This window comes from Indicator indicator, chromosome Z (assembly GCF_027791375.1).
Source record: "Indicator indicator isolate 239-I01 chromosome Z, UM_Iind_1.1, whole genome shotgun sequence".
In the NCBI taxonomy this organism is placed as follows: Eukaryota; Metazoa; Chordata; class Aves; order Piciformes; family Indicatoridae; genus Indicator; species Indicator indicator.
Window position 1 is genome coordinate 4,690,975 of NC_072053.1, and position 72,089 is coordinate 4,763,063.

Sequence of the window (72,089 nt, forward strand, 5' to 3'; positions counted from 1 at the left end):
TGTGCTGCTTGTGTGATGGTGCAGCCTCACTGGGACCCCAGTATAGCTGAGTTCTTCTTGGCGTGGCTGTGAGCGGCATTGTGGTGATCACAGATGGTGAGCCCACAATGTTCTGGGGAACTGCTGTTTCACCTTTGTTTGTGCAGGCTCACTTGCAAAGGGGATGGCAACTGCCTTGAGTTGGCACAGGTGTAGGCACAAAAATGGTGTCTGAACCACAATGTCTGTTTCAGGAGTAAACTGTCACAGATGCTTGAATATAAACAAAAGGGAGCAGACAAGCAGTCTGTTTGAAATAGAGTTAGAAACAGAAAGGTAGCAGAGGAGAAGTTTGTTTGAGGCAAACTTCCATGGTAACTTAGCTTCCACAGACTGGGACTGATCACAACCTTCATTCACAGAATCACACAATTGTAGGGATTGAAAAGAACCTCTAGAGACCATCAAGTCAAGCCCCTTGCCACAGCAGGTTGCACAAGACAGTGTCAAGGATGATTTTGATTGGCTCCAGATATGGATTCCATCACCTCCCTGGGCAGCCCGCTCCAGTGTTCTACTGCTCTCAAACTGAAGAAGTTCCATCTCATATTTAAATGGAAATTCTTGTGTTCAAGTTTTTGCCTGTTATCTTTTGTCCTATAACTGGACAAAAAGTTACTGGAAAAAAAGAACTGCCACATCCTCCTGACACCCACTCTGTAAGTATTTATAAGCAGTCTTCTCTAGCATAAAAAACCCCAAGTCCTTTAGGCTTTATTTATAATGGAGATGTTCTTGTCCCATAATTACCTTTGTAGCCCTTTGCCGTACCCTTTAAAGCAGTTCCATGTAATTTTCAAAGTGAAGAATCTGGAACTGGACACTATATTCCAGATAAGACTTCAGCAGGGAAGGGGAGAGGGGAAAAACCTCTCTTGAACTGCCTCCTGCAGTGCTGGTGAGGGGGAGGTAGGAGAGCTGGGCCCAGAAAGAAGCAAAGGGTGGAGTGAAGGTATGTTTATAATCAATTGCATTTATCACAGCCTTACTGTGATTCAAATAATTGGTGAATTGGTGGTGCTTTGATGTTTAGATTAAATTGATTGTGTCTCTCTAAGTTGAGTATTCCTTTTGCCTGTGACCATAAACGGTGAGTTAGCCCTCCTTATCCTTTAGGTTTAGCCCTCTTAATCCTTGAGGTTTTTGTTGCTTTTTCACCTCCCCATCCCATCAGAAGGGGAAGATGTGAGAGAGAATCTGTTTTGGTGCCAGATGAGCAGGCTCAAACTGCAAGAAACTGATCAATGAATTTGTGAAAAAGGCTTAATGAAAGTCTGAAGCTGTACAGAGCAATATTGGTCTGCACATTTACAGAATAAGTTAGATAGCTAGATAGGAGGAGGTTTTTCACCATTTCCATTCCTGGGGTTAAAGGCCCTATGGTCACCATTTCACAGCAAATGCCATAACTGGACATATATATACAAGACCTACGAGTGTGGTGGTAGGGCCAAACAGTCCCAATACAAACCCAGAACAAGCCCTGGTATGTCCAGACATGATCTCCCTCTCCCTCTCCCTCCTGCAGAAGTCTGGAGAAAAGCAGGAAAAGGACAAAAGAACCAGGCACCAGTAAGTCTGGTAAACAAAGGGCTATGTCCTCCCTTCATGGTAAAAGAGCACGTGCAATGGCCATGCTTCTCCTAGACCAGGCCTTCAGTCTTTGTCTTTTATGGACATGGCCTGGTAAAATGCCATTTCATTGGTTAACTGTTTGTTTGCTTCAGCTGCCCTGTTGGCCCAAATTAAATCTCAGGCAAATGATAAACACAGGCGTTGCCTTGCCTTGACTTACTTTGTCTAATATCTTGAAGAGTAGCCACAAGCCATACCTTGCAAGCTTGAAAAGCCAAGCCTTGCTTTACCTTGCAACTTAGAATCTGTGCTGTGCATCAGTTTACCCAGAAAGACACAAGTGCTGTTTGCAGCAACATGTTGTAAAAGCCCAGGAGCAGACAGATGTGTCTTGCCAGGCAGAGGGACAAACCCTGGGGGAGCCAAGACCTGGGGAACCGTCGCCTTGCAGCAATAAGTCACTACCAGCATAAGCACCTGCTTTGCAAAACCCCAGGACAGCCTACGGATCCTGGGAGGAAGCGTCAAGAGCTGCCCACCGTCGTGATGAAGACAGACCAGCCATCGAGACAATGTGGCATCCTGAAGGCAACCAGCACCAGTCTCTTGCCATGCCAGGCACACGAGAGCACCTCAGAAGCCTTACTGGTTAACATACAGCAGCAGCACCTCCCCCTTCTTGGGTGGAACTCATGTGAGAAACTGATTTTATCTTGCCTCTGTAAGAGGTTTCTGTCGAGTCTCCCCCAGTGGTCAAGTGCCATGTTGTGCCAGAGATTCTCTTTCCCAGTTATTTCCAGTTTGCTTAAAATAGTTTAAATTTTTGTATTGCCTAAATATTGTACATTCCCATTGTAAATGTATATTCCACCATACACAAAACCTATTAGTGAGTTTCGGGCATTTTTTCATATTAATATATAGTCATTAATAATTTTATTAATATAATATTAATATTTATATTATATATGGTATATTAATATACTATACTATACTATACTATACTATAATATAATATAACATAATATAATATAATATAATATAATATAATATAATATAATATAATATAATATAATATAATATAATATAATTTTTTTTTCATAATCATAACTAACAAGGAGCAAGAGAGGGAAAACATTCATATGGATTGAATAAATCTAATAAGACAATAGGTAGAGCAATATATTCTGGTACACTTCTGTCTGGAAACTCTTCAATTGCTGCAATAGTAGCAATCTCAGTCTGATAATCAAAGTGGAAAATGGTTTGTTCCTACCCCAGATCTTCTTATAAAAGTACAGCCTTTGCTAAGAAAGTCTGGGCTGCAATGGTAACTCCTATTTTAGAGGGTGCTGTCTGAACAGAAAAGTTTGTCTAAAAGTATGTGTGACTGAACATGCAAATAATAGAGCATAGACTGAAGAAAACAATATAGAGAAAATTGGGAAACAATACAGAGAAAAATTAGGAGCACGAAAGACTGTACAAATTAAAAACAGTGTAAGTCAAGAAAATAACCACAAAATGTATAATATAATGGTATTTAGTTTTTATGTGGTGAAAAACTAAAATAAATGGTTATTAAGTTGTAAATTAATTTTTAACTTTCCCCTGAGCAGCCTTTTTTTTTATTGCAAGTTGGAACAAGGTAGTACAAGTTACAGCTGTGGTACAAGGCAGGTAAACCTCTGTTGTACTATATTGCATGTCATTACTAAGACCCAAAGGCTTTAGTGAGGTTTATAAAAGCTTTCACTGGAATAAGTTACCTTGGTCCCTAAAGAATGAGATGTCACTGCTGATCTGCCTCTCTTTATTTTCATAGAGCCAATGTTGTCTGTGGCGCACATTTGTTTGTGTGTTCTTTTGTGTAGAAACTCTCCTGATACTCAGCTGAAGAAAGAGTGAACAAGGAACAGATAAAAAAATTAAACTCCTTTGAGTGTTACCACAGGAGGAATGTTAGTAAAGAGCAAACATTAACTCAGCCATCCTCTGTTAGATTAATAGTGTGTTTTGATCTCTTTACATGGAACGCTGCCCAGTTCAGAGGAGAGGAGATGAGAACTTCGTGTTTCTTTCTGCCACCCGTTAGCTGGATACTTCCCACTGCACCTTCCTCTCTGTTAATCTAGTGTACAGAAGGAAAAAAAAAAAAAAAACAAACCCAAACCCAAAAAAACCCAATAAACCATCACCACCACCAGCAACAAATAGTCAGCACATTTTTCTCAGAGCAAAGAAGGAATTTATTGCTTTCGTGTACTTCAACAATCTTACTTCAGTGAGCTCCAACAAGCTTACTTCAGTAAGCTTCCAGACTTCCACATTCCCAGCTTGGTTAAAAATTGCAAGCCTTTCAAAATCTCAAGGTAAGGTTTTATTCTGCAGAAACCAAAGATAGAAAGTGATAAAAAGCAGAAATGTGCTTACTGTCTTTCTGTGATACATGGTAGAGACAAAGTCCTGCAAGATGAAAGATCTCCTAGGTCCATTGGCTTAGCATGAGTACCAATAAACCTTGTATTTTTCCCAACCCCATCCAAAGCATCTTTCTCAGAATGTGAAAAACATAACAAAATAATATTCTTATTTTCTCTTAAATCACAGTCCTCACCCGTGTTTTTAAGATACAGATATTATATCTGTTTTATTATATACTGAGAGATATTTTTATTTCCATTTAATTTTCTGTGCTATGTTTATCTGCTGGCCATTATTTAATGTACATTATCTAAGTAGAATATGCATCCCATAAGGTTGCTTGTTTTGTCAGTAAATTGCAGACTTGGCCATGAATTAACCAGTAAGTAGTACGAAATAGTATTCTGCTTCTCAGCTTGGATTAAATGCCAGTTGCTTTGATCAAACATGCAAAAAAATCTATTAGTTTCTAATGAACACAATGTTCTACAATCCACTTGATTTGTATTATGTAGGGAATTATGGTTTTACTCATTGTTGCTGGGAGTGATATATTCCACTACAGCATCATCCAGGCCTCAGAGATAAGAGGCTTTAAGAGTTTAATTAGAAAGATTCCTAGTCTTAAAGATATGCAAAGAAGATTAATACCAGTGGATTTGAAAGCTACATGTGATCTCTGATGACAACTGCTGCTTTGAGGCAAATACTTGTTTTTTAATTAAAACCCACGGTACTAAAAACGCTTTGAAGAGGTGCGTGCAGCCACTTATTCCCCAGTCACAGTGACAATCAAAATATTGACACTAAACTGGAGCTCTGCCCTCAGAGGTAGAGAGAAACAACTGAGATCTGCAGCATTTGTTCATGGAAATTTCCCACAGACGTAATGTCTGTTACAGTCATCATTACAATCTGTATGTTGTCATTACATACACAAACTAACACTAAAAAAACCCCACATACATCAGATGTTTTTGATGTAATTGACAAAAATTATTGTATTTCCTGTATATGCACCAATGATTAATAATTAGGATGATCTAACACTATCACAGGAACAGTTGTAAAAGAGACAAAACATGCTATTAGTAGTTAATTAAATACCATTTTGTCACTTGTAAGTGTTATAAAAACCCCACTGGAAGGACACAAAGATTTTGTGAACTGCACCACTAGAACAGAAGTCTTAGGACAAGCACACTACAGTTTATAATATGGGGACAAGTTGAGCAATAACTAAGCACAAACTGAGACAGTAAAGATGAAATCAAATCTGAGAAGCAGAATCTGTAGAGCATTCCAGTCTACTGCATCTGTAAACTACTTTTCTAAATGCATTTTGTACTTATGTATTAGAGCATGTAATACTACAAAACCTTCATATTCTAATCTTGGAGTCTTCTCATATGGAGAATGGTTGTGGTAGATATACCTTGTTCACACAAGATGTTAAATAGAAGTCTTTAACAGATGTCTTCCTGGCACTGTGAATGCTGTAAATATCATAATAAACTTGGCAGATAAATAGTCATAATTAAATGCCAAACATGAAATCCTATGTGAATAAATAATTTTTTTCTCTGCCACTGTGTGCTCTAAATATTGCATCATAATATGTTAATTTTCTGTTCTAAAGGGAACGAGATGGTAAAGATTGTGATGCTGCAAAATGGTATTTACTACCTACAAAAGCTGTTCAGTTTGTTTCCAGAAAGTGTAGACACCCACAGAAAAAGGAATAGCCCACAAGGTGCATGTGTTTTCTACATCTAGGGCAACTGCTATCAGCATTGTTAAAAGGAAAAAAAAAAAACACCAAACAAACAAAGCCATAGCCGAACCAAACCCACATAAAAGAAATAAAAACAAAGTCAGTCTTGTTTCTATGTAAAATAAATTACTTAAATAAAAATGACTTAATACTAGCCAAAGGCATAAGAAGTAATTTACTTTCCTAAGGGAAAATAATAATAATTACAAAAAATATAGTACAAAAGGGAAGCTGCAAAAAAATGACTGACAGATGAAACCTTTGAAACTTATTGCACTTTTCTCTCCTCCCTACTCATGCACCATATATGTACAGACAGCAAACATGAAAAACACTTTTGTTGACTTTTCAGATGACCAGTTGTTCCCAGAGCAATAGAAGAGGAGGAAAAAGGCAAAGAGGTTAGATCTCAAGGTCACCAGAAATATTGCTCTTGAAAGTCAACAAGGATGGTGAAGGGAGATGCTGAAACACATTTTTTTTTTTTTTAGCACTGGAGAAATACTAATTCATGCTAGGCAGTTTTACATCTGCATTGAATCTTTGATCTCAGCCTGAAGTCAAATCTGGGCTCAAAAGGCATTGCCATTCACTACTGTTTTATCAAAATTGGGGTGGTAGATATTTGACCGAAAATGGAGGTAGTAAATTACTAAAAAAGAGAGGGCTGGGGCACCTGTCCTGTGAGTACTGGCTGAGAGAGTCAGGGTTGTTCAGTCTGGAGAAGAGTAGGCTCCAAGGAGACTTTATTGTGGCCTTCCAATACTTGAAGGGGGCCTAGAAGAAAGCTGGTGAGGGACTTTTTAGGATGTCAGGTAATGATAGGACTGGGGAAATGGATCCAAGCTAGAGGAGGGGAGATTTAGATTAGACATCAGGAAGAAGTTCTTCACCATAAGTGTGGTGAGACACTGGAACAGATTGCCTAGAAAGGTGGTGGAAGCCTCATCCCTGGATGTTTTTAAGGCCAGGCTAGATGTGGCTTGGGGGAACCTGATCTAGTGGAAGGCAGGGGAGATGGAACTAAATGATCCTTGTGGTCTCTTCCAACCCTGACAACTCTGTGACTCTGTAAAACTTGCAACTGCCAACAACCAGGGCTTTATATTCAAGACTAGTATCTATCAATTTTCTTCTAAGATGTGTGTCACTGATATTAATTCTTAATTAAGACTAATGTGTTTGAAGACTCAATGTGAAAGGCTGAGTACAAACCAGCACATCTCGTCAAAATGCCTAACTTAAAGCAATAGCAAGCAGGAGTGAGGAAATTCTTTCAGCTAGGAGTAGTGTTTTACTCTGCCACAGAGACACCCACTCATGGGATTGAGTCCATATAGTGAGATAAGATGATTGATAGAAACTGACCACTTCTGGCTACTATTTTTTAATAAATATCCATTAAATGTTCACCTTGTTTTTGTTGTCATTTGTTCTTAACATCTGTTTTCACCTTGCAGTGAGGGAGGAGCTTCACACAGGAAGGGCATAATGCTTTGTCAAAATATGCTGATTACTAATAACATCTGAATGACTGCTTTCCTGAAGTACACCAATTTGTCATCAAATGGAGGAGGAATTGCAGTTTGGATAAGACTAGCCCTGAATCTTATAATAGTCTTAGTACAGAAGTAGTACCTTTGAGGAGATGGAGTCCAGGGTTCCTTCACAAACACTGTTTGAACACAGCTTGATTCACCATGGTGGTTTGGTCCTGGCTGGGGGTCAGATGCCCACTGAAGCCACTCTATCACTCCCCTTCTTAGATGAACAGGGGAGAAGATATAACAAAAGGCCCATGAGTTGAGAAAGAAGCAATTTACTAGGACAAAAAAAAAAAAAAAAAAAAGACAAAGCAAAGCCTGTGCATGGAAGCAAGAGCAAACAAAGATGTTATTTTCTGTTTCCCATCAGCAGATGATGTTTGGTCACTCCCTGGGAAGCAGAGCTTCAATATGCATAGAAGTTGCTCTGGAGGACAGATGCCATCAATGAATGTCCCCATACTTCCTTCTTTCACTTAGCTTTTATATCTGAGCTGATGTTACATGGCGTAGGATACCCCTTTTGTCAATTGTGTCAGCTGGCCATGATGCATCCTCTCTCAAGATCTTCCCCATCCCTCAGTCTACTGTTGGTGGGGTAGAATGTTGGAAAAGCAGCCAAAACTTAGCCAGGCCGCTCAAGGCCAAAAGCCTCAACTCACCCCCAGAAAATACCAGAGAGATAAGAGCTTGTCACACTGAGAAGAGACCAGAGAGAGGAAAAGGGCAGAACAGCCAGTGCTCTCCATTTGTACAAGGGAGACGAAGGCATGATGGGATGAAATAACAAAGTATTCACTTTCTGGTGTAATCTTTTACCAACTCATATCCACCTTTTCATCCACCTGTATCCCCAAGTCCTTCTACAGCATTTCTTTCTTCTCTTCTCTTTCTAAAGAAGAGATGGTTTATGGATGCTACTACCCTAATATTAAATTTGCACAGATGGTGGTAGCACTTTATTTACTTACCCTTTATCTGATCATCTTTCTCTTTCAGGTACATGTCACCTCCTAGTTGCCTTACAATTCATATAAGCATAATTCTACTTACTAATTAAATCACTGGACTGTTACCATAAATTAATAACGTTATGGAGGAATTTCCTAGCTCATCGCAAATAATGTTTATTTTGTGAATGGTCCTAGTGAGGATGAAACAATCATAAATTTCAGGATAACACTCTATACATGGCACACTGGCTTGCATGTAGTTGGTATCTATAACTCAAGAATATCCTAACTGGCATAATTTCAAAGCATAATTATCTTTAATGTATATATACATGTAATTATGCAATGTGTAAAACAGATTTTAAATCTCTTCTTAATTAGTAATGGCTGTGGGACTTAGAATTTTCAGTTGTCTTGGAAAAAGGTTACAAAATCATCAAGGAGAATCCAAATGCTGGAAAGCATCACCAGGTCTGCATGCTTCCTTGGCATTGGCAGAAACTTCTCTACTGTTGGCCAAGTCATTAAGCTGTGAATGGTTATTGTTCACAGCATTACAATATTTATTCCAAATACACAGAAATATTGTGCATCTGGCAGCTCCAGTACATCAGTTTACTCCTCATTAATGATAATATTTATCTTGTTAAGAGCAAGCTACTGAAAATCCTATGCACATAAAAAAACCTGGCATCTACATAAATCTTCAGACCACACAAATTATTGTTTGCCTCTGTTTCTCTTTCCCATTATTCACAGAATCATAAAACAGCTGAGGCTGGAAGGGACCTCTGAAGGTCATTTGGTCCAATTCTTTGCTCGACCAGGATGAACCACAGCCAGTTGCCCAGTACTATATCCAGATGGCTTTTGAACATTCCAGGTTTGGAGACTTCACCACCTCTCTATTCCAGTGCTCAGTCACTCTCACAGTACATTTTTTTTTAAAGCTATTTTTTTTTAAATGGGATTACTTTTGGTTTTGAAAGTAACAGTTGTTATTTCAGCATAAATTCATACACAAAGACATGACTACTGAATAGAATGAATATTTGATGTGTTTACCAGCACACATAGAGTTATTAGAGACTCAGAAAAAAAAAATAAAATTCCTACGAGTTGAGCTTATTTCAAATATCTGAAAGACAGGAACATGGGAAAGGCAATACAAGGCAAGTCTGAGTAACTTAAACAGTGAGCATATCCCCATAGAGTAGTTTCTCAGTGTAACAACATGTAACTTGCAAGAGATTTATTCCCAGCCTAGGAGCAACAGAGGATACTTGGTTGTGATACTCTCTGCTTCCCCCTGACTTGCCAGAGGTATCACATTTGGTTGAGTTACGATTTAACCTAGCATCCTATGGCAATCCTGCATGGAGTAAGAAGAATTCTTGGCAGTGTTCTGTTTCTAGTTAATTTAGTACTGAGAGACAGGAAAAGTAGAAACATGGTACTGTATAAAAGAAGAAAGGTAGAGAGACAAAAAGCTTTCCTGACAGTTTACTTCAAGTATGTGCCAAAGACAGATGAAAGAAATCCATCAGAGATTAAATAAATCATTGGAATAACCATTATTTTATATTTTATATAAAAGCTGAGCATTAAATACCAGTGGAATAAGTTTTCCCTGAAGTTATAGAAAATTTATGAAGTATGATAGCTACATAAGTATGTTGGAAACAGGGAGTTGGGGTGAATTTCAGAAGACAAGGTTTGTGTGCTTGGTACATACCTGAACTCATTTCACTACACAGTGAAAGACCATAAAATCTTTCGTCTTGGTTATAATCTATGACTCATAAAATGATGGGTTTTGTAGGCATCTCCTTCCATACTTATATTTCAGTCACTATCTGCACTTAGATCATCATAAGAGGCTTAAGGATACGTACCCTTGCTTTTAAAAATGTGAAAATTTCAGTTTTGCATTATCTTGTTTCATTTTCTAAATGAAATATTAAAATCAACAGGTAAAAGAAAGCATCTTTTAGAAGAGTTCTGAACATGAATATTTACTGTCAACTTTACAATTCATTAGAAAGGAAAATGAAAAACCTAATTAAAAAAAGTTACAGTTAAGATTACTTAGGTGTTATTAAGTGATTATATTAAATGAAAATAAATAACAAAATGTCTGTTTATTGTGATTTCTGTATTTAAATAGCTTTATGTAGAAGGCAGACATAGTAATATTAACATTACATAAGCAATATTAAACTTAGCAGAAAATCCACTGACTAAAATTTCATTTTTGTGTTTGATGCTTTTGTGAACTTGAGAAACCTTTTCCAAACGACACAAAGAACTGATAGTACAGCTTAAATATATGCAAGATAGGTATATGTTATGTCTAAACAATAATCTTAGCAAACATATTATTTGCTGGAAGGAATCTTTTTATAACAAATAGTTATTTGAGTTTTTTTGTTTTGAAAATGACTATTTTTACATATTTATTCTGAAATTATATGAATTTCTGTGTTCAGGTTTCTGGTTGTTTTTTTTGTTGTTGTTTTGAGGTTTGTTTTGGTGGTTTTGTTTGTTTGTTTTCTGTGCGTGCTTTTTGCTCCAGCTTATTTAAAAAAATACAAGATTAAAGAAACCAAAACCACAGTGTGCAATTAAGCAATGAGTTGTAAATTAACAAGCTGCTTAAACTAGAAAGTAATCATTTGTAGATAAGGTTTAAGAGAATGATGTGACAAGAGTTAATATGGAGTAAAAAAGAAAAAAAACAAAGCTTAAATTATATTATTATATTATTTGAAAAACGTCCATTAATTTGGGCAGATAATTCTGCGGGGTACTTCAGAAAGATTTTTCTGAAGTTTGTTCTAAGCTCAAGGAAGATAAGGGAGGCAGAAGAAGTTAGTACTAGCACAAATTATTTCAGACATGTCTGAAGGCAGAGAGAAAGATTAAGCAGGGCCATGGAAAATGCAATTAAACTTTCAGGCACAATACATGCCTTATTGAAAAGGCTGACACAAATTGCAATGAGGATAAAAAGATACATCCCTTTACTTTTGGTCCAAGAAGGAGAAAGACACAAATGCCTCCTAGGCAACCAAAACCAAGAATAAGAGGGATGGAAATCCATATCCTGAATTCTAAAAATTCTTAGGCTATTGTTCAAGCGATTCTCTATTCTTGAAAAATTACAAGACCTAATCTTTGCCCTTCCAGTCCTTAGATCTGTTTTTGGTGTTTGGTTTTGTTTTTGGTTTTGTTTTTAATTGATTTCTTGTCACTTGATGGACACTTACCCATGTTCCTCGTTTCCTGGTATCAGTTACATGTTACCTCACAAAAATTAATGACTCACTGGAGTTTATCAAATAAGGTCACCCTCTTGAGGTCATGCTTCTCCTCCGTGCCTGACAATTAAAACCTAATGTTGATAAGCTCAGCTCAGTTTTCAAACAGTAAGATCTGAACCTTCCCACAAACACAACTAAAACGCTCTCAGAAAACCAATTCACTGCATATACAAAACTTAACTATTTTGAATCAGGTTTCTCAGTGCTTCACACAACTACCAGGATCAATGGTGGATCATGACAAATTTCACTTGGCTTGGATTCATAGAAGTAAATATACCCTACCCTATATACACAGTGGAAGACAGATCTTTAACACGCTTTTAGAATTTCTTGTAAGACACATTTCATTTTGACTCATTTTAACGTGTCATGCTGCATGCATTATTTTATATCTGTATATTGCAGAGGATTTCAAACAGATGCTTATGAAACTTTCTCCCTGTTTTAATATTCTCAGTATCAGCAGAAAATATATTAATGAACAGAGATGGAACAACCCAGCCCTATGTCTTCAATATTCTCAGCAGATGAAATATAAATGCTGTCTGAGACAAGGTTTACCAGGTAATGTCATGCATTTGAAATCAAAACACAAGATGGCAAGAGAACTAAATATATACACTTCATAGACTACAGAAAACTGGCAAGTACAAGCAGTGCCATTATTATTCATTAGTTTACAACAAACTACATAATCCTTCTCCTCCAAAAGTGAATGGTTAAAAAGTTGCTGACAGCCCCTGCATCTTGACCTCTACCTCCTATTTTACTATCATTTTGATCATTACTAACAGGAGATAATTTTTGTTAGCCATGGCCATGAATCCAATTGGACAATAAAAATTAAAACATGGACAATAAAAATTAAAACATAAATAAGAACAAAAGAAAATCCTGCATTGTAGTGATTTCTTAAATGCAAGTGGAAAAATATTTTGTGAAATGCAATAGAGATCAGATAAATTCTCTACAATAGCCTATGTAATTCATCCATGATTCATTTAAGTTTTCATAGGAGACCAATCAAAATCTTTCCTTAGTATGACTTTCTAGCAAAAAATTTTGCTTAATTCTGAATTGTCCAAATTTCCAAGATGCCTATAACATCCCTGCAGCTTATTATTCTCTCATTTATATTTATATAAACCAAACTTAGCATATTTCAATAGAAGGTCTATGGTTTCTAAGTGTCCTGTTTTAGAAAACATTAAACTTCAGATATTGAACATATAGTATAAATATGAGGAAATATTTTGAAGCATAATAGTTCTTTTCAATGGCATCGTGATATTTTCATTGTAAAAGAAATATTGTGCCAGACGCAAAACGAAATATTTTTTTATATGAAGATTTAGAGTTAATATTCTAATTTCCTAGAATTCCTGTAGCAAGTTTTTGATTTTGTTTTGTTGTTTTTTTTTTTTTTTTTTGTTTTTTTTTTTTTTGATAACAGAATCAGAGAATGTTAGGGGTTGGAAGGGACCTCAAGAGATCATCAAGTCCAACTGCCTGCCAGAGCAGGATCACCTAGGGAAGGTCACAAAGGAATGCATACAGGTAAGTAATGAATGTCTCCAAGTAAGGAGACTCCACAACCTCTCTGGTCAGCCTGTTCCACTGTTCCGTCACCCTCACCATAAAGAAGTGTCAGAAAGGGGGTTTTGTCCCCCAGGATCATACCCAATATAGGCCTACAAGAAAGCTGGGCAGGGACTTTTTAGGATGTCAGGTAGCGATAGGACTAGGGGGAATGGAGCAAAAATAGAACTGGGTAGATTCAGATTGGATATTAGGAAGAAGTTTTACACCATGAGGGTGGTGAGACGCTGGAAGAGGTTGCCCAGGATGGTGGTAGAAGCCTCATCCCTGGAGGTTTTTAAGGCCAGGCTGGATGTGGCTCTGAGCAACCTGATCTAGTATGAGATGTCCCTGCTCATGGCAGGGGGATTGGAAGTAGATGATCCTTGAGGTCCCTTCCAACCCTAACAATTCTATAATTCTATGATAATTCTATGAATATACTTAAAATGTTTACCTTTACTAAGAAGCATCCATTGTTTAGTGCAAGCATTCAACCACAAACGATTTTTAAATAAATAAATGAATAATGTATATACACACTGTCTTCCACATCACACAAGAAAAACAAATGTAATATGTTCTGATGTCAAAACTAATGAGAAAACTCTAGAATTTGGAGTGTTGGTAATAAAACCTGAATGCAAAAAATCATCTTGTGTGTGCAATAGAGTAACTTGCAACCATAAAATACATACTTTTTAAATAGAATTTTTTCAGTTAAACTATACATTTCATCTCTGTAAATTATATATATTTCAAATAGAATAACAGCAGAGTACAAACTTCCAGAAATATAGTCTCACAAATAGTAGCAAGTCTTTTGACATAGTCAAAAACCAATCTATTCCTATTAGATCAAGTGTAATTAAACTTAGTACAGCTGCTCAACAATATGCATGCTATAAAATAAAGAAGCAAGGAAAAGAGCAGTGTGATACTTTAGTACAAAACCACTAAATGTATGTTGTAAAAGCATGTTTCAAGGGCACTTTTGGGGGTATTTTTAACTCTTCTGACTTGCCAAGATATGTTGTTTCAAGACTCAGATTGTCAAAGACCACAACGAGTGTAAATTTAGTGTTGACCCTGCTTGAGCAGAATTTTGGACTAAACAGTTTCTTGAGATTCCTTCCATCTTGAATAATTCCATGATTCGTAATACTGAGAGAAAATCTGGGAGGAGGATGAGGAACTGATTTCTTTAAAATCTGAAGCATAAAACATTTCAATATAAGAATGGCATCTATCTACACTTTACCAAGATGACTTGTGCCTGTCACAGACACAGATATCAGACAATATCCATATAAAATAAAAAGAAATGTGAATCAGCTGGGAGAAAATGGAGCAAGAGTACCTGCTGGAACTAATAAGAGACTAAACCATAATAAATCAAGAGATGAGATGAACAATGCAGGTTAGATGGAACAGTATGATAGAACCTGGGAATGAGAACTGAGTATGAGTAGGTGGGTAAGAGGACCATGTAGGACCATAAGGGGCAAAGAAGACTTTGAGATAAAGAGAAAGAATTGTTAAAAGAGAAGGTCACAGCTTACTAGATCAAGTGTAGTGAAAGACAGAAAGCAGAGCGATTCTGGTAGATGAGTTACTTGAGATTACTTCAGTAAGTCAAACAACAATGAAAACCAATACAATGTTTTTAATATACATTTTTTTTTAATAAATAAAAATCCAGCATTTGCAATAAATAACAAATATTGGAGGCATTGATTAACATCATCTAAATTGTGCAATGTCACCCACCAGTTCTTTGTATGCCAGGCTTCTTACTCATGATACACGGAGCAATTAGAGAAATTGTGTCAAAGCACCAGAGCCAGAGATTAAGTGTTGAGATGGTTTTGTCAAGAACACTGAGTGTAAAATATTAAGAAGCATGTCCAGTTAAGAAGCATGTCCAGGAAAGACACTCTATTTTTGTCTAGTGACTGATGATGATATTAATTAGAAATCATTTTGTACTTTTTAAGCCATGGTCACAAGTTAAAAGTTAAGATAAAGATTAGAGGAGATTTAGAGAAATATAAAGAAAAATCCATCCTAAATCTGATGTTTCTAAAGGACAAGTACAAAAATATCTTAACTGAAGTTAATTAATCTCATATCCTCCCTACCAATTAGTCTTGAACTTGGCACACCTGTGAAATTTATAATTTAGATAAACTCACAAGATTAAGAATGGACTTTAATTTAGATGGAATAAAAAATCCAATAATGATTTTATTTATAATTTTAATTTTTCTAGATCTAAACTAATATGTAAGAACTTTTTTCTGGAGTCCCAAAATTCTGACTCCCTGGAGATATATATCTCAGAAATATTGCATAATCTAGAAAGAGAAAGAGATTTTATAGCATGAGCATATTTATGTCCAAGTTGAGTCACAAAACTTTTTCTGAACTAAATTATTAACATCAGTGTAATATTTTTTAGTTGTTTTTGTTTGTTTGTTTTTTAAAAGTTGTGACATGGACTATAGCCTGAACTAGCTCTCAGACTGCTTTTGCCATACTGAGGTCACTACACTTATTAGAAAACTTTGAATACCTGAGTCTTTCTCTGAACTGTTTAAACATCTACATAGGTGAAATCTAGCACAGTAATAGCAATGTTGAACACTGCATTGTTTGTGTGTTGTACAAATTTTTTATGATAGCTTTGAGTCTTGCTTTAGAAATCCAAGTTGTTTGTACACAGCATTATATACAGTATGCTGTGCAACTAAGCAGCATGTGGCATTGAAAGAATATTACTTATTTTCCCTGAACTAGCAAGAAGTGAAAACAAAAATAATACTAAAGAACAAGCTTGTGGAATGTGGTTCTTTTAAAAGTAAACTACAAAATATGTCAGTAAACATTGGGTGCTATAACCTCTCATCACTTCTGAATTCAAGGTTGTGCTTTTTTGCTTAGAACTTATTGTTTCAATTAAGTGGTGTTCCCATTCTGACATAATTATCCCCATATATGTGGTCATTTTACTTTCTAATAGCAGACTGGAGACTACTCAGCTCCTAACTAGAAAGAACAATTGTGTTTTTAGGTAAGCAAAGATATCAAGAACAAAAAACATTCTTGCACCACCTGCCAGAAATACTCCAAGTGTACTAGCAATCATTCTGTTGCAAGCACTGATAAAAGTGCACTATCAAATATCATATACTTCAATATTTTGGGCAAATTCTGAGGATCTATGAAGCTGAAATCTGTGAAAAAAGGCTGTACATTGTAACTACAGCAATTCCCTATGTTCATAATATATTAAAAGATTCACTTGTATTTCCCAAATATGTAATTCCCACTAAATCAACCACCTTTATTCTGTTTTTTTCTAATACTTAGAGTTCATTTGTCAATCAGTGCCACACAAAGTGTTTGCTATATCTTTCCTTTAATTTTTCTAGTGTATGGCCAAGAAACCCCAAAAGTTATTTTTACTTTGCTCATGGGTAAAAAAAAAAAAAAAAAGGGGAGTGCAGGGGGGAGAAAGGAAGAAATTAAATCTGGAAAAAGGGGTATAGAGTGAGGCAAAAAATAAGAAATGGAATAATGTGCTTTTTGTACTCAGCACTCACCATGCATGGATAATTCACACCTCCAGGAAAGGCAAAATTCTATGGGTAAGCAAGGAAAATGTCATTATACCCAAATATTAACACACACATACTGACTGACAGATAATCTGTTTTCCAGAATTTGCAAGACATCTATTGTCCCTGAGTGAGACCATCAGAATTCTCATACTGCAACAGATCAGTCTTGACAGTATCTCATTAGTCTAAAAAAAAAAAAAAACAAAACCACCAAACAAAACCCAAATCACCACCAAAAAACAAACAAATGAACAAAAAAATCTTTTTTTTTTTTTCTTCACAAAAACATTATGGTCTCTGTATAAGATTATCTGCTTGTTTCCCAAACAGAAAAATTTCAAAAGGATGGTAGGTAAAGCAAGCATTTAGGTAAAATATAACTCATCTAACAAAATTATGAGAAATGATGAAATATTTTTTTAACACGTATTTAAAGCTTAATAATAAAATAAAATGTTAACAGTTGGAATTATAATACCACATTCCTTTCAGATATTTTAGAATGTATTACTAAGTCAATTTAACTTATGTATTACTAAGTCAATTAGATTTATTCAGGTATGTCAACTATAGTTATAACCCAGTTTATAAAAAAGGAAAAGTAAGCAAACTTTGAAGTTGTCTGAGACATCAGAGAGGCTTTGGTAGAGTTAGGATCAAAGACCCTCCTGTGATATAACCTGCAACCTGTCTTGTTAGCTTCAGCTAATCCAGCCAGATGTTCTTCACTAATATAGAGTGATGACTGAGTGGCTATTACTGAAATTGGTGGGATAATTCCGATGACAGGACTGTAGGGATAGATGGGTACAAGCTCTTTAGGAGGGACAGGCAGGGGAGGAGGTGTTGCTCTCTATATCAGTGACCAGCTGGAATCAGTGAGGCTCCACCTGGGGAAGGATGATGAGCTGGTTGAGAGTGTATAGGTGAAGATTAAAGGGCAGACTTGGGAAGGTGATGTTACCCTAGGGGTCTGCCACACCTGACCAGCAGAACCAAGCAGATGAGGCCCTCCACAGGCAAATAGAAGTGGCTTTGCATTTACAAGCCCTGGTCCTTGTGGGGAATTTCATCCACCCTGATATCTGCATGGTGGTAGAGCCATAACAATCTGCTGGAGGGACAGCACAGCTAGGCACCAGCAGTTTGGTATCGTCCTGGAATGCACAGATGACAACTTCCTCCTCCAAATGGTAGAGGAACCAACGAGAAAATGTGCTGTGCTGGACCTTGTTCTCACCAATAAGGAAGGGCTGGTGACCAGTGTGAGGCTCAGGGATAACCTTGGCTGCAGTGACCATGAAGCAATAGAATTTAAGATCCTCAGGGCAACTGGGAGAATGTATCCTGGGTTTATAACCCTGGATTTTAGGCATGCAGACTTTGATTGCTTCAGGGGTCTGCTGGCCAAAGTATCATGGGACAAAGCACTAGAGGGAAGAGGGGCCCAGACCAGCTAGTCAGTGTTCAAGGATCACCTTCTCCATGACCAGGAGCAAAGTAACCCCACAAAGAGGAAAGCAGGAAAGAATTCTAGGAGACTGCATGGACGGGCAAGGAGCTCCTGATTATGTTGCCACAAAAAAAGAAACTCTACAAGGAGTGGAAGAAAGGACAGCAAGAATGGGGGCATATGAGGAAGTTGCCCATGCAGCAGAGGACCTGGTTAGAAAAGCTAAAGCTCAGTTAGAATTAAATTTATCCAAGGAGATCAAGGGGAACAGTAAAAATTTCTATATGTATATTAATGGTAAAAAGAAGACTAGGGAAGGTGTGGGCCCCTTCGGAAAGGAAACAGGGAAGCTGGTGACAAGTGACATGGAGAAGGCTGAGGTTCTCAACTACTTCTTTGCCTCAGTCTTCACTGGCAAGGGCTCTAGCCATTCTCCCTTCTGGAAGAAGGAAGTGCCCATTGTAGGTGAACATAAGGTTTATGACAGAATCACAGAATCAACCAGGTTGGAAAAGACCTCAGAGACCATCAAGTCCAACCTATTACTTAATACCTAACACTTCCTGACAACTAAACCATGGCTCCAAGAGCCAGATCCAATCTTTTTTTTTTTTTAACACCTTCAGGGACAGTGACTCCACCACCTCCCTGGGCAGCCCATTCCAATGGTCAATTACTCTTTCTGTGAAGAACTTTCTCCTCACCTCAAGCCTAAAGTTCCCCTGGAGCAGCTTGAGACTGTGTCCTCTTAGCTCAATCACTGGCTGCCTGGGAGAAGAGACCAACTCCCACCTGGCTACAACCTCCTTTCAGGTAGAACCCAGTAGATTCATATTGGATGTTAGGAAGAAGTTCTTCACCATGAGGGTGGTGAGACACTGGAAGAGGTTGCCCAGGGAGGTGGTAGAAGCCTCATCCCTGGAGGTGTTTAAGGCCAGGCTGGATGTGGCTCAGGGCAGCGTGATCTAGTGTGAGGTCTTCCTGCTCATGGCAGGGGGGCTGGAACTAGATGATCCTTGAAGTCCTCTCCAACCCTAACAATTCTATGATTCTATGACTTAGTGTTCCTGAGACAAAGATATGTGGCAAGCTGTCCTTCCCCACAGCAATTAGCACACTGCACTCTTTACCATGAGGCCATGTCAGGACCAGAATTTGAAATAACACGGTGTCTGTGAAGTGTTCCCTTATAAAATTTTTGAGATGACATCCAGAAGGAAACAAGCAGTCATTTGACCATTACCATGTCAAATCAGTTATAGAAGAGGAGCAAATTACTTTAAACAAATGACTACCGAGGGAGGAGGCTTAAGCCTTTTTAGCTCTCCTGGTAAATCTGCACCTGACATTGAGGACAGCTGGCAAGGTTTCACTGCACACCTTCTAAGCCTCTCAGGAGGAAAGGATAACATTTTTGGCAGGAGCTCCTGACAAAACCATGTTGAGTGGGATGATCAAGCAGCTTTAAAGCCAAAATGCAATTTCCTCACTGATCCTGCACATTATAATATCATCTTGGCTGCACCCTGAATCCTTTTTTTCAGGCAGCAAATATCTCCTTAGGGAGAAAGCATGCATCAAACAGTATTAATAATCATGTTTTTACTGTCTCAGGGATCATTTCATGGGTGAGGACAGCTTAGTTCAATAAGACCCCAGTCCCAGCAAAGCTCATAAGCTTGTGCTTAACATCAGACATATGAATATTTACATTAAAGTCTCAGAATAACTTGAAATTTAACATATGCTTGAGCAAGTCAGTTTTATCTCAAGAAAAAATGATGCTAACATCATATTAGTCTAAATAAAGCAAATTACTAAGATTGATGTGTCAAATTGGGAATACCAAGAAAAACCGATATAGTGGGTGCAGTCAGGAAACTGAAGCTCCAATTTCTTCACTGAGATTTCTTGTTTAGTAATGAAAGTTGTGATTATAGAGGCATTTGCACATACTGAATGGGGGGTTGTATGCACATTTACATGTGTGTGACACCAGATATGCATGCAAGTCAGGAATATTAACTTCTCTAATTTTGAATTCCATGAAGGTTCATACAAAACAGTACAGAGTAAATTGTACTGATTTAGCTGCGAGAAGCTAAGTTTAAATGTCTTAGCAACAACAGACTAACTCTCCTTTACAATCACAAACAAAATTCACAGTCGCATTTTCAGAGCTGATTAAAAGTATTATAGCAGTTGTGAATCGTCTTTCATGCCAAGCTTTAGAGTATTGATAGGGCTATTCAGTGTGAGTTTTGCACACAGAAGGACCTAGTGAATTTGTTTCCTTTTATACTCAGCAGAAGCCCTTGTGCCCATATCTGACCAAAGTTAATACTCAGAACTGTAATTCTGTACTCCTACACTGATGATGAAACAATGTGTTCTAATCTACAAAGCGTATCCATTTTCATAAGAGATAATATATATCTCCAAGGGTTTTCCTAATTACATTAAGCCCATTTAAACCTCCAATTACTGCAGTGAAAATGTGTATTCTTTAACGGATCAAACAGAGCAGCTTCCAGAAGCAGATGAAGGTACTTAATTCAGTTTGCAGTTTCATTAATGCACACTTCAAAATAATTTAGAGACATACTCAATAGGGGCAATTCCCCTGTGGTTTTGCTAGATACGTCTTTACCTTTTATTCGTTACCTTTATTTAATACTATTTCACAGGTAAAAGCAAAAGCATTATTTTGCACTTATTGTATTTGTCTGATACATAATAGGGACAATGTTGCATGTACTTAGAAACTGGTTTATTTGCAAAACTAGTGACAAAATTCCAGATCAAATGATGACTACTGTAATGCATCTTTGCCTTACATTTCTTTAAGAAAATGGTTGCTTGAAAATGTGTTTCTTTTCATGTAGATATTCTTCTTGACTGCTGTTAATCTTTATCCTTGGCTCCACTTAAACGTCTTTTACAACCCTGAAAACATCCAGCAGTTATAAAGACCCTGGGACACTGCTTGTCAGCACTGAATCCTGCAGTGAAGATAACTTTATACCTATATTTTAAGGTAGCTTGGATTTATTCCTCTAGAAAAGGCAATAACCCTGTAGTTAGTGAAGATTTCACGTTCATAAATTCTTCACAACCTCATTCCTGGCCATAAAACCTCATAAAAACATTCAGATTTATGTTCTGATTCAGCACAAAAGTTTGAGAACTGATTTCATTGTCAGGATTGCAGAAGTTGTGAGAAGAGTTGAACAACCAGAAGGCAAGAAAAACAGTTGGGTAAATTTTCAGCACCTAAATGTATATGTGTGTTTGGCTTCTGATATACGAATATAAATGCAAAGTAAACTATGAAGTCAATAGAGAAAAGTAGTCAATTTTGCAAAGGAAAAGAAGGTTGGATGCTCAGCTCCTGTATGTCTTTATCAGCAATGAGATTCCAGTATAAATGGGATCCTAAGTTCAAGGATTTGCTCAAAAAATTAAATACATTGCTTTTAGTCTTAGCCAATGAATTTATAGAATCATAGAATCAGAATCACAGAACAGTCAGGGTTAGAAGGGATCTCCAAAGGTCATATGAAGTCCCACCCCCTCTGCAGTCAGCAGGGGTATCCTTCACTAGATCAGGTTACCCAGTGCCCCGTTGAGCTTCACCTTGAGTATATGCAGGGATGGGGCCTCAAGCACCTCCCTGGGCAACCTGTTCCAGTGTTCCACCACCCTCATGGTAAAAATCTCGTTCTAATGTCCAGTTTAAATCTATTCTTCTCTAGTTTGAAACCATTGCCCCTTGTCCTATCACCACAGGCCTCTGTAAATAGTCTCTCTCCGTTCTTCTTGTAGGCTCCCTTCAGGTATTGGAAGGCTTCTGTTAGGTCTCCACAGAGCTTCCTCTTCTCCAGGCTTATCACCCCCAGCTCTCTCAGCCTGTCTTTGTACCAGAAATGCTCCAACCTCCTCATCATTTTTGTGGCCCTCCACCATCAGTTCTGTGTCCTTCCTGTATTGAGGGCTCCAGGGCTGGATGCAGTACTCCAGATGAGGTCTCCTCACAGCAAAGTGGCAGAATCACTTCTCTGGATCTGCTGGCAACACATCTTTTGATGCAGCCCAGGATGACACTGGACTTCTGGGCTGCAGGCACTCACTGTCTGCTCACATCCAGCTTCTCATCCATCAGCACCCCTACGTCCTTTTCCCCAGGGCTGCTTTCTATCACCTCATCCCCTAGTGTGTTTGATAATAAGGATTGTTCCAGCCCAGGTGCAGGACCTTACATTGCTACATTGTTGAACCCCATGAGGCTTACCTGGGCCCACCTCTTCAGCTTGTCAAGGTCCCTCTGGATGCCATCCTGTCCCTCTGGTGTATCAACACCACTGCTCAGCTTGGTGTCATCTGCACCCTTGATGATGGGGCACTCAATTCCACTGTCTATAGTATTGATGGAAATATTAAATAGTACAGTTCCCACTACAGATCCCTGAGGGCCACCACTTGTCACTGCTCTCCATCTGGACTTCAAGCCATTGAGCACCACCCTCTGGATGCAACCGTGTTACAGTTTGAACATAGCTTAGACACTAATTGTAAATAGGAATTTCCAGAGACTTTGAGTAGAAGATAAATAATGTTAGGGATTGGACACAGAATTATAACAATAAGTAAGTAAATCTCATTCCATTGGACATTGAAAATCTTATATTTTTGCAGCACAGTTTGTTCTTCTCTCTTCTCTTCTTTGCTCTGGCTGGTGCTTTGGCTTTGGCTTTTGCTTGGCTTTACTGACATTGGCTGAGAATTCTTGTCATGCCTAAGTAGCAGCAGGGCTCTCTCTCTGCTTTCTTTCTCTTTCCCTTGTACAGTGGGGGGTGGGGGTGGAAAAGCTATTTCTTTTCTGGACAAAGGGAAGAGAGAAATTTGTATAAGGGAATGTTTCTGGAGCTGTTGAATTGTGAATACATGTAAATATATCCAATACATGTTTATTCTCTTTTACACTTTAGTGTTTAGTTCACTTTTTGTGAATATAGTTTCATTTTGCATCCAAACTTCTGAGCTAGTCTGCTGATTTCTTCCAGGGGTAAATCTGCATTCTGGGGGTGAATCTCCAATTTTGTTGGGGGGCAAATTTAACCTGCAATAGACCATCAAATCCATATCTCTCCAACTTGGCAAGTAGGATGTTGTGGGGGACCATGTCAAAAGCCTTGCAGAAGTCCAAATAGATCACATTCATAGGTCACTGACATAGTCACTTTATCATAGAAAGCCACTAAGTTGGTGGCAGGATTTGCCCCTAATAAAACCATTTTGGCTGTCTTGAATCATCTCCCTGCCCCCCCCGTGTGCTTTAGTAGGTCATCTAGGAGGATTTGTTTCATGATCTTCCCAGGCATTTGGTCCTTAATTCCTTGCTTCACCTTAGGTTATCAGTAAGATGGACTGTGTGGCATATTATAAGGAATAATTAGCTTCGAACTAACTCTGATAACTATCTGGAATGATTTATTTGTCTCTGCTGTGGAGCCACCCTTGGATTGAAACGTGCCGTATACAAAAACAAAGTCAAATTTTCTGTTCAAAGGACTGAAAGCTATCTGAGAGCCATTCTTACACAGACAAGCAAGGCAATTAGTGATAATCAGTTTTGATATATGTTTTAACTCCAGTCAGCAACTCAGCACCCCTCAGTTGCTTGCTCACTACACTCCCAAGTGTGACAGGAAGAACTGAAAAAAAAAAGAAAGTAGAAGTTATGAACTCAGATAAGAATGGTTTAATAACTAAAATAAAATAAAATATAGTAGTAACAATAATAAATATTAATAACAATGAAGACAAATAACATAAGAGAAAGAGATAAATGAAATCCAAAAAAAAAAGACAAGTGATGCAAAATGAAGTTGCTAATAACCTGCTGACCTATGCTCCAGCAGCATTCCACCTCCCACCTGGCCTGCTCCTTCCAGTTTATATACTGAGCATAATTGTCTATGATATTGAATATTCCATAGATATAGCACCATACCAGCTGCTAGTAAGAAAATTAACTCTGTCCCAGATGAAACTGCAACAATGAAACATAGAATCATTTTGGTTAGATAAGACCTTTAAGATCATCAATTCCAGCCATTACCTAATTCTACTAAGTCTGATGCGAAGCCATGCCCCTAGGTACCACACCTCTGCATCTTTTAAACACCTCCAGAGATGGAAATTCAACCACTTCCCTGGGGAGCCTATTGAGGTGTTTGATAACATATTAGAGATGACATTAAATGTGGGGCAACCTACCATATGTTGCTAGCAATGTATTACAGAAGAAATCTGATGGTGTTCTACTTCAGATAATCATATTTATGTGGAGTTGAAAATATTGACACAGACTTGCCATCACTCAAACAAACAATAAACTAGCTGACTTCAGCAGAACAGCTGTCACCTCTGTAGTTGGTGATGACAAAGAGTCACAATTCTTGCCATGCTGTGTTAACTTTAGTTTGAAAGCATATGGATTTGAAGGCATTGGAAATCATTGTGGAAGGACACTAACACAGGGAATGTTTATGCTGAGGAAAGGCTGTAAGAGCTTAGTTTGTTTAGTCTAAAAAAGAAGTTAAAGGAAATTTAGCTGCGTTCTGCAATTGCCATAAAAGCACAGAATAAATAACAGGACTCAAAGCATTACAGCTAAAAGATGAAAAGCACACAGTTTGTATGAAGTAAAATTTCAGTTGCATCTACATATTAAGGAGAAACATTTTCACAGTTAGGATGATTAAGTACTGGGGCTGGTCCCAGAGAGGTGGCAGAATCTTTGTTGTGGAACTTTTTTGTGATTTCTTGAACAGACAGGGCCGTGGAGACACTAAGCCTGAAATAAGCCTTGCTTTGAATAACACAACCCCAGAGGTCCTTCCTACTCTGCACTATTTTGTGATCAGATCTTACAATCACAGAATCACAGAAACCATCAGTTGGAAGAATCCTCAAAGATCATCCAGTCCATCCTTCAAACCAGTTTAGGGTCAATCTTAAAATATGTCCCTAAGCAGCAGGTCCACAACAGTTTAAACACCTCCAGGAATGGTGTCTGCATCACTGCCCTGGGCAGACCATTCCAATGCTTGATAATCCTCTCTGTGAAGAAATGTTTCCTAGCATCCAGCCTCCCCTTGTACAGCTTGAAACCATTTCCTTCAGTCCTGTGGCTTGCCATCAAGGAGAAGAGGTTGGCCTTCTCCTCACTCTAGCCTCCCTTGAGGGACTTGTAGAAAGCGATAAGGTCTCCCCTCAGCCTCCTCTTCTCCAGACTGAACTACCCCAGCTCCCTCAGATGCTCCTCATAGGCCATGTGCTCCAGGCCCTTCATGAGCCTTGTTGCCCTTCTCTGGACACGCTCCAGCACCTCAATGTCCTTCCTGTAGTGAGAGGCCCAGCACTGAACACAGTACTCAAGGAGTGGCCTCACCAGTGCTGAGTACAAGGGGATGATCACCTCTGTGTTCCTGCTGGCCACCATGTTTCTAATACAAGCCAGAATGCCACTGGCTTTCTCAAGCACCTGGGCACACTGCTGACTCATATTTAATTTCTTGTCAGCCAGAACCCCCAGGGCCCTCTCCAAGTTCTCACAGCTTTCCAGACACACATCCCGAAGTCCGTAGCCTACCATGGGATTGTTGTGATCAAGGTGAAGGACCTGGCACTTGGCCTTATTGAACTTCACACAGTGAGCCTTGGCCCATTGGCCTAACCTCTCCAGGTCGCACTGCAAAGCCTTCCTACCCTCTAGCAGATTGTCACAGCCACCCAGCTTGGTTTCATCTGCAAATTTACTGAGGGTGCATACAATCCCCTCATCCAGATCAATGGTAAAGATATTAAGGAGGACAGGCCCTAGTACTGAACCCTGGGGGACACCACTAGTAACTGGGCATCAGCCAGACTTAACTCCATTCACCACCTTGGCCCGGTCATCCAGTCAGTTTTTAATCCAATGCAGATTGCATTTATCCAAGCCTTGTGCCATGAGTTTCTGAAGGAGAATGCTGTGGGAGACAATGTCAAAGACTTTCATAAAGTCCAGGTAGACAACGTCCAAGGCACATCCCTCATCCACTAGGCAGGTCACCTTTTTGTAGAAGGAGGTCAGTCAGACAGGACCTGACTTTCATAAACCCATGCTGACTGGTCCTCATTGCCTGGTTGTCTTGTAAGTGTTGTGTGATAGCACTCAGGATGACCTGTTCCATGACTTTTCCTGGCACAGAGGTCAGACTTACAGGTCTGTAGTTCATTGGATCATCTTTCCAGTCCTTCTTGTAGATGGACATCACATTTGCCAGTCTCCAGTCAACTGGGACCTCCCCAGTTCACCAGGACTGCTGACAAATAACAGTGAGTGGCCTGTTGAGCACATCTGCCAGCTCCTTAAGTTCACTTGGATGGATCCCATCCAGTCCCATAGTCTTTTGCACATCTAAGTGGCACAATATGTCATTGACCATTTCCTTCTGGATTGTGGTGGCTACTTTCTGATCTTCATCCTTGTTTTCCAGTACAGGAGCTGAACCCTCTGGAACAGCTGGTGTCATTGACAAATACTGAGACAAAGTAGCTGTTGAGCAGCTCAGCCTTTTCCTTGTCTTTGGTCGCCAGGTCCCCTCCTTCATCCAGCAGTGGGTGAAGGTTCTCCCTAGCTCTTCTTTTACTGTTAACACACTTACAAAAGCTCTTCTTATTGTCTTTAATGACATTGGCCAGATTGAGTTCATGTTTAACTTTGGCTTTTCTAATTTTCTCCCTACATATACTTGCAAGAGTCTTGCACTCTTCCTGAGTTGCCTGCCCCTCTTTCCTTTTCTTCCTGAGTTCTAGCCAAAGCTTTCTGCTTAGCCAAGCCAGTTTATTACCCTGTTGACTCATCTTCCAATGCATGGGGACAGCTTGTTCCTGTACCTTGATGATTTCCCTCTTGAGGAATGTCCAGCCTTCCTGGACTGCCTTGTCAATCAGGATTACTTCCAATCCTGGCAGATCGTTTGGACTCTGCACATATGGAGCTCAGATCTACCTAAAACCATAACTTCTTAATCACAGCCCTCATTGTATATCTACATACATAGACACATGCATGAGTGGAAGGAGAAATTGGGAAACAACCATCACTAACATTTGTCCACAGGATCAAAGGATGTTAGGGGTCGGAAGGGACCTCCAGAGATCATTGAGTCCAACCCCCCTGCCAGAGCAGGACCATAGACTGTAGCACAGGTCACACAGGAATGCATCCAGATGAGTCTTGAAAGTCTCCAGAGAAGGAGACTCCATAACCTCTCTGGGGAGCCTGTTCCAGTGCTCCATGACCCTCGCAGTGAAGAAGTTCCTCCTCATGTTGAGGTGGAACCTCCTGTGCTGTGGTTTATATCCATTGCCCCTTGTCCTATCACAAGGTGCAACTGAGCAGAGCCTGTCCCCTCCCTCCTGACCCCCACCCCTCAGATATTCATAAACATTTATTAAATCCCCTCTCAGTCTTCTCCAGACTAAACAGCCCCAGGGCTCTCAGCCTCTCCTTATAGGGCAGTGCTCCAGTCCCTTAATCATCCTTGTAGCCCTCCACTAGACCCTCTTGAGTAGATCCTTGTCCCTCTTGAACTGGGGAGTCTCAAACTGGACACAATATTCCAGATGAGGTCTCACCAGAGCAGAGGAAAGGGGGAGGGGAACCTCCCTCAATCTGCTGGACAAACTCCTCTTAATGCACCCCTGGATCCTATTGGCCCTTTTGCCATAAGAGCACATTGCTGACCACAGGACTTCCAGGTCCTTCTCCTGGGGGCTGCTTTCTAGAAGATCACCTCTTAACCTCTGCTGGTGCACTTTATAATTCCTTCCCAAATGCAGGACTCTGTACTCTGTCCAAATGAATAAAAGATTACTGAAACCTCATATACAGAGCATGCCAATCATGGAATTTCTCTTAGAGGTCAAAGTATAAAGCCAGGGAATTACACAACTTACATATTTGGGTAAGCTATTTTCAGTTTGATACACTTTGCTATCAGTGTTGTCCAAAATACCTGAAAGCATGTGTGTGTCATACATTGCCTCTATCAAAGAAGAAAACCCCCCAGATGAGCCAATAGCTAGTTTTTGCTTGAGATGTTTTATATGAAATGAAAATAGTGTTAATTTTCAAACAGTTATTAAGCATATGCTACCTAGCATTCTCTATGCAAGTTATATATGATTAGAGTAAACTAGTGTTGTCATATTTTGACTGAATCTTACAGAGTAGGGAGAAGTACTGATGTCTTAAAGCCTCAAGTTGATATGGTTGGGTTTTTCAAGACATTCAATATAATAAAATACATGATAAGCTGGTGCACAAATCTGAATGTAATATTAATCTAATTAGTTAAACTGTATGTAAAAATCCAAGCTTATAAGAGGTAAAAGTTCTCTTCAAACCAGATCCCTTTGGTAAGTCAAAAAAACCAAACCAAAACAAAACTAGAATCATAGAATTGTTAGGGTTGGAAGGGACCTCAAGGATTATCTACTTTGAATCCCCCTGCCATGGGCAGGGACACCTCACACTAGATCAGGTTGCTCAGAGCCACATCCAGCCTGGCCTTAAAAACCTCCCTGGGCACCTCCCTCTACCACCTCCCTGGGCAATCTATTCCAGTGTCTCACCACCCTCATGGTGTAAAACTTCTTCCTAACATCCAATTTGAATCTACACACTTCTAGTTTTGCTCCAATCCCCCTAGTCCTATCACTACCTGACATCTTAATGAGTCCCTCACCAGCTTTCTTGTAGGCCCCCTTCAGATACTGGAAGGCTACAATAAGGTCCCCTTGGAGCCTTCTCTTCTCCATACTGAATAGCCCCAACTCTTTCAGTCTGTCCTCACAGCAGAGGTGCTCCAGCCATCTGATCATCCCTGTGGCCCTTCTCTGGACATGTTCCAGCACGTCCAGATCCTTCTTGTAATAGGGGGTACTGAACTGGATGCAGTACTCAGGTGAGGTCTCACCAGAGCAGAGTAGAGTAGAGGGGGAGAATCACCTCCCTCACCCTGCTGGCTATGTTTCTCTTGATGTAGCCCAGGATGTGATTGGCTTTCCAAAACAAAACTAGTTGCCCATTTCTGACAATCCACATCATTTTGCAATGTCTCACAGAACAAATGAATAATTATACAAATCACAGTGTAAAATAAGGAGGTTTTTTTAAAGCCAGATTTAATCTACATCTTGCCACAACTTCCAAGTTAAAAATTGATAATTTCTTATTATAGCTTTTCTTTCCATAGCTGGAATCCTTCAAGTTTGCTGGAGGCCATTTTTATAGTTTTAAGGTGATGCATGAACAATAAAATTTTAGATTAATCTGAAGAAAAACTTCCTATTTTATAATAAACAGTTCTACTTTTGTAAGAATTTTTCAGTTGCATCAGATTTAAATATTTATATTTTATTATAATCAAATTCCAGTCAGGACTACATTCTTGTGACTTTTGCAAGTTATTTTAAGATTTCTGACAGAGACTGCAATAGCTTTGAGATACAAGAATCTAAATATGAACTGAGGAAATACTATACATAAATCTGGAAAAAAAAGTGTACTTACAGAAATCTTGATATAATGCATGTATATCTATTTGCAAAACATGTCTGAAAATTTTTATTTGACAACCTATTTTTTTCGTTCTCTTTCTCTAGCTTTTCCCCTTGGGGAAAATATTTTTAATTAAACCTGAAAATGTCCCTTGTCACAAATAAAATTTTGGTAAATACTAAGTGGTTTTCTTGCCAAATAATTTGTTCACAATTTTTAATTATAAAGGACATTCTACAGGAATGAATGTTGAGAAGGTAACTTTTACCTAACATATCCAAGACCTCTTTTAATCTCTAAAGTAGAAATTAAAGCTTATGGTCATTTTAAGATTGGTTCCAGAAGTTTCAGAATAAAGACACAAATTAAAATGTAAAGCTTTTAAATTGAAGAGGCAGAAATATTTTTTTTTCTTCACAAATATTTGAATTCTAGAAGACATTCTCATATTACCCTTATATGAACCATACCATCAACAAATTACTTTTAGAGTTTGACTCCTTTATATAGAAAGGAATTGTTTTTTTTCAAGCAGTATGATTTTGAAAATGGACTCGTGATTCAACAGCCTGAGTGAAATTTTCCCAGAATAGGTCACATACCAAAATTGCTTTGAATTTTTCACTCAATAAGCACAGTCAATTTTGTCTGAGTCAGTCAAGATTTCTAAGATATCTTTGCTGTTAAAATCCTTTACTTGCAGGAAATGCTCCAAACAAAACTAGTTCCAGCTATATCTGCTATCTTTTTATATTAGTTTTAGGTAAAATTAGGAAATTCAACATACAGCAATAATAACAAGCAGAATAGGATTGTGCAAATAACTTTGGGTTTGGTTGTTGCTCTTTTTTTTTTTTTACCTATACACCATATAAAATAAATAAACATCTTACTAAAACTGGATACTTAATTTGTGATCATTAGTAGCTCATCCATCTTGAAAGGGACTTGCATTGTTTGATTCAGGACAGCAGAATTGAAGTTTTAAATCAATGAATATTTTATAAGAAATTTATTCAGACAGGATTTCTCCTCCCTGTGACTAGGCAGTCAATGCTATTCTCAAGATAATAAACATCAGAGAAACAGCTTCCTAAGAGCGTCCCTAAGCAGCTTAGGTCAATTCTGTTTTCCAGAGGAAGCTCTGACTGCTGTTCTTATTCACATGAAATATTTTATTTGTGTAACTGGCTTCACTGAGTTGGGTTTCTGGAAAAAGATATCTGTGTAAAGCTATATAACCTAGAAGTAGCCTTTAATGAAAGGGTTGTCTGTGTTTCCCAAACTAGTGAACAATTTGGTTTAATAGCTCTTTCAATATTAGATGGTTCTTTTAAGATAGAAGTCTAATAACTCAATGAATTAGACCATAATTAAGTAAGAAATTATTTTCCAATTATAATGTGTTTTCTTTCCTTCTCATTTGCCATAATAATTTCTGATTTTTCCCCGTCTCTTTTACGGCTTGATCTGGTATATGTTCTCTCATTGGACTTTAAACATGGTTAACTACCAGTCTTCTGCAAAAATAAATAAATAAAGTTTGAGACTAGTAATTTGAACTTACTTCTGCTTAATTGGGTAGCTAATGGGAGGAATTTGCATCAGAGCTACACACGTACTGCAAACACAGCTTTTGCATAGATCTGCCAATTCAAATATATTTTGCTGGGTACTGGAAAGTTGCTATGGCCAAATTAATTAGAAAATCAACTACTTAACTGGAGAAGTAAATTAAAAATCATTTATTTCTCTATGGAAGTGCAGACAAATAAAAATGTGCCTGTCTAGTTCCCCATGGTCCAGTAAGATCTGGGCTATTGGCAGTTGGCATGGATTAAAGTAGCCTTCATGCTCTTAGCTATCCAAATTAGTGGCTGATTTCCTACTAAGAATTGCTAAAATCAAGCTGGATAAGGAAAAATTCTCTGTTATTTATGGAACTGAACTTTCCTAGTACACATGTGAACTGGTACATAATATCTAGGGATTACTTTAGGATATTAAACATTAACATGGGCACCATCTGCCCAAACATAACTGAACATACTTTGTGTCTTATTATAGATAAGGCAGGTCTTTAAACTACTGAGAAAATCAAACAACCTAGCTTTATTACACAGCTACAAGAAACATGGAGGAACATGAGTCCCTAGCTAAAGAAAAAAATCTAAAGAGTTGGAGTTGAAGTACCGAGTAATAGACACGTAATTTAGCTGAGGCAGTTTAGAGAAATCAAAAGTCTTGTAAGGGCCTTTTCTAATGGAAAAGAAGATTGGCTTACTCTCTTTCTCCAAAGCAGAAGTTAGATGGTGAGTTTGTTCACTCATTCCTGGTTGTCAGAGGATTACACTTCATGATTTCATGCCTTATATAGCCTTTCATTTCCTCTGATAATTTAGAACAAAGTTAACTTTTCTAGTCTGACAGTTATTGTCTCCTATAATGGTAGAACTATCGGAATCATCCAGTTTTGTAGACTGAGACAGTCTAACAGTGAACAGCCTAGTTACTTTGACAACACCTTAAATGCATTCATGTAAATTGATTCAGCATTAAATAGATGATTAGGACATGAACTTCAGTAAGTTAGAACCTAATCTGAATGTCTACCTGTCAAATAGCTATGAATATCTGTTTCTTGACTGAGGTCAATCATCAAGCTTTTAGGCATTCAAGAAATAACATTGTACTGCTGCTCAAGACAAGCTAGGTTTGTGGGTAATAATGGGTTGTACACACTACAGTTATTTTTGCTGATAACATGTGGAGATAAATGTCAGTCAGACAAAGTTAAAACCATGGAGCTGATGGTACAGAAATAACTTTTCTTGCTACTTGAGGAAAAGAAAAAGTATGGTCACTCTTTAGGAAGTTGGAGTGCTTCATTATTTACCTCATTAGCCTCTGCAGGACATGGGAAAAGAGATCAGAAGACTAGTCTATTATTTCTAGCTAAACAGAAAAAAATAATTTAATTTCCAGTGTGGTCTGTACCTGAAAATAAGCATTTGGTGAGCATTTGTATGTTTTCAGAACCTGTTGTAATGAGATACAGAATGTATTACTGCTGTCTCACAATTAAAAATGCTCAGGAATGATTTTCCATGAACTTTTCCACCATATCCATGGCTACTCTTTAAGCTGTATAAATATTTTCTGGCCAGAATGATGGCTTGTACAGAACTCTCCCCACAAATATCACAAAACGAAACAACCGATCAGCCAATCAGAAAAATCCAAATGAACAAAACCAAAACCAACAAACAAAAAACCCCACAACAACAACAAAAAGACTTTAGAAACTGGAATTCTGTTTGTTTTTGAATGTACTTAAATTCTCCCTTTACTTCCCCTTCCATTTCACATTCCCCAGTGAGCAGCAGTAGCTAAAACTAAATCAAGGGAACTTATAGAAAGATTGTAGTTAACATTTCAATAAATCACATTATTTAGGCTTTGGTGGTGCCTAAATATGAATGTAGGTCAGAAACCAAAGATATACAGTTGGCATTATAAAAAACAAAACAACAACAACAACCAAATCCCAGCATCACCTTTAAAATCCTGCAATGTTCTTTCATCGTTTTTCTGGAATGATCTTAATTTGTTAAAAGTTGCTACAATTTCATTCTTAGTTGATATTTAAAAATTGTCATTAAATTGTCTCTGCGTTTCTGACTGAATACAAGAGCGTGGAGCATATAGCCTACGAGACGTGTCTGAGGCAGCTGGGATTGTCCAGTCTGGAGAAGAGGAGGCTGAGACGAGACTTCTTTGCTCTCTACAACTACCTGATGAGTCATTGGAGCAAGGAGGGGACCAGCTTTTTCTCCTTGATAGCAAGCAACAGGACTAGAGCAAATGTTTTCAAGCTGTGCCATGGGAGGTTGAGGTTGGATACTAGGAAATACTTCTTCACTGAAATGGTTATCAGTGGAATGGTCTGCCAGGGCAGTGGTGGAGTCAGCATCCCTAGAGGTGTTAAAGCAGTGCGTGGACCTGGCACTTAGGGACATGGTTTAATGTTGACCATCCAGTGCTGGGTTAAAAGTTGGACAGGATGATCTTTGAGGTCTCTTCCGACTGGATGGTTTCTGTCATTCTGTGATTTGGGCATGCTTGGCTGCAGTTTAGAGAGAAAAGGAAAGTTTATAATTCTTGGAAGAAAGAGTCAGGCTACTCAGAAAGACTTACAAGGTTGTCATGAGGCTATTCAGGGAGAAAACTAGAAGAGCCAGAGCCCTGTTGGAAATTAATTTGTCTTCATCTGGTAAAGAGAACAAGAAATCCTTCTGCAAATATACTGGCAACAAAAAGATTACAGACAACCTCTGTCCATTGTTGAGCGCAGGGGGGAAGCTTAGTGGTCCAGGATGAGGAAAAGGCTGCGGTACTCAGTACCTTCTTTGCTTCAGACTTTGGTAGCAACACCAGTTGTTTACCGGATTCCCAGCCCCCTGAGCTGGAAAATAGGGATGGGGAGCACAGTGAAGTTCCCATAGTCCAAAAAAAGATGGTTAATGATCTATATTATTACAACCGTGCATCCGAATCAATATATATAAATTAATCAATAGAATATAGATAATAATAATAAACAATAATTTCATAACTCATATTTTCATAATTAATAATTAATAATCACCATCCTCCATCCCTATCCTCCCTCTCCACGACATCAGGACTCTGGATGACAACGACATGTGATGCTTTGTGAGCCAATCTGACAACCTATGTGATGCTGGAACAAGGCTTTTGGAATCAGGCAGCAGGATCTGCAACCCCTTCACGTGGACATGGACTTTCCAGTTCAAGCACAGAAAAATCAGTTTATAGAGGTGGGCTTTATGCCTGCAGGAATTTTGCACCACAGCTGTTGCTTTCTGCCCTGACAGCTATTTGCAATGAGGCTGGTGGGACTTGAGGTCCTTTCCTACTGTGTGCCCATCCCAAGGTCTGCACCACACCACGGAGCTAAATGCAGCACCAAACCCCCCTGATCTCTCATGCAGCACCTTCTTCAGCCCTCTGAACAACTCAGAACCCTGTGGAAACAGTTTTAACTTACCTATATTAACAGTGATGCTGCTTTGACCAAGCCAAGCTCCTCCCATGGATGCAGCACAAGGATGGAACTGCAGCTTGCACCCAACTCTTCCACAGCTGCAAGCTCATCTTGCTCACTTACAAGAAATCCTTAATGCTTCCATCAAATAAGTCAACAGGGACAGATGGCATCCACACAGGGGTACTGAGGGGGCTGGCAGAAACATCCATGAGGAGTTCGAGGCCAGGCTGGATGAGGTCTTGAGCAACCTGTTCTAGTGGAAGGTGTCCCTCCCTATTGCATCAGGGCTTGGAACTAGAGGACCTTTAAGGTCCCTTCCAACCCAAACTATTCCATGATTTTTGTCAAAAAGATACACTCATTTACATCTGGTTAATGGAATAAACCTTAACAATTAGAACATGAAAATATAGTTCAAAAAGAAAAAACACTTCAGTGCTACATGTTGAAAATCCTTTCCTTTACACCAAAGATGTAAGGGCAGGGTTTTTTCCTAATCTGGCTAAATTTAGGTTTTATTATCATCACCTATAGCATATATGTTATCTAGATGACTTCATTTATTTTGAACTGACCTTTCTTTGGCTGGCCTAGCCTAAAGGAATTTAGTATTTAATTCTTTCATTCCACTTTAATTTAAAAGAGAAGATTTCTTCAAATAGATTACATTTGTACTGCCATCCCAAGTCTTGATACATGACTGGGATTCATCCCAGTTCTTCTTTCTCACTTCTTTCTTCTCCTCCAAAAATAAACTTGAGAATGAAAACTTGAGTGTGTAAGCTGTAAGAAGTTATAACATATTCTAAGACATTCAGCAGTTCAGATACTCAGAAGGAGTTTTGCTATTATTTAACCCAATATCAGACCTATATAAATGGAAAGGAAACAGAAATTTAAATTTCTGTCACATTTCACTCTAAAATAACTTCAGAATTCTCCAGCATCAAGCTCACAATTGTGGAAAATGAACACCTTGAAGTAGCAGAGATAGGCTGGAATGGACTAATTTTGTTTTCAGAGTCAACTTTATATGCCATTATAACATACATTATTTAAAATACTTAATCTTCCTTCAGAAAAATAAAAAAAAAAAAAACAACCCACAAAACTATTTCCAGAAAAAAGGAAAAATAAATTAAAAATCTTGAACTTAGATGAAGGCACGCATTGTATGTTTGTACTTTAATTTGTACTGCATGTGTATTCACACGCAACTTTTGCTGTTTCAGAATGCCTTACTAATATGCTCATGCAAGGATCATATCTTGTTTCTTATTCTGTTGATTATCATGGAGGCTAAGTTTAACAATCAAATTTTAAATGTTTTGTTGCGTTTACCATACAAATTAATTGATGCTGCACTATTGCCTGTTCTTAGCAATATTTTATGATTGGCATGAGATAAAGATTAGTCTTCCTTATCTCGGGTAGCTTTTGTCACAGGAATGGGTTATTACATTTTTATGTGTGTGTAATCTATTTTTGTTCTCGTTACCATCTCATTCCTTTGACAAAAAAACCATGATGGGTACTGAAAATGGCACAAAATTAATCCATTAGTCTAACAGAGAATGTGAAATCATTAATTTTAAAATGGTTATGGAATAACAGAGTAGTTTACTATTTTGAGGTGAATTGTTTATAATGTGGAAAGGGTGGTATTATCAGACTACTTTTTAAATAAATCATTACACTAATGATTTACACTAATGATTTACAGTACACTAATACACACAGTATGGGTAACAAACAAGAGGAGCTGGAAGCCTTGGTACAGGAGGAAAACTATGATGCTGTTGCCATCACAGAAACATGGTGGGATGACTCTCACAACAGGAGCGCTGGAATCAATGGCTACAGACTCTTCAGGAGAGACAGAAGAAGAAGAAGGGGTGAAGGAGTGGCCCTGTATATTAGGGAGGCCCTGGAAGTCCTGGAAGTAGAGACTAAGGATGATCAGGTTGAGTCCGTATGGGTAAGAATTAGTGGGAAGGCCAACAAGGCTGACATCCTGGTCAGAGTCTGTTATAGACCACCCAACCAGGAAGAAGAGGTTGATTTATTATTCTTCAAGCAGCTGGAGGCTGCCTCAAGATCACGTCCCCTTGTTCTTGTGGGTGACTTTAACCTGCCAGACATCTGCTGGGAATTGAACACTGCAGAGAAGAGGCAGTCCAGAAGGTTCCCGGAGTGTATGGAGGATAGCTTCTTATCCCAGCTGTTACACGAGCCTACCAGGGGTGCAGCCCTGCTCGACTTGCTGTTTACAAATAGAGAAGGGCTGGTGGGAGATGTGGTGGGGGGAGGCTGCCTGGGGTCCAGTGACCATGAGATAATTGAGTTTTCAATATATGGTGAAACCAGGAGGGGCAGCACCAAAACCTCCACCCTGGACTTCTGAAGGGCAGACTTTGGTTTATTCAAGGAACTAACTCAGAAAGTTCTTTGGGAAACAGCCCTTAAAAACAAAGGGGTTCAGGAAGGCTGGACTTTAAGAAAGAACTCTTGAAGACACAGGAACAGGCTGTGCCCATGTGCCAGAAGAGAAGCCAACGAGGGAGACAACCGGATTGGATGAGCAAGGAGCTTCTAATGGAATTAAGGGGAAAAAAGAGAGTGTATCACCTTTGGAAAAAAGGGGAGGGATCCCAGAAAGAGTTTAAGGACGTTGCTAGGTCTTGTAGGAAAAATATTAGAGAGGCAAAAGCCCATTTAGAACTTATACTGGCCACTGCTGTAAAGGAGAGTAAAAAATATTTCTATAAATATATTAATGACAAAAGAAGAAGCAAGGACAACCTCCACTCCTTATTGGATGCTGAGGGGAATATAGTAACAAAATATGAGAAAAGACAGAGGTACTTACCACCTTCTTTGCCTCAGTCTTCAATAGTAGGACAGGCTGTCTTCAGGACAATTGGCCTCCAGAACTGGCAGATGGAGCCAGGGACCAGTATAGTCCCCCTGTAATCCCGCAGGAAGCAGTAAGGGACCTGCTGAGCCACTTGGATCCTCCCGAGTCCATGGCACCAGATGGGATTCATCCTAGGGTACTGATAGAGCTGGCAGATGAGCTGGCCAAGCCACTCTCCATCATTTATCAGCAGTCCTGGCTTACTGGAGAGGTCCCTGATGACTGGAAGCTGGACATGTGATGCCCACCCACAAGAAGGGCTGGAAGGAGGAACCAGGAAATTCCAGACCTGTCAGCCTGACCTCAGTGCCAGGCAAGACTATGGAACAGATCATTTTGAGTGCAATTGCACAGAACCTACAGGATGGCCAAGAGATCAGGCCCAGCCAGCATGGATTCAGGAGGGGCAGCTCCTGCCTGACCAACCTGATCTCCTTCTATGATCCGCTTACCTACCTGGTGGATGTGGGGCAGGCTGTGGATGTAGTCTACCTGGACTTCAGCAAAGCCTTTGACACTGTCTGCCACAAGAAGCTCCTGGAAAAGCTGGCAGCTCGTGGCTTGGACAGATTCACTCTGAAATGGGTCAAGAACTGGCTGGAGGGCTGGGCCCAGAGAGTGGTGGTGAATGATGCCACATCCAGTTGGCAACCAGTCACCAGTGGTGTCCCCAAGGGTCAGTGCTGGGCCCCATCCTGTTCAATATCTTTACTGATGATCTGGATGAGGGAATAGAGTCCATCATCGGTAAGTTTGCAGATGACACCAAGTTAGGAGCAGGAGTTGATCTGTTGGAGAGTAGGAGGGCCCTGCAGAGGGACCTGGACAGGCTGGATGGGTGGGCAGAGCCAATGGTATGAGATTTAACAAGGCTAAGTGCAAGGTTCTACACTTTGGTCACAACAACCCCATGCAGCACTACAGGCTGGGGACAGAGTGGCTGGAGAGCAGCCAGACAGAGAGGGACCTGGGGGTGCTGGTTGATAGTAGGCTGAACGTGAGCCAGCAGAATGCCCACGTGGCCAAGAAGGCCAATGGCATCCTGGCCTGTATCAGGAATACTGTGGCCAGCAGGACAAGGGAGGTTATTCTTCCCTTGTACTCAGCACTGATCAGGCCACACCTTGAGTACTGTGTCCAGTTCTGGGCCCCTCAATTTGAGATGTTGCGGTACTAGAACGTGTCCAGAGAGGGGCAACGAAGCTGGTGAGGGGCCTGGAACCCTATGAGCAGAGGCTGAGGGAGCTGGAGTTATTCAGTCTGGAGAAGAGGAGACTCAAGGGTGACCTCATTGCTGTCTACAACTACCTTAGGGTCGGTCTCTTCTCCCAGGCAACTAGCAGCAGGACAAGGGAACAGAGTCTCAAGTTGTGCCAGGGGAGGTATAGGCTGGATGTTTGTGATGGTTTGAAACTGTCTTTTTAATTTTTCCTTGCAAAGTTCAGAACAGAGAAAGTGAAAGAGTATAAATAAGTCACTATTGGGTGTAAGAAAGCAAAATACTGATTGTTCTAAACACTTCCATTGGATAGATAGAAATGTTTAAGAACTATTACCCAAAACAAAGTAGGCACTCTGCACATTCTGCGTTCTGCAGTGGGGGCAGTTGCTGGGCTGTCTGGCTGCTGTTTCATCTTCTCTTCTGGCTGAAGATAACACGTACTGACCTTGGCAGCTAAGTTAACAACTTTCTGCTCTAACTAACTCTGCTTTCTGTCCAAGGGGGGTCTGGGGGGGGAAGCTCCTGGGAGAGGAAGGCCCCTTTGGGAAGTGGCCCCTTTGGGGGGAAGCAAAGGGAGATTGGTTCTGCTTTTCTGTTGATTGCATATATTTGTAAATGTTGTGAATTTTGTATATTTGTACATATTCATTGCATTTCATCGTAGATTGTAGACTCTGCTTGTAAATACAGCTTGCATTCTCTTCCAGACTGGGCTAGCCTGGTTATTGTTGGGGGGGGGGGGGAATTTCAGCTCACACTGACGCAATGTTGGGGGAAGTTCTTCACAGAGAGGGTGATTGCCCATTGGAATGGGCTGCCCAGGGAGGTGGTGGAGTTGCCATCGCTGGAGATGATCAAGAGGAGACTGGATGAGGCACTTAGTGCCGTGGTTTAGTTGATTGGACAGGGCTGGGTGATAGGTTGGACTGGATGATCTTGGAGATCTCTTCCAACCTGGTTGATTCTATGATTCTATGATTCCATGATTATAGGAATCAACAGATATTGATGCTGTGAGGCTACCACAACACTAAGCCTGTACAACCTACTTATTTAAAGGCAACGTCCTCTGGTTCTGGGGAAAAAAATACATAGCACTAAAAATAAAATTAACACCGAATAGAGCAAGTGTCAAATTCCACAAAATTAATTGAAAGTATAAATGGAGAGAAAAAATAGGAGAAACTGTCAATTAGTCTTGCAGTACCCAAAATCTAAGCACCAAGACACAAAGAAACTTGGAGAAACTTGGTTTATGAATTTCAAAGAAGGTTTCTTCCACATTTTACAGCTGCTGCAGGAATGTTGGCAGGCTGAAACATATACTCATGTCTTAGCACCTTAGTGGTAAGGTGCTAAAGTTAGATATAAAATAAGATGGGAAGATGTCATGGCAGTTTACGCTAAGTAGCTGGTCCAACATCCCCATTTGTCAGACTTGTGGAAGAGTGCAATACCCATCTTGAAGAATTATTGTGAATGAAAAGGGATGGCAAGTTCTTCCTCTGGGAGTGCTCCCACATTTCTGACTTAGAGGCCCAAAAGCTCAACGCAGTAAAACATAAGAATATTTGTGTCTAAACTAGAATTTTTCACAGCCAGCTCTCTGAATATCTGTATTAAAAATCTGTGTATTAAAAAATAGCACAGTAAAGAGGTATCTGAAATCCTCTTTACTGTGTGGGCTTTATTCTCTATCTATCTCACATCAAGCATTTTCCCTCTAGTTTATAGAATCAGAGAATTACAGTACTGTTCAGATTGGAGAGGGCCTTGTGAAACCATCTAATCTAATGTCCCTGCTCAACCAGTGTCAGCTAGAAGAGATTTCACACAAGAGAGTCTATCTGGGTTATGAATATCTCCAAGGATGAAGACTCCATAACCTCTTCAGGTGGATTTTTCTCACATTTGACTACAAATAAAATAAAATAAAATAAAATAAAATAAATAAAATAAAATAAAATAAAATAAAATAAAATAAAATAAAATAAAATAAAATAAAATAAAATAAAATAAAATAAAATAAAATAAAATAAAATAAAATAAAATAAAAGTTGGTTTACATTCAAGTGGAATTCAAACTTTGTCAATTTGTTTCCTGTGCAACTTTTCCTGGCAGTGAAGAGTGTTGAGAAGAGTCTTGATTCCTCATCCCTTTCATCAGTATTACTGTTCACTCAACTGCTGTTCAGGTTTTGGCTTAATATCTGTTTAGTGTTAAGGACTGATGTTTGCTAGGAGCACTGTCCTAAGTCAAACAAAGAGCAACATCCATTCAGGACACAATGGACAGGAAGGGATAAATTCTGCAAACTGACAGTCATGTATTTATACACATGGACCTGGCAACACTGACATGTCTCACCAGTGGTGAGAGGAAGGATAGCGTTCTTCAGACTTCATGCATGCCCAAGATGCTCTTGGCCTTTTTTGCCATAGGAATATACCTCTGGTTCATGGTCAACTTGGCATCCACCACAACCCCTAGGACCTTTTCTGCAAAACTGATTTCCATATGATTTGGAAGTCAGCATGTACTGGTGCTTGTATTCAATCCTTCCCAGGGGCAGGGCTTTCCATTTTCCTTTGTCAAACTTCATGAGGCTCCTGACAGGCAGTTTCTCCAGCCTGTTTGTGCCCTTGTTAACAGGAGCACACTCATATAGTACACCAGCCATTCCTTCTGGTTTTGTGTCATTTTCAAACATGTCAAGTACATACTTGTCAGGTGTGACACTGTGTCCCATGATCCAAATAATTGATGATGGTGCTGAACAGGAGTGGATCCTGTCCTGGAAGAAGCATTAATGAACCAGCTAAACTGTTTGGCCACTGCTCTTTCTCCTCCATCCCTGTTGCAGGGTCCAGGTTTGAGGTTGAGACAATAGGCAGGCACCACTGAAGCTGCCTGGCCAGGCTGGAAGCTGGACCCCGTGCCTCACGTTTCACACAGACAACTGCACATGTCAGAGGCTAGTTGAGAAGGTGTGTACAGTTTGCCTGCCATACAGCACTTTGAACTGATTGGTGATATTTGAAAAGGTAACCTGCCACTGGGCCGTTCACTTGTCAAAAGGGGAATTTATAGGGGATTATTTGAAAGCCCACATCCTGTTCGTCAGTGGGATTCCAGACAGCGACAAGCACCCACTCTGTGCCTGTCTTCAGGGAGATTACCTGCTATTGTCCTCATGTTTAGCTCTGAGTCACACCACAGCAGCGTGCTCTCTTTTTCTCCCTCACTTCCTCCAATTTGGGATTTGTGTTTGGATTATGCCTGCCCTTTGGATTATGCCTGCCCTTTGGATTACAAGTTGCAACTCCACATATCTCTTCTTTTGTCAATGATTTTGGTGACTAGAAGCTCAGCAGTTTGTGAGTTACTAAAGCTAATTTACTTGGTTATCTCTAAAGTTCACAGACTGTTTCTCTGTGGCTTAACTCTGCAGTGAGGCCGAGGGGCTCTGTCTTGCCTCCCAAGGCAGTATTGCTGTTTGTTTTTGCATTATAAGAGTTTCCAGTTTGTTCCTCTGTATTCCAAGTTTCTGATTTTCTAGACTGTTATTCCATTGTTCATTAGCGTCCTATCATGTGTAATCAACCTATCATCGACCGGGCAAATGACCCTGGATCAGATTAGCTCGGAAAAATAATTTTTACATCTAATAAATCATATGCATTGTAATTGACAAAAATGACCACTCCAATTCTATGTGGTTAAATTTAAAGTTTTATTTGCTAAGTGAGCAAAACCAGCGCTAGGTGGCCGGGGAATATCCTGTTCCCTCAACGGCTCGCAACTGACAATATCGTATAGACTCCTTTTATAGCGTAGGACTTCAGCTTCATCTCAGCCTCTTTGCATTGTTTCAGTTCCTTATCTCTTGTTCTGTATACTCGGAACCAGTTTATCATTCTGCATATGCGTAGATATCCAGCAAGGAGTCGTGGATCCGGCTTAGGAATGTTAGAATACAGGACTTTGACAAATACACAAAGCTGCCTATGATACACAAAGCTGTCTATTGTAGTTTAGTTACAAGGTCTTGGCAAATAAGCAAAGCAACCTACATTAAGCTTTTATAAAAGATAATTATTAATCTAACATCATTTAAACTTAACATCATATGATTAACAGATAATTCCATTTCTATTTATTACAAAGAGTTCGGATTAGATACATATTTTATGGGTAAGAAATATGTGGAAAACAATTATTGTTGTGAAAGAGTAGGTGGTTCATTACATTTTAAAGTCAAGGAATTTGAAACTCTCCACTAGCTATGGCACAGCAGATTTGTCCTGGCCTGGGACAAGGGTAATGGTGAAGCGGAACTCTTCTCCTTGCCTTCAGGAGGGAAGCAATGTATATGATATGTATATACACATGTAACAGCTACATATTTAGTATCCACTCCTTAAATCTTGTTTTTCATATTACAGTGGCTTTTTAGACATCCCAGCTCAGCTGCTTTCATTATTGCTGTGATTTGAACTTGAGCTTTTTTCTGTCTGATACAGGACCTAGTTGAAGTGCCGAACAACCCAAATTCAGAGACCTGATGTCTGAATGCCACAGTTAAACACTCATTGCCCCAGATTTCCTGCTCCTTTAACACTGGCTGCTGGATTTAGCAGACAGGATGAGGAACTCTTTTGCCAGAGCACTAACAGACTTTACAAATCCAATCTGCCCAAACTGGAGTCTCCCCAGCTGTATTCACAGCTCATATCAGCCTCCCAGGGCCATCAGTTTCTGCTGCTGCAGGTCAGGTACAGCTCCCCACAGCTCTGCCCTGGCCTGGGCATTGTCTATCAGCAGAGGTCTCACTAGAGGAGACAAAGTGTGAAACGTTCTTCCCCTGCTCTGATGACAGTAATAACCACCTATTGTCCCTGGCCCCACAGGTATTTACCGGTGTGGGGAGAAGCCCTCTGGGATTTGGAAACGTGATAAGGGGGATATTTCACATTTTGGCTTGAACAGATTGTCTAGAAAAGGGTGAGCAGAGAACAGTCAGGGCCCTCACATATGATTAACAAATAATTCCATTTTTATTTATTACATGCATATTTTATTAGATTTCTGGCTTATCAATTTGATCATAAACTATATTAGATCCCACACTGAGATCTAGGGTACATCTCCAAAGACTCACCTGCAACTAGATTTTTGCCCCTTATCACCACCCTCTGATGCTTTGAGTCTTTCTTCTTTCTGTTTTAAGATCTGAGTGACCTTTGCTCTTTTTAATTCCTCAGAAACCTCTACTAGACTCTATGACAATTGAAAGTGGCCTTACAATGACATCAGCATCTTCCTCAGCACTGGAATCAGTCCTGTTTACTGAAGTATTCTCTAACATAATTCTCTTCCACCAAGGATACATCTTTCTTGCTCCAGACTTTCCCACTAATATCTGGTTTGGGATTCTTAAAAACCCATCTTACTAGCAAAGATCGAGGGAGAGAAGGTATGCAGTGTCTCAGTGTTTTTCATATTCTTTCTTACCAGAGCTACTGTCCAATTCAGCAGAACAATTTCTCTAGTCTTCCTTTTGTAAGTCAATGTGGAAGTATTTCTTTTGCCAGATTCAACTCCAAACCAGCCTTAACATTCCTAACCCCATCCTTCCATGATCAAACAGCAGCTTTATATTTCTCATGGGGTGTCACCTGCCTGTGCTTCTGCTGCTTGTACTCTCCCTCATTGTGTACTGGGTTCAGTTTGGAGCTCCTTCCTTATCTGTGCATTTGTCCTGCTGTCTTTACCGGATTTCCTGCACTTCAGGATGGGCCTTTCTTGAAGTAATTCTTCTATATCAGGTATCTCAATTGCTTCCCTCTTCCCTTCAGGGCTGTATCCCATGGAAAATGGAGGAAGCCTGCACATGCAACTCCGTCACAAAGGAGCAATGTCCATACAAACTGTATGTGAAGTTCTCTGATGCAGCTGAGATGCTGTATTGCCAGAAAAAAAACACTTGACAGATTAGGGAAAATGTTTCCTGATTATTATATAAATCTCATTCTTGTCTCTAAACTGAAGGCTGTATAAAACTATTATAAAGATTATGTTACAGGTTAATGTGGGAATTTTGTCTGTGGCTTTTATCTTAATCATAGATATCTAGATTTTAGGACATTACACAAGTCAGAGACTGAAAATCAGTATCACTGTCCAGATTTATTAACCTCAAACAAAACCAGCTAATTGTTTGCACAATTTGTTTATTCATCAAGGAAGCATTTCATAAGAAGCGTGTAGATTCTTGATGAACCACCACTAGCAGTGTATTCCAGCTTTGGAGACAAGAAAAAAGGCAAAGATACTTGCAAATCATGTGATGGAAAATGAACAAAGAGGTATGGAATGAGGAAACCAAATCTGGTACCACTGACAGAAGAGAGATAAATAAGACATCAAATAAAACTCAGACAAGTGGAGCACAGCTGGCTGAAGCTGCAGATTTTTGGAGCAAGGGAGGGATAGAAGTTAAAGGAGACTGTTAAAGGGAACTGGAACACCAAGGACACCCAGAACCAGGCTATCTTGTGTTCTTTATTTCTTCTGCCTCCTACTGTCCGCATAGTGGGTAGCAATACCTTCCTTTAGTCTTTTGAAGCTTCATCACAAGAGCGAACCATTAAATACCTGACACAGTAAAGAAATAGCTGTAAGTACAGGAATGAGAAATATTAGATTAATTCAGGACATCACCGATTGCCATAGGCCCCTTGTTTGTTTAAACATGTCCTTTACAAAATTAACTCTTCCTCTTAAACACAGTGTTGCTATTTTTTTGTTAATCCACAGTGGAAGATGATTTGCAAGTAATGCTAGTTCTGATTAAATGTATGTACTTACAATCCTTTCAGTTCCTTCCCAATTTAACCATCTTCCATCCTACATTCAGCTTTAAAATACAAATTTCCTTTTACCTGATGCAAGTTCTACCCCAGTGCTTCTTTTGCAGTAACTGAAATTTTCAGAGATTCTTTCAAGAATTAAGAATAACAAAGCACTTAGGAAACATGAAAGATGAAAATAATCACAGAAGGAAAATTATATATACTTTTTCTAGTTTAAAGAAGGAGAACTGTGTGACAAAGTAGTCAAACATTTGAGTCAACCTCATGGAATTCCACACATGTAGGTTGTTTAAATTGCAAAGACCATTGCCGCATGAGTTTCACATTATTTTTTTCTGTAATGATGCAATGATAAAAGTGATTCTCAGCTAGTGTTTTGTAGATTAAGGCAATCCCAAAACTAAAAGGTGCCTGTGAAAAATCTTGGGATACATCTAATCAGCTAAATCATGGCACCAAGTTCCTCATCTAGTCTTATTCTAAACACTTCCAGGGACGGTGACTCCACCACCTCCCTGGGCAGCCCATTCCAACGACAGATCACTCTTTCTGTGCAGAATTTCTTCCTAACATCCAGCCTAAACCTCCCTTAGTGAGGCTTGAGACTGTGTCCTCTCGTTCTGTCATTGGCTGCCTGGGAGAAGATACCAAGCACCACCTGGCTACAGCCTCCCTTCAGGCAGTTGTAGATGGCAATAAGGTCTCCCCTGAGCCTCCTCTTCTCCAGGCTAAACAACCCCAGCTCCCTCAACCTTGTGCTCCAGAGCTTGTGCTCCAGACCACTCACCAGACTGGCTGCCCTTCTCGGGACACATTCAAGCAGCTCAACAGATTTCTTAACCTGAGGGGCCAAGAACTGAACACGCAATTAACTTTCATTGTTGAGTCTAATTTTATGTCATATTTTATTAAGCTTTTGAAAGAAAATGTTACCTACTACTTAATACTATGTTATAATATTTTCAATAAATTTCCAAAAGTAAATAAAAAATCTGCTTATAGTATTTGAACACTCAAACAGTACAATTTTTAACACTGCTTTAGCAGCCTTCTTTTGGTTCAATTACTTTTTCGATTTTCACAGTAGCATTTTTCATTGTAGTTGTTAGACCAATAGAGCATTTCTTCTCTATTTGGATGAAATTGGTTAAATTAATTTTAAGTCATTAGACTGTAAAGAAAAAAAATCTTATGTTTTCTAATTACAAAACTCTGCATAGTAAACTGTGTGAGGAATCTACACCTATGTCATGCATTATTTTCTTGTTAGAGGCTTTGAAAAACCGTTTCAGATATAAACTTCATAAAACTCAATCTTTTAGGTATCTTTGAAATTTAAAGAAAACGTTCTCATTAAGACAAAAATAGAAACAAAATTAGCATTTTATAGTCATTACAACTTGAAAAGAAACTAAGATCTGCTACATGCATATTTTTAATTTACTTTAATTTCCTACTCCAGTAGCTTCGATTTTATGTCTGATTTTCACATCTGCTCCATGAAAATGTTCTAGTCATCTACTACACTCTCCAGATGTAACACTTGTATTTTTCAAAAGAAGTTTCAGAGGATTGTTTTATGATAAAACATATTTATTTCTGTAATATTCAGGAACAGTCAAGCTGGATAGCTATGAATTCAGACACCAAACTCCTAAATGCTTTTCTAACATTTCAGTACTTTTAACATTTTTAGTGATTAGTTTAACAGTCAGTTATAGTTTTGAGGGTTTGGGGTTTGTTTTGTTTTGTTTTTAAATATTAGTAGGGAAAAGAGAAGGCTATGGGGAGACCTTATAGCAGTTTTCAGTACCTGAAGGAGTCCTACAAGAAAGATGGAAAAGGACTTTTTACAAGGGCTTGTAGTGATGGGACAAGAGGGAATGCATTAAAGCTTGAGAAACACAGATTTAGATGAGGTCTCAGGAAAAAGTTCTTCTGTTATAAGGGTGGTGAGACACTGGAACAAGTTATCCAGGGAGGTTGTGGATGCCCCCTCCCTGGAGGTGTTCAAGGCCACTGGCAGGGTAGGGTCATGTGGCAGTGCACACAAAACGCATCCCCCCACTGTGAATCTGGGATGGGGGGGGTGGGAAACAAGTGTGGAATGAAGGGAGCAGGAGAGGACACCCCCCTCTCTCAGGCTGTGGTTGGTGGACACACATGGGCCCTTCCCCCCAAGACACAGACCCCCGTGCTGGGACAACACTGGGCATGTTTAAGCAGAGAAGTAATGGGTTCTGACCTTTTTGGCTTTGAACAAATGCTGATCTGGTGACTCAGACAAAAATTGTCATGGCTTTTGATAAAACGGGCACTGCAGAGAGCATGAGGCTCCTTTCTCTTGGGTTTTCCCCACCACACATGTGGATTACAAGCAGCAGCAGTTTCAGGAAGATTTTCTGATAAAAAGAGACACCAGAGAAATTTTCCAATAGGCAAGCAGCATTGTGAACAACTGATATATTCCTAAGGTCTCCAGGAATTTTCTACCTTTTGTTAGTAGGGGTAAGATACTGCTTTTGGATTTATCTTTTCCCAAATACTGTTCCTCAAACTATTTGCAAACATTTCTATATTGTGTAGACATTCTCAATCAAACTGTTGAAATCTGTGTAATATTTTATAGTTATGTGGGAGGTGGAGCCATATTAATAAATTATTTATATTTTTATGAAATCCCTGCCTTACCCCTCTTTATTTGTAAGAAGTTAGAACTAGATGATCTTTAAGGTCCATTTGAACCCAAACCATTCTATGAAACTATGTCTTTGGGCTTAGAAATTCTGGTCTACTTCTTTAAGTATACTTGGGGAAACAGAAAGAAAGAAAAAGGGGGGGAAAAAAAGAAAATTGGATTGCCTTTAGTATATTTTCAGGGACTGCTATTAGATCCTGGTACATGTACTCTTGGGGACATTATATTAGACAGGAGGCAATATTTCTCTGATCATGTGATACAGACTCCTGAAAATAAATTCCTCAATCTGTGCCTCTACAAAGGTCATTAAATTCATGGTCATTCTGAGCCCTGGAGCTCAAAAACATTTCCTTCATGAAACTCTAGTCTGTTTTCTACTACAGAACTTCACATTTTTTTTTCTATTTGATAGCTATCTCTGAATTTAAATAAACTATTAACTCTGTTTACCATTCCTCCCCAGAGGTAACATGAGCTTGCAGAACAAAATGCTGGCTTCAGTGTCTGAATTTCTATGTCCAGTTTTAATAAAATGACTACTTCAATAAATATTTTCTTAATGTGTTTCTAGCATTCCCAAAAAGCATCAAGAGTCAGGCAAAAATTAATAGTGCTCTATAAAAAGCTTGAAAAGGGAATAAGATGTTTGATACAGAAACTGTTACTAACAAATGTGGTTTGTCTAATCTGCACATTTGATTTATTGATGGATAAATCAGATGCAAGAGAGATGTGCTGAACTGAAATGTATGAGTAAACAATCCAGTCACTATATGTATCTAACTTCATGGCCTGTATTTATTCAGGAGGCTGGTTGAGAGAACATAAAGTTCTTCTTCAAACTTAAAATGCACAGCTATGATACAAATGTTTGATGTATTGCAGATTTGTTTACTTTGCTCAGGAGACAATGATCTGCATTCAGGCAGGAGAATGACTATGTGTTGCTGAGCCAACAAGGAAAACTTCATCACTTCTGTGCCTGCACCATTAATTTTTTTTCCTCCATGAGCACTTGAACTGACTCCTGTATGTCGGCATACAGGAATGGCCACACTATCTTTCAGCACCATCAAAACGCCTCTGACTAAAGTCTCCCTTGTAAGAGTGGATGGAAAACACTTCACACCACTCTTAAACATTGCTTCCCAGTAGTGTTTGAGATAATGTGTGCACATCTGCTGTCACCATTCCTTCTTCCCTCCTTCCCTCCCTCAACACTGAAAAATCAAGCCCCAACCTCTAGTAAACATGCGTGTACCATCTGTCATTTTTGAATGACAAGTCTGACTATTTTTAGAAGGGTAGTAAAGACTTTGGTTCATTTTCCTAATACAATGCCTCTCAAAACAGACTCTGGAGGAAAAGATAATTAGTCTTCTATCTCTGCTATTGCTGCAGAAGTGAAAGGCTGATACCCTAACACCACCAAGTTAGAATTTCAGGTAAAAGAAGATACATCATTTCTTTCTATCATTGTGGCCACATCTGTTTTGAGGTATCCAGAAACACTTGCTCTTGACTATCACCCTATCTTTGCTTTCATTAACACAAAACTATATACCTATGTCCTTTCCCCACAGAAAGACACATATGTATGTTAGTTGCACCTGCATGATAATAACATATATACTACTAAGTAGCTTGATAATAACATATATACTACTAAGTAGCTGATCTTAATGACCAAAGCAGTAGCACCTCAAAGCATGTTAAGATGTACACTTAGCTGGTCAGTGTAATCTTTCTCCAGTAAAGATTTGTGTAGAAGCGAGATTTTGTAGCAGAAACACTATAATGCTTTTGCAGGGGCACTGGACTAGATGATCACTAGAGATCTCTTCCAGACCCTCACTTTCTGTGACTCTGTGTTAGTACCTTGCCTTACAAAGAAGGAAAAGAGTGTGGTAATAGGAAGAAATATTTGCTATGATGCAGCTGCAGCTGGTAAAATGTCTGTGGTTAAACAGTGACTGATCCATGGTACTTTTAGGCAGAAAAGAAAGAGAAAAAAAGATGAAAGAAGCAGTGCTGTGATGAAGGTAACTATTAAAGTACTTAACTTTGCCAAATATTGTTTCTAACTCTCAGCAGCTCATCTGAATAAGGACATAGGTTAGTCAGAAGTTACCCAGAGGGCAGTATAAGCTTTGGATTTTAAAAGTAGAAATTTTAATAGAAAGCAGGAAGGGGGGTGTTTGGGCGGATAACAAGTTTTTAAAGGAGAAAAAGATTAAAACAATGTTGTATTTTTATAAGCTTAAGGATATTTAAACAGTGAGGAAATAATGACATTTGTGTGGTTATGGCTAAGTGATTCAGATCAGGCCTCAATGACAATTACCCTTCTCCAACACATACTTCCAGGAGAAAAAAACAAAACAAGGCCTTTATAAAAATCTGTCTACAAGTGGAAAAAAAATGTAATTGGAAAAAGTTCATTTAATGGTTTTAATTTTTTTTCTTGCTGTATTAGGGTTTTAAACTACATTAGAATGTTTAATAATTTACTTGATGTTTTACAAGGAGTGCTGGGATTCATAGAACCATCATCATAAAACCATACACAGAAAGGTCTGAGTCGCAAGGCACCTAAAAGATCATCTAGTTCCAATCCTCTGCCATGGGCAGGGACAGCTCTCTTTATCTTGCTTAAAGCCTCATCGAGCCTGGTCTTAAAACACTTCCACGAATGAGGCGTCTGTAACTTCTCTGGGCAACCTCTTCCAGTGTCTCACCACCTTCACTGTATAGAAGTTCCTCCTAATGTCCAATATATAGTTGCCCTTCTCTGGTATAAAACCAATGGCCCTTGTCCTATAGCTACATGCTCTTGCAAAGAGTCTCTCCCCACCTTATTTGAAGGCTCCTTTCAGGCTCTGGAAAGCAGCTACCAGACAGCTACAGAGCCTTCTCTTCTTCAGGCTGAACTGGCCCAACCCTCTCAGCCTGCTATTGTAGGAGAGGTGCTCAAACCCTCTGATCATTTTTGTGGCCTTCCTCTGGACTCTCTTGATATGGTTTATAATCAAATTTATAAGCCAGAAATCTGATAAAATATGAATACAATTTATTAGATATCAAAAATTATTTTTCCAAGCTAATTTGATCCAGGTTTTTTTGCCCGGTCGATGATAGGTTGATTACACATGATAGGATGCTAATGAACAATGGGATAACAGTCTAGAAAAACAGAAACTTGGAATACAGAGGATCAAAATGGAAACTCTCATAATGCAAAAACAAAAGCTACACCACCTCGGGAGGCAGGACAGACCCCCTCGGCCTCGCTGCAAAGTTAAGCCACAGAGAAACAGTCTGTGAACTTTAGAAATAACCAAGCAAATTAGCTTTAGTTACTCACAAACTGCTGAGCTTCTAATCACCAAAATCTTTGCCAAAGGAAGAGATACACGGAGCTGCAACTTGTAGTCCAAAGGGCCAGGGATAATCCAAAAACAAATCCCAAATTGGAGGAAGTGAGGGAAAAAAAGAGAGCGCGCTGCTGTGGTGTGGCTCGGAACCCGACACGCTGCTATGAGGACAATAGGAGGTAATCACCCTGAAGACAGGCATGCAGTGGGTGCTTGTCGCTGTCTGGAATCCCGCTAACAAACAGGGTGTGGGCTTTTGAATCACCCCCCATAAATTCCCCATTTGAAAACTGAACGGCCCAGTGGCAGGTTACCTTTTCAAATATCACCAATCAGTTCAAAGTGCTGTATGGCAGGCAAACTGCACACGCCTTCTCGACTAGCCTCTGACACGTGCAGTTGTCTGTGTGAAACGTGAGGCACGGGGTCCAGCTTCCAGCCCCCCCCGGCAGCCTCAAAGATGTCTGCCTATTGTCTCGACCTCAAACCTGGACCGCTGCAACGGGGATGGAGGAGAAAGAGCAGTGGCCAAACAATTTAGCTGGTTCATAAATTGCTCTTCCAGGACACCTCTCCAACAGATCCATATCCTTCTTGTGTTAGGGGCTCCAGATGGGGCCTCACCAGAGCAGAGGGGCAGAATCACCACTCTCGATCAGCTGGCAACACATCTTTTGATTCAGCCCAGGATTCTCTCATTAAATTCATTTAGATTATATCTGGTTGGAGGTACAGAGAGTAAGTCTACTATCTGTTATGGATGAAGGGATGCAGGCAGGAAATAGATAAAATATAATCTATTTTATTAATTTAGGAATCCCACCATCCATGTAACTTATACAAATTTATAAATTATTATTTACAGGTTCATTGCTCGGTTGCACAATATTTGCAGATTACAGGAATAGGTACAAATGATTGAAGATCAGTATTTGGAAAATGATACAGCCCAAGAGCAGTTTGTTGCCCCTCACCAACAAAGAAGGTATTCCCCGGAGACTCAGGCAGGTGCAAAATATACTCCTAATCCTGGCTCCAGTTATGTGTAGTCCTTCTAGCGTCTCTATTTCTCAAGGAATCCTTGACTGCAGAGTGTAGCCCACATGTGGGGGGAGAAAATGCCAGGAAGAGCCCTCAGTGCTCTCTAGCAAACCCATTTTATATCAGCTTATGGGCCAAATGTCCTGTGTCACAAATGCCACAGATCATGTTCCACCTGCCCAAAAACACACAAGAAACTGACCAGCATCAGGTTCTCTCTTGTGCTGGCCTGGGGCTCTGCCCTGACATGTGCCTTTGGGGAAGGGGCCCAGGTGTCAGCTGACATGGCCTTGAAAGGGGGGAAGGTGTCTTCCTCCTTACCCCTCTTTCCACTCTGCCTGATCCTCACCCCCTTCTCTGACTCTGAGGGGGTTGGGGTCTTGGATGCATTACCACACTATCTTACTTAAAGACAGGGAATAGGATGACTAAACACTCAAAATCTTTACTTTTCTCTCCTCTTGCATCACTATGATGAGTAAACTTTCACAGGTCTACAGAGTTCCTGTGGCTGGTGTAGGGCTTGCAACCCCTATGTTGTCTTAAATATCACTTTGAGTGATATTTTGCTCAAACAACATTGCATTATACATTGCTATACCAATAAAATGCCTGTGATCCATAACAACAACAACAAATTGTTTACCTGTCTGAAAAAAGCAGCCAACTTCCCCCTTCAAAAAACACACAATGAAATGGAACTACTCACTCTTATATTCTAGGAGTACCTAGTGACAAAAAAATCAAGCGGACTAAATCGTTTTCTGATTGCCTTCTCTTACTCTGTTTATTTCAGTCCTCAGCTATTTTTACAATATTCTCTTCAAGTGCTCACATGAGAAGAAAGATTTCTTCTGATACTAGACTCTTAGAGTAGTTAACAATTTTACTACTTAACTATATAATAACCCATGTGATTTCCCTGTGCTCTCTTGGCTTTGCCATAATAGATTTTATTAGTTATGTAGCAGTAATATTATACTGTGCTGGTCTGGCTGAAGAAGGGTATATTTTCTTCACAGTAGCTGGTATGGAGCTATGTTTTAGATTTCTGCTGAAAATGGTGTGGACAATACAGGGACGCTTTTGTTGTTTCTGCACAGTGCTTACATAAAGTCAAGGTCTCCTCTGCAACTCAACCCACCAACAATGCTGGGGAGGGGACATAACTGGGACAGCTGATCAAAAGAATGATCCATACCATTTGCTGTCATGCTCAGCAATAAACTAAGGAGAAGATTGGCCAGAGGGCTGATGCTTGGATAATTTCTGGGCATTGATCAATTGTTGGTGAGCAATTATTTTCGTTTGCATCACCTGTCTTTCTTCAGGTTTATTTCTCTCTTTTTTGTTGTTTTCTTTCCATTACTTTTTTTTTTTTTTTTATCTCTGTAATTAAACTGTTCATATTGTGAACCATGAGTTTTCTCACTTTTAGCCTTCCAATTCTTTTGACCCTATTCTGCTGGAAAGAGAGTGACTAGGGATGTAATGCTTAGTTGCTAGATGGGGTTAAACTGCAATATCATTTCATCTGATAAAAAGTGAGATCTTAAAAGTTAAAAGTACAGCAACTTATTCTTACTACCATGAGCAAATATTATTGAATGTGCATAGATATCTACCAACAGATATGTAACCAGATTATACAGTGAATTTCAGAAGAGAAGACCCTAAAACCTTTCAAAGCGGGCTCTACCAAAGAACGGTAGATAAAAAATCAATGCAGTTGGAAAAAAGGAGTAAAAAAAGAAATTAAATGGTGCTGTCAAAGTGTTTACTTTTAACAAGGCCATAAGAAGCACTAGGAGAGAACTTTAGCAGAGCCTTTAAATCTGAAATCCAGAAAAGGCATCTATGAATAAGGCAGTGAAGATAGGGTATATTCTGGTGTTTTCTTCTTATTTATCTTGAATATTACAATAGTAGAATTGAAAAGCATTTTTGAGCCATTATCTCATCTCAAACCAAGACAAAGAAATGCATTTGTATTATGATGTTTTATAAAGAAAGTGTTCTGTGCTGGTTTTAAGACTGGCTTTTGTTGTAGGTGTATTTTCTTTTGTTTTGTTTCTCCAAAAGATGGTCATTGTGTCTGGCTCAAATTTACTTCATGATGCTGTCTGAACAGTTTTGCACTCACAATTAAAACCTAGCCTAAAAACCTGTTCATACATGAGAACAACAGGGACAGAAGGAAAGGCAATAGAAACAATAACCAAAAAGCACTGTCCCATAACCTTTAGAAGATTCTCAAGTAACAATTTAAGGTTATTGTACCCAGTGGATAGGAAATGTACCAGAGATACTTCTAACTCTAAGGAGTTATTCACAAATTTCCAGGGGTTCATATTGTTTATTTGTGTGTTTAATTTTCCTCCCTGTTCCTCTTAAGTTTACAATATATTCTTTTGGTTCTATAAACTAGTTCACTAGTATGTTCAGAGTGTTTGAAACAGTAAGAACATATTTTTGTCCTTTCTAGATTTGCAGATGAAAAGAGTAGGCAAATCTATCTCATAAACAGGAATATAGTTCAAAATGCCCAAACTATTGTGCTCAATCCAAAAATGGAAACAGTAGATGCTGATTAACTCTATTTTTTCCCCAATATGATTTCACTGCTTTTAGATTGGAATAAAAATTCGGTATTGTACTTTGTAAATATATTGGCTTATATATATCAATATATATAGGTGTGGGCTAATTTATGCATCTCATTCATTTAACTGTTTCAGTTACTTGTCAGGGTGGATGTTTAGCAAATCTGTGCTCCACATCATCATCTTGTTCAAGAACACAAAGAGATATAGGCTAGATTTAAGGCAACATCTTTATTTAGCTGATGGTTAGTAAGGACAGTTTCTGACAATGATTTGATGCTATTCTGAGTATATCTTAACATATAAGATACTGCAGTGCTACAATATGAATATTATTGATGTCTCAAAGGAATTTCTTAACCATTTACAAGGTTATAGACCTTGTAACACAGAATTATAGAAACATTCAGATTGGAAAAGACCCTCAGGATCACCAAGTCCAACTGATAACCCTACTCCACAAGGTTCACTCCTAAACCATATCCCCAAGCACCATATCCAAATGACCTTTAAACACATCCAGGGTTGATGACTCAACCACCTCCCTGGGCAGCACATTCCAATGTCTGACCACTCTTTCTGAGAAATTTTTTTTCCCTAATGTCCAGTCTAAACCTACCCAGTCATAGCTTGAGGCCATTGTCTCTTGTTCAAACACTAATTACCTGGGAAAAGAGACCAGCACCAGCCTCTCCACAAAGTCCTTTCAGGGAGTTGTAGACAGCAATGAGGTCTCCCCTCAGGCTCCTCTTCTCCAATCTAAACAGCCCCAGCTCCTTCAGTCCTCATAAGATTTATTCTTCACTCTTCATAAGATTTATTCTCCTGGCCCTTCACAGCTTCGTTGCCCTCCTCTGCACTGGCTGCAACACCTCCACATCTCTCCTGTATTCAGGTGCCCAAAACTGGACACAATACTCAAGGTGTGGCCTGAGTACAAGGGCGCAATCACCTCCCTACTCCTGCTGGACACAGCATTTCTGATTCAAGCCAGGATGCCATTGACTTTCTTGGCCACCTGGGCACACTGCTTGCTCATATTCAGTTGATGGTTGATTAGAACCCCCAGATCCCTTTCTGCCAGGCAGCTTTCCAGCCACACTTCCCCAAGCCTGTAGTGTTGCTTGGGGTTGTTGTGACCCAAGTGCAGGAGCTGGCATTTGGCCTTATTGAAGCTCATCCCGTTAATGTTGGCCGTTGATCCAATCTATCCAAGTCCCTCTGTAGTTGTGATAAAATTTCTGATTATTATTTGCTTTTTTTTCCTCCCCCCCCGCCTCGAAATGTATTAACAGATCATTCCCATTATGGTAGTGAGGAATGTTCCATGTGTACTCTGTTTAAAAAAAAAAAATCTTTTACACCTTCCTTCCCTTCTTCTATTTCATTGTATTTCTCTAACATCCAGTAGCCTAACATCTCTATAATTTCAAAGAAATATAATCTTATGGATATCTTTTCTCCTTATTTAAATCAAATATAACAACCCTTTACTCTGCAGTGAGTAAAATTCATTTGAAAGATCAGTTTTGAAAAGTCAGATATTCACAACCATTACTCTTACTAAACTTTCTTCTGAGGTTTGCATATACATAGATAGACATCATAGAATCTTAGAATGGCCTAGGTTGGAAGGAACCTTCGACATCTTCTACTCGATTGACAGAGAAACCTCTCATCCAGACTTGGCTGCTCAAGGTCTCATTCAACATGGCTTTGAACACCCCCAGGGAGGAGGCATCTACAACCTCCCTGAGCAACCTAGTCCAGAGTCTCACCACCCTCCTACTGAAGAACTTCTTCTTAAGATCCAGTCCAAGCCTACTCTCCCTCAGCTTAAAACCATTCCCTTATATTGGCAAATAAATGTGTGCACAAACCTGGAAATACTGTAATATAAAGACATGTTACATAGCCATCAAAATGTGAATTTCTATGCATTTTGTCATGGATTAAAATGAACTAGCTGCTGTTATTCATACCATGCTGCAGTCATGCCAGCTTCAAAAAGTGAAAGTGCTAACTGAAGCAAAGTATTATGGGGCTTGAAGTTCAGATTGCAGCATGGGAGGCTTACTGTTCCAGTTGCTCCTTCTGGGTTCTGGCTTCTTGGGTGTAATATTTTTTCCACAGGAACGGCAGCAACGTGTGTGGGAGTCATGTTTGACTGCTGGGTTTGACTTTTTGTTTCAAGCTGGGTTTTCCCTGTATTTCACTCTGCTTCTTCTGCAAATAGGCTAAGGTATCATTAGATTATCAAACATGCATTACATTATAGATTACTAGATTAATTAGATTATTAGCTAAGGTAATTATGCATTGTGCTCATGATGTCTCATGTTATATTAAATTCTTATCTCTTTCTCTCAGCTCTGAATTTCCTGTGTTACTCTTCCCCTCACTTTTGTGTTGGAGGAGCAGGCAGGTTAGCTCTTGAACTAAACCATTACAATCTAATTAGAGTTCAAGAAAAAACAAGACTAGACTAGGCCTGAAATCTTATGTAATCCTAATTCTATTCAGAATCTTGAAAAATATTTACGTCTACATATATTCTCTTCTTCTATTTCATTGTATTTCTCTAACATGAAAAAAAAATCTGTTCCAATAGCCTAACATCTCTATAATTTCAAAGAAATATAATCTTATGAATATCTTTTCTCCTTATTTAAATCAAATATAACAACCCTGCAGGTGAGTATAATTCATTTTGAAAGCTCAGTTTTGAAAAGTCAGATATTCACAAGTGAAGGTCATTTCTGGTGGTGTAGTTACTGTTCATACTTTTCACGCTAAATATATAATTTGAGCTATTCAAATTTTCAGCTTAATTCATTAAGTATGTAAAGGAAAACTCAGAGTTTGAAAAGTAGTAGCAAATAGAAGCATGAAAATCTTAACATAAGAAAAAGAACTGTGCCAGGCAAAACTATGGAGCAGGTCATCTTGAGTGCAATCACACAGCACCTACAGGATGGCCAAGGGATCAGGCCCAGCCAGCATGGATTTAGGATGAGCAGGTCCTGCCTGACCAACCTGATCTCCTTCTATGACCAGGTGACTGCCTGGTGGATGTGGGGCAGGCTGTGGATGTAGTCTGCCTGGACTTCAGCAAGGCCTTTGACACCGTCCCCCACAGCAAACTCCTGGCCAAGCTGTCAGCCTGTGGCTTGGACAGCAGCACTCTGTGCTGGGTTAGGAACTGGCTGGAGGGCAGAGCCCAGAGAGTGGTGGTGAATGGTGCCACATCCAGCTGGCAGCCTGTCACTAGTGGTGTCCCCCAGGGATCAGTGTTGGGCCCCATCCTGTTCAATATCTTTATTGGTGATCTGGACGAGGGGATAGAGACTCCATCATCAGTAATTTCCAGATGACACCAAGCTAGGGGCTGGTGTGGATCTGTTAGAGGGTAGGAGGGCTCTGCAGAGGGATCTTGACAGGCTGATCAGATGGGCAGAATCCAAGGGCATAGGATTCAACACAGCTAAGTGCAGGGTTCTACACATTGACCATAACAACCCCATGCAGAGCTACAGGCTGGGGACAGACTGGCTGGAGAGCAGTCAGGCAGAAAGGCACCTGGGGGTACTGGTTGACAGTAAGCTGAACGTGAGCCAGCAGTGTGCCCAGGTGGCCAAGAAGGCCAATGGCATCCTGGCCTGTATCAGGAATAGTTTTGATTTTTTAATTTTCTTTGTTTTCATCTGACCAGGAAAATTCTTCAAATAATACTACTCGAAGAATGAAAGAAAATGAAATATGACAGATCAGGCACTATAAAGATATGTATTTTATTTATTTCAGCTAAATGTGTAAATCTATGTATGGGACCTGCTGGGATTGTTGTAGATGTCTGAGAACAATTACCTGAAATAACTTCAGAAATGTAAGCATCCAAGTTTTAAAACAAACAAACAAACAAACAAGTCAGTTTGTTCATTCCATATAGGTGTTTGTAGAATTGATAGCTGAGAAGCTCAGCATTAGCTGGTAGTGCACTTCTGCAGCTCACAAGGCAAATTGTATCTTAGGCTGCATCAAGAGGAGTGTGGCCAGAAGGTCAAGACAGGTGATTCTTTGCCTTTACTCTGCACTTGTGAGACTTGTGAGAATACTGAGTCCAGTTCTGGTGTTCCGATCATAAGAAGGACAGAGAGCTGCTGGAGTAAGTCCAGAGGAGGGCCACAAAGATCATCCAAGGATTGGAACACCTCTACTATGAGGATTGACTGGGGGAACTGGGCTTGTACAGTCTAGAGAAGAGAAGGCTCTGGGGTGACGTTAGAGCTACCTTCCAATACTTGATGGAATCCTACAAGGAGGGCTGGAGAGGGAGTTTTCCTAAGGGTGTCTAGCTGGAGAACAAGAGGGAATGGCTTTAAGAGTAGGTTTAGACTGATTCTCAAGAAAGACGTTCTTCAGTACAAGTGTGGTGGCACAGGGAGGGATCCCTGGGCGGAATCCCTGGGCATCTTTCAAGGACAGGTTGGATGAGGCCTTGAGCAGTTGAGTCTATTTGAGAGGCATCCCTGCCCATGGTGGGGAGGCTGGAGTAGATGATCTCTAAGATCCTTTCCCATTGAAGCCACTTTATGTGTCCTGGTTTGAGTGACCAGTTCAGGACAGAACGTAGAATTTAACCCAAAGGTGTAAATAAAAATGCTTGCATAGAATTGGAAGTTAAATAGAAATATTATTTATAAAAAGTAAACAAAGTACAACAGTATTAAAGGAAAAAGCACATATACAACCAGAATCAACAATGGCCTAGCCCCTCAGATTAGACCCCAAGGTGTACACAGCAAAAATAGCTTCCTGCCACTAGCAAGGCCTCCCTCCCACACAGCTAGTGAAAGCAAAAGCTAAGAGCTCAGAGCCCCGAGCCAAGAGATAACTGAACAGAAGGTCTGCTCTTTATGGGGGGATAATACAGGAAGAGGAATGTAATAACATACTAGGATATCTGATACCTCCCTCTGAGGACTTTCCACCCCCTCTGGAGGAGTTCCATCTCTGTGGTATAAGAGTTAATCCTTAACCTACAACATGATGATTCTATGATTAGTTCACAAAGAGTTTTATATGGATTGTCTGGTCCTCCCAGTTCCTTTTAAGATTGTGGATAGTTTCTGAAAAACAGCTAATTGCTTGCCTGACTACACTATGCTACACCAGAAGCTCCTTAGTTTGAGCACATATATTCCAGCCTGAGTATATATATTCAGGGCAGTGAATTGGAAAAAAACAATAGGTTAAATTTCCTTCTTTAAATTAGATATCAATTCCTGAAGACTCTTAGTGGCTTTTACATAGCAAGAAATTGCAACCCGTTTTATATTTTCTTTTGGTTTTGTGGTAGTTTTAGAATATGCCTTTAATATTTTTTAATATTTTGAACAGATCTTGAACACAAAGTAGTAGAATGTAAATAAATCATTATTGTGTGCGAAAAGAAGAATAAACATAATTCTAAACAATCCCATTGGAGAGATATCTACCATAACATTTGGTTCCCAAACCAATCTTTCTCTCTTCTCACTTCCTTGGGCTGGGAGATACTAACATTGTAATTCTGCTGGCTTCTGCTAGACCTTGGCTGCATTGTTTTGGCTAAGTCTAACAAAGCATCTCTCTTTTTCTTGTCCCTTTTGTACAGGGGAGTAAGGAGGAGGCAGGGAGGGAGAAGATGTTGCAACTCAAAGACCAGGGGGGTCCTTGTTCTGTTTATTAATTGTAAATACCTGTAAATATTGTAAATACTGTATATTTTGTACATATTCATTGCATTCCATTGTAGATTGTAGTTTTGCTTGTCAATACAGCTTTCATTTGCTTCCAGCTGAGCTGCTCTGGCAAATTTAATGTTGGGGGGGTGGTGAATTTTCAACCCACCAGAGTTTTAAGCAATTCGTAAAAGAACTAGTTTCATAAAGATAGGAATGTTATCTTCTCTATTTACCAGAATACTCTACACTTCTACTCTGTATTAAGGATGAAAAAACAAATGGAATATGTATTTCTGCAAGAGTAAAATAAAAATTTAAAAGTATCTAAATAATTTCTTTACCTCATCTGATTGCTGAAGTTACTGAACCAAGTAAAATATAATTTGGAAGTAAGAATTTACAGAATTTTAAATATAGAGATCCTATTTACATTGAAGGATTTTGTGCCTCTGGGAACATTATACTAACAGATAGGGTGCACTGTAGATCTAAGTGAATCTAAAATCCAGACTTTGTGTATTGAAACATCCCTAGCACAATACAAGTTCATTGCATCAAGAGTTATGTTCAACAACACAATGGTATGGTCTGCTGCCCATGTGATACTAGCTGCTTATCAGTATGTACAGAATGAGATTGGGAGCAGCTATTTCTATCAGATATTATTCTAACAACTAACACTCATTCCTGTGACATACTCAAAATATCTTCTGTCCTGGAAAATACATGGGGTTTATGTTCCTATTGGGGCTGGAAATGAGAACAGTTTTCATCATCTTCCTTCTGAGGACTTCTTGTATGTGTATGCCTGTATTTTTCTTCATATATGGCAACATAAGGGTTTATGTGGAATTATTCTGCAATTTTTGCTTGTCTTAATTTGCACACATTGAACTTCTCTTCACAGTCACAACAGGAGAAAGGACAGTAATAAATGTCTTCTTAAAATGGTTTACCTTTGTTCAAATGGTTTTGATACAAATGTAGAAATCTGTGACTTCAGATTAATTTATCTCCTTTTCACTAGGGAATATGAAGAGAGTTGGATTTCCACATACTTGCCACCAAATATTACTGCTCTCAGGAATTTAATGCATAGACATTATTGTAAACAATCACCAAGATGTCAAAAGGCTGTAATTCTTATGGTAAGACCACAACATTTAATTAAAATTTCTCTGAAAGAGTTGAAACACAGTAAAAACTATGCCAGATTTCTGATTTTTGTAGCTTAAATAGGGCAGTTTATACTAGCTATTTCTATGAGGTTATTGATAAAGCATGTTAAAGATATTTGTGCATACCCATATACATGTATACAGATCTATAGATGTAGTGAGGTGGGTATCGATTTCTTCTCCCAAGTAATGAGCAATGGGATTAGAGAACATGTCCTCAAGTTGCACAAGGGGAGGTTTAGGTTGGGTATTAGGAAAAATTTCTTTACTGAAGGAGTGGTCAGGCATTGGAACAGGCTGACCAGGGAGGTGGTGGTGTCACCATCTCTGGAGGTGTTTAAAAAACATGTAGACATGGCACTTTAGGACATGGTTTACTGAGCAGTTGGGCTTAATGCTCTTAAAGGTCTTTTCCAACTGAAACAATTATATGATTCTACGATATATAAACATGTTAACTCAGAAGCAGCTAATCTGAGGATTAAACATCATACATTTGCTACACATAGATCAACAATTGATTCACATTCCCTGAGAAGCCCAAAAGTCAAAGCCTGTTACAGTATTTTCAAAGAACTCAATAAAAGCTTTTTTCTACATACTTGTGTAGTGGTTTCTTCAATCTAGTGCCCATTTCACAGCTGAGTTACAAACTCCTGAGCAGGTTACAAGGGAATACTAGGGGAATTTCATTTATACTGCCACCAGATATAACTTTAATGCTGTTCTTGAATTTAACATCTTTCATCAGTTTACTGGAGCATGAGTCCTATAGTGTACCTCATTGAACTTACCAGTACCTAAGACAGAAATACATTCACACAACATCTCCCAAGAGATTAAAATGGAAAATCAGTTCTTTTATTGCAATGCACTAATTTATAGTGCACCATTACTATAAACTTTTTGATTAACTCACTGAACAACACTCATACTGAAAAGGATATAAACTTGGTTCTTTTCTGGATATCTATTTATGTAGTGTAATCAACTTCCAAAGCAAATGCTTTGCAATTTTAGAAAAAACATAATTTAAAAGCATGTTTCCAAATCAAAAGGATTATTTTCACTGTGATACAGGAAAACAAGGCTTTAATTGAAAAGATGTCATGTAGTTCTTTTTTCAGGTGAGTTCTTGGTGACAAAAACATTATGATATTCAACCAATCCACTGGGTTGTTCAGAGGAACTATATACATTTTTTTCAAAAATATTATTCCTTTTCCTGGATGTGTGATTTAACAAAAAAAAAAAAAAAGAAAAAAAACTAAACACAAAACAAAATAAAACCAAACAAAACCCCAAAACTGAACACCCCAGCAATTTGTCAAGTTTACTTTTGTTTGAAATCTTTCACCTAAAATAAGACTTCTACTTTTTTTTTTTTTTTAATTGTACTTAGTCAACAAGGAGTGACATTCACAAATGTAACAATAATTTTAAATTTTTTAATTCATACTTTTGCTTTGACTGGGAAAATGGTCAGCTAAACAATATAATTGTTGAATACTTCTACTTTCTAGATGTTTCTAATTCTCTTAACTGTTTGGAAAAGATTTGGAACCAAAAAATAACTTTCAAATTTCCATTTAAGAAAATAAGTTTTCATTTTTCATTATTTAAAAAACATTTCTGTAGGAAAACTTTGCTGTTTCTAAACTTCTGTGGCACAAATACCAAATAAATGTCTCTGAAAGAGTTGTTCAAAAACATGCTGTTTATTATCTGGAAAGGAAGGAATAGTCTTATATGACTCAAGAGAACATGGATTCAGAAGGAGAGGTATACATTCGTGGTTTTCACCTTAATTCCTATAATAAGCCTGACTTTCAGATAAAAGGTATTTTTTTTTTATATGAAAATAAGAAAGAGAAATTAAATGGCTATTTAAAAGGAGAAATGTAATAATAGTATGTAACATTGTATCATGTTACTTTATGGGTTTTTTTCTTTTAAATTGTGACACAGGTCACACAGATTAATTTTTTTTCAGTATTTTCATTTTCTTGAAAGTAAATGAGAACATTTTTCTTTCTGTTTTAAAGCTCATAATTTAAAGTCTGAAAGTCAAAGTGGAAACCTTTGATATTTAAACATTTTCACCTTCTGCTATGGATTATGATTGCTACAAGCTCAACCATGACATTTAAGGGGAAAAAAAAGTTAAAAATACATCATAGCTGCCTCTCACAGTGCTAGCCCACTTAAGAATTACTTCCTTTGTGGGCCAGTTGAGAACCAGCAGGTCACTGGGGTTGGACTAGATGACCTTTAGAGGTCCCTTCCAACCAAAAACATTCTATGATTGTATGATTTAAAACAAACAAACAAACAAACAAGAAAAACTAAGATTTTGCCAAATATAGTAATTTGATAAGAAAAGTACTAAATGCTGATAGTAACATTTACATGAAACCTTAAAAGAGAGATTTTTCTGTGCTTCTGGCTTTTTCCTTATATGACTATTTTCACTGAATTTTGACATGTGAAAAGTGAAACTGCTGTTGTATTCCTGTTAGCAGAAGAGAGTAGATTGGTAGTCTTGTTACATTCTCCCTAATATCAGAGAAATACATTGATATATCTGTCAAAAATCTCTCCACAATACTCTTTTCTACCTTTGAAATAAATTGGAAAAATATTTTGGTATATTTTTTCTCTCTTGCCAAGAAAAGCAAACAAACAAACAAACACTATTAAAAAGTATTAAACACACAGGCCAGTTCCAGATAGACTTAGCTTAAGTTGTCTAAACAAAAAGTCTCTGAGGCTTTGGTTTGGAATTTTTATAGACTGAAATACTATATTCTACATGAATGCAGACTGGCTGAATTGAACTGCAGGCTTCCTCTGTTACCATCAGGATAAAAACTAAAATGAGTTGCAGTAATCCAGAACTGTTGTTTCCATATTTTTTTAAAATTTTATTTTAATTTGATTTTTTTAATGGTAGTGACTCATAACTGACTAGGAAAGAAAATTACACAGATCAGTAACAATACATCAAGGTAGCAAACACAACTTCTACATGGTATTAAGTGAAGAAAAATAAGGCACAGTAACCCAGATAAAGTTTTTCCACTGAAATATTTGCACAAAACTAGAATCCCTCTGATATTTGGCACTATGCCAGCTGTGTGGTAATATGAGACTGTAGTTCATTATTTTATTAGCTTTCAGAGTGCTAAATTGGTAGGATTAATCCATAACTTACGGAATAGAAATTACATTTTTTATGTACCTTGTTCTACTTTGTGGCTGAGATTCAATTTCACTATAAGAGAATAAATACTAGGACAAGATCCAAAATGTTAAAAAGGAACGTTTGAAAGGATAAAAAGGCAAACAGACAAAGTTTCTCTTCAATAAAAGTGCCTTTCTCCCCAGCGAAGAAATTTCTGTCCAATGGATAAAGTTGTTCATGCCTTATTTTGAAGAATTTTCAGATCTTTCACTTGCGAATTTCAACAAATGTTTACTTATGTGGAAAACAATTACAATTCAGTGGGGATGGCTAAAGGAGTGGAAAAACAATGGATGGCAGAGAAAGGAAAGCCAATCTGGGCTGTAGATCTGTTGCAAAACATTGCAGCTCACATTGAGAGAATTCCAATGAAAGTGAGGCAAATCGATGCTCACATTCCTAAGAGCAAAGCTACTGAGGAACAACAACACAACCATCAGGCAGATCTAGCTGCAAGAGTTTCCCAAGTGGACACAAACTCTGATCCTGATCCTGATCTTGACTGGAAACACCGAGGTGAGCTGTTCTTAGCTCGGTGGGCCCATGACTCGTCAGGACATCAAGGCAGAGATGCAACCTACCGATGGGCTCGTGACAGATCCATTGACATTTCCATGGATGCTATCACACAAGTCATCCATGACTGTGACATTTGTGCTGCTATTAAGCAGGCAAAGCGGATCAAGCCCTTGTGGTACGGTGACCGATGGTCCAAGTACAAGTATGGTGAAGCCTGGCAGATTGACTACATCACTCTACCTCGTTCTCCATCTGGTAAGCAGTATGTGCTGACTATGGTAGAGGCAAGCACTGGATGGCTGGAAACTTATCCAGTTCCTCTTGCAACTGCACGTAACACCATTCTTGGTCTGGAAAGACAAATCCTGTGGAGACACGGAACTCCAGAGAGGACTGAGTCAGACAACGGAACTCATTTCAAGAACAATCTTGTGAAAAACTGGGCCAAAGAGCACAGCATCGAGTGGATATTCCACATTCCCTACTATGCACCAGCTGCAGGGAAGATCGAACGCTACAACGGTTTGCTGAAAACCACTCTCAAAGCCATGGGGGGTGGATCTTTGAAAAACTGGAAGAAACATCTGGCACAAGCAACTTTGTTGGTGAATAGTAGAGTTTCAGTGATTCGAGCTGGACATGCTCAATCAGATTTGTTATGAAAGGTAGAAGATGATAGAGTTCCTGTTATTTGAGAAAAGAATCTTTTAGGCAAAACTGTTTGGGTATTTTCTCCTTCAGGAAAGTCCAAACCTGTCCGAGGGGTGGTTTCTGCTGAAGTTCCTGGTCACACATATTGGGTAATGCAAGAGAATGGTGAAATTCAATGTATTCCACAAAGAAATCTAACTTTAGCTGAGCGAGTTTAAATTCAGATTATAGTTTAGACATAACAACGTGTCCGAAGGAAGAATCCATGAAGAATCTATGGTGCATGAACCCCAAGAGCCCTGAGTCACCTGAGAATCTCTGTTCTTTCTAATTCATCTCATCTGTGAAGAGACAAACTCTTTTCTTATTTCCTGTTTTTTGAATTTTTTAATCATCTACATATGAAATAGCTGGAATGAAATATAAACTGAATATATGAATTTTATTCATTCTTTATTGTAGATTTTGTTTTAGATTAGATAGTATTAGCAACCAATGGAATTGTTTAGAAGGGGTGGATTGTGGTAATTTTAGGCTATGCCTTTAAAATTTTTCACAGACCTTGAACAAAAAAGTAGTAAAATGTAAATAAATCACTATTGGGTGTAAAATGGAAAATAATCCCATTGGAAAAAGAAGGGACTTAAACTGGTTGTACCAAAACAGGTTCTCTCTCTGTCATGGTAGGGCCATGAGATGGCCCAGTACAAACCCAGGCGGGCCTTAAGATGTCTAGACAAGGTCCCTTTCTCTCCCATCCTTCCTGCAGAAAAACGGGGCAACATGGGAAAAAGAACAAAGGGGACAGGACTCCTGCCTGTCTGGTAAACAAGATGTTTATCTGGGGTGAGAGCATGTAAGCTGACCACTGTTTCCCCAGATACAAGTTCTTTGCTTCTGCCTTTTATGGCTATAGCCTGGCAGAACGCCTTTCCATTGGGTAGCTACATGTTAGCTTCAGTGCCCCATTGGACCAATTGACCTCTGGCAGTTTGTATATATACAATTGACTTGGAAGTCACCTTTGCCTTGCTCAAACTTTGCTCAAACCTTGCTTCATGCCTTGCTTTAAGCCTTGCTTAAGCCTTGCATTGCTTTCAAGCCTACTTGGTCCTGTCTCATAGAAGCTGCCTTGAGTTGCCCTGCCCTGCCTCAAGTGCCTGGTCCAGAGCCTGGAATAGAGCCACAAACCATACACAGCAAGCCGGAGAAGCTAGAAGCCTAGAAGCCAGATCTGCCTAGCCTGCTTCCCCTTGCCACTAGAATCGTGCCGTGCCTCAGTTTACCCAGGAACCAAGCAAGTGCCTGTCGCAAAGAGTGTCGTTAACGCCCACCGTCCGCTGAAGCCAGATCAGCCTGGGACCATGCAGTAAACTCTTCTTGCCTCAATGTGCCATGCCAGCACTGTATGAGAGAACCCCAAAGCTAACACAGCAGCAGCAGCATCCCCCATGCAGGTAAAACCAGCTGTGAGTAATTAATTCATTGCCCTTTGGGTTTAAAGGTTCTTATCGAGCCTCCCCCTGCCATAATCGAGTGCTATCTGCTCTTGGGGACCTTCTCTTTCCAAGTTGTTGCCTCCTACTTTGCATAAAATTGTTTGTATTTTGCCCTAAGACTGCATATTCCCATTGTAAATATATATTCCAACTGTACAATAATCCTATTTAATGAGTTTTGGCATATTTCATTAATAAAGGGTACCAATATTTTTATTAATCTTATTTGCCATATCATTTATTATTATTAGGATAATTATTAAATTCCCCCCTCGACTGCAACACTCTCTTCTCATTTTTCAGGCTGGGAGATACTAACTGGCTTTACTGACCTTGGCTGCATCGCTTTTGTTGTGACTGGTATTAACTTCACTGCTGTGTCTCTTGTCCCTTTTGTGTACAAGGGGTAAAACACAGAGGAAGAAGCTGTTGCAGCTCCCCTGGTCTTTGAGCAGGGGGGTCCTGGTGCTAGTTATTAATTGTAAATACCTGTAAATATTGTAAATGCTTTGTAAATATGCATATTTGTACATATTAATTGCATTCCATTGTAGACTGTAATTTTGCTTGCAAGTACAGGTTCTGTTTGCTTCCAACTGAGCTGGTCTGGCAAATTTAATGGTGGGGGGAATTTTCCAACCCATTACAACCACACCCATCTGAGTGCTGTCATTCAGCCAGTTCTCAATCAATCTCACTGTCCATTCACCTAACTGACACTTCACAAGCTTAGTTATGAGGAGACAGCATCATAAGCCTTGCAAAGTTGAAGTAGGTAACATTCACTGCTCTCCCTTCACATCCAATACCAGCCACACTATTACAGAAGGCTATTGGTTTTCTCAACCATGATTTTCCCTTGGGGAATCCATGCTGACACTTTCTCCATGTGCTTAGAAATGACCTCCAGAATGAGCTGTTCCACCCCCTTCCCAGGGGTGGAAGTGAGGTTGACTGACCTGTAGTTTCCTGGGTCCTCCTTCTTACCCTTTTTGAAAAGTAGAGGGACCTTAGCTTTTCTCAAATCCTCAGGCACCTCTCCTGTTCCTTGTGACCTTTTGAAGATGATGAGGAGTGGCTTGGTAATAATAATTGCAACCTTCCACAGCTCTCATGGGTGCATGCTGTTGCTGCCCATAGATTTGTGGGTATCCCATATCTCTAATCAAATCCTCCTTGAGCAAGGGAAAGTCTTTCTCCACTCTATTAGGTTGCCACATTTGCTTACACCTTCTACACCACCTTGCATAATTGCCGTCTAGAATAACCTTATTCATGTGACATTTCAGACACTGTCTTTATCATATCTTGGTAAATCTACATTCTCTGTGAGACTACTTTCATGCATCAGTAACTTATTTTCAAGTAGTAGCATTAAAATGATTAGTAAACCAAGTATTTAAATTGAACTTCAGAAGTAACATGGACTCACATTCTTTGCTTAAGTTTATATGCTTAACCAAAACCTCTGCTCTCTCTTCTGTTTTGTCTTTGCCACGGCAGCAAGCAAGTTGTAAAAGGTGCTACTGTGCTGTCAAGAATAAAACTGTAATACCCTGTTCTTGAAAAAAAAAAAACAACTTATTTTATCACACTCTCTTAGATATTGCTTTTTCCTCGTTTTATATTATTTCAAGTAAAAGTTTGCTCAGTTCTCCATATGTAGTACACAGTGCTTCTAAAACAACAAGCCACTATGTCCCTGCCCACTGCAAGCAAGTTAGACTAGATGACCTTTAAAAGTCCCTTCCAATCCAAAACTTCCTATGATTCTATGGTCCTGTAAACTGCATCCGTTTATTGCAATGGCTGTACAGTCGTTACATTTTTGGATAGAATATTAACATCTGCAATATCTACATCTGAATGAAATGTTAACATCTATGCATAATACAGTGCATGACACAGTCTGAATGGTCAGAAAGAAAACCATGTAACTTTTGCTTTATAATCAGACATTCCTTTTTAAGCATTTTACCAGGTGCTACATATAGCATAAAATATATACAGCTTGTTTAATCTGATGTTTTTTAGTGCCACTGAGCACTAACCTGATGTAGTAATGAATTAGAAGCTCCCAAAACATCTTTGACTGACAAAACATTTGAGATAGCGTTGCTTTAAGAGACTATTCAACAGCTTCCTTTAGTATCCTGGTCTGATTAGATCCCTGGAAGAGGGTATCATCTGATGGAAAGAACTGCTGGCTAACACTGGTATACCATGGCAGGCAACACTGGGGTTATATTAATCCATGTGCTCTTTTATTTCAATGAAATTATAGGAGCAAACAAAATATATTGAGGAAGCACTTCCAGTGGGCAAGGTGGCCAGCTTGGCTTTTGTTACTTAAGTTCTCTGGTAAAATAAAAAGGACTTGAAATGAAAGCATGTGATGCAGTCAGTTTTGATCTTAGTTCATAGATGGAATTTACCTGCTAATTCAGTTACACTGTTTGAATATATATATATACCATGTCATACTAAACTAGTGGATAAAAATATGCTGAAAGAAATAGATTAAAGGCCAATATTTATTCTCTAGTTTTCGGCTTGTTTCCAATTTTAATATGTGCATTGCCTTTGTGTTTACTTTGACTATCTGCCAGAATAGTTTATCAAAACAATATACCACTATGTATCACACCTGTTATTGTAGCATGTCCACAAGGCCTTTCAAGCAAGACTTCGAAACATCCTTATTTTCTTGGTGTGATACTTAACAGAAATACAGGAAGATAAAAAGGAACTAGTGAAAAATGGCTACTGGGGTGCTCCCCTATTGTACGAAGGTGCTTCGGTGTTCCTGCTTTAGCAGGGGGGTTGGACCTGAAGATCTCTTGAGGCCCCTTCCAACCTCTGATAAATTGTGATACTGTGATAAAGTGCAGAAAGCCCATGGATGTTTTTTCTCTCACAGCTACTTTCCAGTAATACTGTCCTGTGTTCAGGCCAGTACTGTATCTGTAAGCCGGAAGTATGGCTGGGGAATGAATTTAACCTCAAGCTATCTGTGGTGCAGCTGATACAGCTTTGACAGAGTCAGATGCCCACCAGAAGTATAAGATATTAACTGAATCCCTAGAAAATAATAAAGATAAGAGGAATGTACTTATAGCAGGTTTTGAGCACACAAAGTGAAAAGTCAGATAAGAGACTCATTAAAAGAATTCTAACTCATTAAATAGAGCTGTGTTGAAGGAAAAGGCTTGGTGATAGACTGTAGGTGTGGAGGGGGAGGTTGCTGGAAAAGATTGGGAGATCAGGAATGAGAGGTTCTGAATACTCCAGAGAAGCATATATAGTCTGCAGTATTTAAACAAATTAGATCTGGGTTTTTATTTTAAAAGGTTCAAATTTAGTTTGCTAGTTTCAAATTGCTTCAAATTTAGTTTAAAAAGATGGGAATTATGAAAAAATAGTTTAAAATATTTCAATAATTTTGTATTTTCCAACATTTATACTAAAGACTTGTGTTTTGGTTTTGCTTTTGGTTTTGTTTTGGTTTTGTTTTTCTGGTTTGTTTGCTTAGGGTTTGTTTGGGTTTTGTTTGTTTTGTTT